The 72089-nt window shown below is 37.5% G+C and overlaps 1 protein-coding gene and 1 long non-coding RNA gene across 2 annotated transcripts; one reads left to right on the top strand and one right to left on the bottom strand.

The window, feature by feature from the left end:
• Window positions 1–35518: 35518 nt before the first annotated feature.
• Window positions 35519–49078, top strand: LOC137254292 (uncharacterized). Its single transcript, XM_067791964.1, has 3 exons — window positions 35519–35538; window positions 48189–48378; window positions 48461–49078. Exons 1-3 carry the CDS (start codon window positions 35519–35521, stop codon window positions 49076–49078), a joined length of 828 nt encoding a protein of 275 aa, XP_067648065.1.
• Window positions 49079–49629: 551 nt separating this feature from the next.
• Window positions 49630–50008, bottom strand: LOC137253908 (uncharacterized). The gene is made up of 3 exons (XR_010953919.1): window positions 49935–50008; window positions 49771–49874; window positions 49630–49683 (listed from the first exon to the last, which is right to left on the bottom strand). It is a non-coding gene; the product is annotated as an uncharacterized lncRNA (long non-coding RNA).
• Window positions 50009–72089: the final 22081 nt, after the last annotated feature.

Genomic DNA, 72089 nt, shown 5'->3' with positions numbered 1-72089 from the left:
GCAACAAAATACAAAAATAACAGAAAATTTCAAAATGGGCGTGGCTCCGCCCTTTTTCATTTAATTTGTCTAGGATACTTTTAACGCCATAAGTCGAACAAAAATTAAGCAATCCTTTTGAACTTTGGTAGGGGCATAGATTTTATGACGTTAACTGTTTTCTGTGAAAATGGGCGAAATCGGTTGATCTCACGCCCAGTTTTTATACACAGTCGTCCGTCTGTCCTTCCGCATGGCCTTTAACAAGATAACTTGAGCAAAAATCGACATATCTTTACTGAATTTAGTTCACGTGCTTACTTGTACTCACTTTATCTTGGTATGAAAAATTAACGAAATCCGCTATGACCACGCCCACTTTTTCGATATCGAAAATTACGAAAAATGAAAAAATGCCATAATTCTATACCAAATACGAAAAAAGGGATGAAACATGGTAAGGTAATTGGATTGTTTTATTGACGCGAAATATAACTTTAGAAAAAAACTTTATAAAATGGTTGTGACACCTACCATATTAAGTAGAAGAAAATGAAAAAGCTCTGCAGGGCGAAATAAAAAACCCTTAAAATCTTGGCAGGTATTACATATATAAATAAATTAGCGGTATCCAACAGATGATGTTCTGGGTCACCTTGGCCCACATTTTGGTCGATATCTGGAAAACGCCTTCACACCACTCCCTTTTAAAACTCTCATTAATACCTTTAATTTGATACCCATATCGTACAAACTCATTCTAGAGTCACCCCTGGTCCACCTTTATGGCGATATCTCGAAAAGGCGAACACCTATAGAACGAACGCCCACTCCCTTTTAAAAACACTCATTAACACCTTTCATTTGATACCCATATCGTACAAACAAAGTCTAGAGTCACCCCTGGTCCACCTTTATTGCGAAAGCTCGAAAAGGCGTCCACCTATAGAACTAAGGTCCACTCCCTTTTAAAATACTCATTAACTTCTTTTGTTTGATACCCATATTGCATACCCACCTTTATGGCGATATCTAGAAACGGCGTCCACCTATGGAACTAAGGATTACTCCCTTTTAAAGTACTCATTAACACCTTTCTTTTGATACCCATATTGTACAAACAAATTCTGGGGTCACCCCTGGTCCACCTTTATGGCGATATCTCGAAAATGCGACCACCTATACAACAACCACCACTCCCTTTTAAAACCCTCATTCATAGTTTTAATTTGATACCCATATCGTACAAACAAAGTCTAGAGTCACCCCTGGTCCACCTTTATTGCGATACCTCGAAAAGGCGTCCACCTATAGAACTAAGGTCCACTCCCTTTTAAAATACTCATTATCTTCTTTTGTTTGATGCCCATATTGCATACCCACCTTTATGGCGATATCTCGAAACGGCGTCCACCTATGGAACTAAGGATTACTCCCTTTTAAAGTACTCATTAACTCCTTTCGTTTGATACCCATATTGCACGAACGAATTCTAGAGTCACCCCTGGCCCACCTTTATGGCGATATCTCGAAACGGCGTCCACCTATAGAACTAAGGCCCACTCCCTTTTAAAATACTCATTAACACCTTTCGCTTGATACCCATATATTACAAACAAATTCTAGGGTCACCCCTGGTCCACCTTTATGGCGATATCTCGAAACGGCGTCCACCTATGGAACTAAGGATTACTCCCTTTTAAAATACTCATTAACACCTTTCATTTGATACCCATATCGTAGAAACGCATTCTAGAGTCAACCCTGATCCGCCTTTATGGCGATATCCCTAAATGGCGTCCACCTATAGAACTATGGCCCACTCCCTCATAAAATACTCTTTAATGCCTTTCATTTGATACACAATCCAGGGTTTCTCTCGTTTCATTTTACTACATGGTTATTTTCCCTTATGTTGTCACCATAGCTCTCAACTGAGTATGTAATGTTCGGTTACACCCGAACTTAACCTTCCTTACTTGTTTTTATACTCAGTTGAGCAGAGCTCACAGAGTATATTAACTTTGATTGGATAACGGTTGGTTGTACAGGTATAAAGGAATCGAGATAGATATAGACTTCCATATATCAAAATCATCAGGATCGAAAAAAAATTTGATTGAGCCATGTCCGTCCGTCCGTCTGCCCGTTAACACGATAACTTAAGTAAATTTTGAGGTATCTTGGTGAAATTTGGTATGTGGGTCCTTGGACACTCATCTCAGATCGCTATTTAAAATGAACGATATCCGACACGCCCACTTTTTCGATATCGAAAATTTCGAAAAATCGAAAAAGTGCGATAATTCATTACCAAATACGGATTAAGCGATGCAACTTGGTAGGTGAGTTGAACTTATGACGCAGAATAGAAAATTTTGGACAATGGGCGTGTCACCGCCCACTTTTAAAGGAAGGTAATTTAGAAGTTTTGCAAGCTGTAATTTGGCAGTCGTTGAAGATATCATGATGAAATTTGGCAGCAACGTTACTCTTATTACTGTATGTCTGCTTAAAAAAAATTAGCAAAATCGGAGAACGGCCACACCCACTTTTTAAAAAAATTTGTTTAAGTTAAATTTTAAAAGAAAAGCTAATATCTTTACATTATATAAGTAAATTAAGTCAAGATTCAACTCCAGTGATGATATGTTGCAACAAAATACAAAAATGAAAGAAAATTTCAAAATGGTCGTGGCTCTGCCCTTTTTCATTAATTTTGTCTAGGATACTTTTAATGCCATAAGTCGAACAAAAATCTACCAATCCTTATGAAATTTGGTAGAGGCTTAGATTCTAGGACGGTAACTGTTTTCTGTGAAAAAGTGCGAAATCGGTTGAAACCACGCCCAGTTTTTATACACAGTCGACCGTCTGTCCTTCTGCTCGGCCGCTAACACGATAACTTGAGCAAAAATCGATATATCTTTACTAAACTCAGTTCACGTACTTATCTGAACTCACTTTGTATTGGTGTAAAAAATGGCCAAAATCCGACTATGACCACGCCCACTTTTTCGATATCGAAAATTACGAAAAATGAAAAAAATTCCATATGGCGATATCTCGAAAAGGCGTCCACCTATAGAACTAAGGTACACGCTCTTTTAAAATACTTATTAGCACCTTTCATTTGATACCCATATTGTACAAACGCATCCTAGAGTCACCCCTGGTCAACGTTTACGGCGATATCCCGAAAAGGCGTCCACCCATAGAACTAAGGCCCACTCCCTTTTAAAGTACTCATTAACACCTTTCATTTGATACCCATATAGTACAAACAAATTCTAGAGTCACCCCTGGTCCACCTTTATGGCGATATCTCGAAAAGGCATCCACATATATAACTAAGGCCCACGCCCTCTTAAAATACTCATTAACACCTTTCATTTGATACCCATATCGTACAAACAAATTCTAGAGTCACCCCTGGTCCATCTTTATGGCGATATCTTGAAAAGGCGTCCACCTATAGAACTTAGGCCCACTCCCGTTTAAAATTATCATTAACACATTTCATTTGATACCCATATCGTACAAACAAATTCTAGAGTCAGGCCTGGTCCACCTTTATGGCGATATCCCTAAAAGGCATCCATCTATAGAACTATGGCCCACTTCCTCTTAAAATACTCTTTAATACCTTCCATTTGATACACATGTCATACAAACACATTCCAGGGTTACCGTAGGTTCTTTTTACAAAATGGTGATTTTCCCTTACTTTGTGTCCACAGCTCTCAACTGAGTATGAAATGTTCGGTTACACCCGAACTTAGCCTTCCTTACTTGTTTTTAATATCTTTAAATATAACGAAGATATGGATGTTTTAAATCACTGTTAAAAAGATACTGCTATTATTAGAGTGATGACGTCACTATCATATAAATCCATATAAATCTTGTACATTTTTCAAGTGTTTTGTATGTGGATATGTGATCGTGACGTACAATCCGTTTTTCCAGAAAGGGATAGAAACCCAATAAAAGTAAACTTTGTAAGGCTATAACTAACTTTTTTATTTTACATTCGATTTTAATAAAAATAAATGATTTTGACAAATTATGAAATTTATTTTCACATTTAACTCGGTATTTTATTAAATTCAAGGTACGGAAACACGCCTATTATGTATGATGAATAAATATTTTTTGTAATTTTATAATTTTTTTTGGGGAAATCTGTACCCTTCCTGAGGGCCTCCAAATAAGTTTTTATACGGTGCCCCACCAAGGCACGCTACGCCACTACTCCCCCAGTTCTCCTCCCCTTGTGGACCCACCACTGGCCTGTATAGAAAAATAAGGAGTATTGTAAGGAATACGCCATGCAGCTAATATTCCTTATAGAATTAAGGCCTGATGCTCTAAACTTTTGGCCATACAAAATAAGCCTTATATAAGGTAATTTTTTTTGCTGGGTTTGTATACATATGTGCATGTATAAAATTATTTCTGTCCTTCCCTTATTTGGGTTGTGCAATCAGCTGTAAAATTTTTTAAAAATTTCCACGAGGATTTTCGACTGTTCTGCAATCAAATGCTCTTAATTCTTTTACTGTATGCTTTCACTTGTGCTAGTTAAGGTTGTTGTTCTTTGTATATGTTTATGAATGAAGCACAAATCTGGGTTGCATTGCGAAAGAAAAGTAAGCGCTATTTATATCGTCGGTTATATTGTGACATGTCAATTTTGAATGTTTGTCTTCACTGGTCGATTACCTCTAATTGATTGCATTTTTAAATTTGTTTAGCACCGTAAAATAATCACAAAGGGTCAGCTTCTTGAAATAAAACTTACTTGTAAACTCAGCTGCACTTGTTCATTTTGTATTATAACTTTAATCGTTTAACGGTGGGTTGTATGGTATAAATGGATCGCCGTTTGAAACAAAAATTCAATAACAGACCGCCATTATCCACGATGAAGTGGTAAAGCCCTATGCCGAGGGAAGGAGAGTCCCAGAGAGTAGCCCTGGCACAATCTCGATCTGGATACTGCATTAGATTAAACTCTTACTTATCCAAAAGCAACGCAATGTAATGTATGTCCCTATTTACAATTGCAATGGGGAACCAATACCTTTAACATCAATATCTCTCTAGCCTAACCCCATTGAAACTGCAAGTTTTCTAGAACTTTTGGAGAATATCGATCAAGCGCTGCTATAAGAAAAGCAAAAATAATGTTTAAACGTTGGGACTTTTACCAAGCTGGTCAAGCCGATTTTCTTTCATGGAGTTCCGGTCTGGAGGTGTTTCCGTTTGCTATCGTGGGTAAAATGGCTGTAGCCCGTGAGGGAGTAAGGCTTAAGGTTTTCTCGGCAGCCAACGTGATGTGCTGGTAGCGCGCTCCGCCTACAACACAGAAGATCCTGGGCTGAATTCCCGGCCTAAGCAACATTAAAAGTTTAGAAACAAGTTCTTTCAATTAGAAAAGTTTTTCTAAGCGGGTTCGCCCCTCCGTAGTGATTTGGCAAACACTTAGACTGTATTTCTGCCACGAAAAGCTTCTCAGTGAAAATTCGTCTGCATTGCAGGTGCCGTTTGGAGTCGGCGTGTAGATCCCGTCCCTCTAGTTTGTAGCAAAAACTAAAAGAAGCACAACCGGGAAGATCGGCCTAAAATCCCTTCGGAGGCTATCGCGTCTTGTATCTATTTTTATTTAAGATTTTCGCTATCCGACCACTGCAGCGTCCCCCGTCCCTTTGATGAAAAATTACGACAAAAAATGCTGTACACAGGCTTCCTTTATTACTAGAAAATTTTCTTAAAAACGAGGGCAAAATTAGCGAAATTTTGATAGTACTTAGCGTTAAAAAACTGAAACCTTATGAACTCTTAAATAGAAGTTTACCACCGAGTATATAATGTCCGGTTAATCCCGAATTCAGATTCCTGGACTTACTCAATACAGCATTTACTTGCGCCTACACAGCAATAAACGATGCAGCGGGGATAAGTTCTCCTTTGAGAAACTAGAAAAGACATACCATGACTAATTCTGCCGGGATATCAACGATATTGGAAATTTCAACCCAGGGTTATAGCAAATAACTCCAATTTCACATAATTTGCTTATGAACAGTAGCGGGTTTGAGGGGGGGGGGGGGCTCCCCCAGACTAGATTTTTTTCCAAAATTTATTCGGAACAAAATTTTTTTCACGAAATCCCAGAAACCCACTATTTGCAGTATTTGTATAAATATAATGATGGGTATTTGATCGTTACTTTTCATAATGCATTTTTTGTATGCATGCTTTAATCGAGTATCAATTTTCAAATAATATTAGCGCTCAACAGTAAGAATGCTCATGCAAATCAGTCCAATGCTCAGAAATATTTGCGCTGTTGATAACATAATGAATCAAACCTTACTTTATTGAATAAAGTTTATTCAGAATCTTCCCTCTCAATCTACACATTTTTTACCACTTTCTACTGGGCATTTGTCATCTCTGTAGAAACTGCAATGCACATATTCAATTACAGTAGAATCGCGAGAAAGTTAATCGCCAGTGTTCGAACTTCTACCACAAAAGTGGTAGATCTACCACTATTTTTCTTTTATTTGAAGTTCTACCACTTCTACCACGCAAGCTCAAAAAGGTGGTAGTTTTTTACAGAAGTTTTTTGAAGAAACCTTTGCTTTTCCACAATTTTTTGAGAAGAGAAACAATATTATTTGAAGAAGAAACGATTGAAAAGATAATAAGAAGCGACGAGCTATCAAGAGCATCAAAGAATATTTTTGCAAGCTGACAAAACTTCAAGAACAGGTCTGCCATGATACAAATGTAGAAAGCGGAAGTACTCTTCCACTCTTAACTCATACTGATCGCGACGCTAATACATTGTTGGTTGATAATAATAAGAAAACGTTGCATTCAGCATCTATGAATACTGAATCGGGTTTGAATGTACCTATATCACTTTCACAAAATTCTATTGTTGAAAAATACGACATAGGTAATTTTGTGGGGGAAAAACATTTATTAGATGATTATACGAAGTACAACTTACTAAAATATCCTTGGGTACCACCGAAGGACTATATCTTCCCTTTTTCGAGTCATAGTAAAAAAGGAAAAATAGAAAAGCGATACTTTAAACATCATTTTTTAACTGAATATGAGTGGCTTGTTTATTCTGAGCAAGAAAAGGATGGTTTTGTAAATATTGTTTCTTATTTGCAAGTGATACTGGTGACTCGAAACCGAATGTTCCTCTCAATGCACTTTTCAAAGTTCCTGTGACATCGTTTGCAAAATTTTCCGGTAAAGAAGGTATACTAAATAACCACGCTATTAACAAATATCACTCTAAGTCAGCCCTTTTTAGTCAAGATTTCATAAATACTTATACAAATCCAAGAAAGGAAATCACTAATTTGGTTTCTTCTCATCGCATGGAACAAGTTGAGAAAAATAGAAGATTGTTGGAGATTATTATAAAAACTATTATTCTTTGTGGGCGACAGAATTTAGCACTAAGAGGCCATAGAGATGACGTTAAACTTAACTTTTCTGAACCAGCAAAAAACGAGGGTAATTTTAGGGCAATTTTGAAATTTTTAGTCGCTGCAGGTCATAAAGAGCTTGAAGAACTTTTAAATTCTACACATCCAAGAGCTACTTATATAAGCAACACGGCTCAAATGATCTTATTCAATGCTGCAAAGATGAAATTCAATCTATTTTGATAGAGAGGGTTATAAAAGCTAGATTTTTTGCAATTATTTTCGATGCAACTACTGACTGTAGTCATACTGAGCAACTCAGCCTTTGTTTGCGGTATTTATATGATGGCAATATAAGAGAAGATTTTGTAACTTTCCTTGATGCGTACGATTCGATCCGAGAAGAAGATGTTATAAACGGAGAAAAAAAATTGACAGGTGTAGCCTTGGCACACATAGTGATCGATATTTTTAATAATTTAGGACTATCCTTCGAAGATTGCGTTGGAATTGGAACGGATGGATGTTCTGTAATGACATCAGAAGTTAAGGGAGCTGAGCAGGAACTTCTTAAAATATGTACCAATGCTAATTATTGTCCGTGTTTCAATTATTGTCTTAATAACTTGCTTGCGAAAACGTCGAAAGTTCTTTAAACAAAGGATTGTATTGCGTTGATGAAAAAAATTATCAGTTTTCCAAATCAGTCTCCGAAACGTACCATAGTTTTCAAAAAACATCTGCAGGAATCATTAAGTGTACTATGTGAAACGCGCTGGTCTCAAAAACATGATGGTATAATGCAGTTTGAAGAAAACATTACAAAAATTGTTGCTTCGTTTCAAGAAATTTCTACTTGGCAAGCTTCAACAACAAGTTCTGAGGCCCGTTCTATGTTGAAAACTATTAGCGAGACAGAGTTCGTGATTTCAATGATTTGCTTGAGCAATGTACTTTCTATTACACGACCACTAAGCTTACTTTTGCAAACACTGTCAATAGATTTGAATCAAGCTCTGAAGCATTGAGTGACACTTTGAGAACATTAAAAAACCATAGACTTGAAGCAGGAGGTCGTTTTTCGGGACTTTACAAAAAATAATCGCTTTAGCAGATGTGTTGAAGTTTGATATTGTCCTCCCACGAATTGCTAAAAAGGAAATACATCGAGCGAATCAGGCGCTGAAGAGTATTATCGAAAAGCAATTTATATACCTACCTCTTCTTGATCATGTTATTCTTGATTTACAAGGTAGATTACCTGAAGATACATTGCAAGTTTTTAATCTTAATTTGCTACTCCCATCACGAAACATCAAAGATAATACACTGCAAAAAAGAATTTGTCTAAAGAGCTTGTCCAAGATCTTGGTAAACGATATGCATCTCTTATTAAAAAAATAAATAAATGTAAGGCGCGATAACCTCCGAAGAGATCTAAGGCCGAGCTTCTCTTCCAATTTGCGTCGTGCTCCTCTTGCTTTTCCCTACAAATTGGCCGGACGGGACCTACATGTCTTATGCCGACTCGGAACGGCATCTGCAAGGCAGATGAGTTTTCACTGAGAGCTTTTCATGGCAGAAATACACCCGGAGCGCTTGCCAAACACTGCCGAGGGGCGACCCCGCTTAGAAAAATTTTCTTCTAATTGAAAAACCTTATTTTTAAAATTTTGATGTTGCTTTACCCGGGGTGTGAACCCAGGGCATACGGTGTTGTAGGCGGAGCACGCTACCATCACACCACGGTGGCCGCCATCTCTTATTGGAGGAAATAAAATTAATCTAGATGGAGAGTACGAAGTGTGGTCAGAACGCTGGTCTGATAAGCAACACAAAAAATCGATTCCACTATCAGCTGAAAAAGTTTTGATTGCAATGAATATGCGTTTCCATCAATAAATGCTCTTATCAAAATTCTGGCCACGCTTTCAGCTAGCAATGGTTGTACTGAAAGGAGTTTTTCGACACTTCGCCGGTTGAAAACGTGGTTACGGCCCACAGTGTCCCAGAACAGACTCACTCGTCTTGCACTTTTAAATACCCATTTCGATATTGAGATTGATATTGATAATATAATTGAAAGATATGTAAAAAAAGGGAAGCATAGAATTAAATTTACTGTGTGAATATGAACTATGGAGAAGATAAAAATGATGTCAAAAAATTGGATGTACTATTGCTAATTTGAATAACTAAATGAAACCAAATATGTGTATGAAATTATTAAACAATGTAAAATATTACTAATAAATTTACCCTTAAAAAATAACGGTCTGCTATACGTTTGAGAAACAATTACTGACTGAAATTGCACCTCCCCCCATCCCGAATGTGTATCGGCGGTCACGGTATTGGAATATAAGGAGTACGCCTTAAGAGTCTTCTCAGACATTGCCGGGTCTTTCAGCAATGCATAGCGTTAACAACAGCAAAGAGACTCAATGCTTCGGGCCAATTTGAGCGCAGAGTATGATCACGGATCGAAAACTATTTTCACTCAAGCTTTTAAATTTAGGCTATTAACTATTTACAAAAAAGTAATAATACTGTAACGAATTTAGTGCAATTCCCCTTAATTGCAATCTTCTGCTAACGTTTGAATCACTCAACTGTTGAATAAATAACTCCACGATTCAATAATGCAAAATGGCCTTTATTAAAGCTCTTCACAATAACACTACTATTGCACACCAGATAGCGTATTAAATCGAACTGATTGTCGGGCCTCTACTGTTGCTGCCTTTTATACTCTGTGATTTCTCGTTTGCATACTTCTAAGCTCTTCCAGAATTTACTTAGTTACTGCTATATAATTATAACTAAAGATGCACGTGTATAGCTTCCCATATGCGAGTTAAGTATGTACTTTCGATTTTAAATAAAACAATATACTTTATTTGTATCTATATGTACTTTAATGAAATCTAAACTGAAGTTCATATGCTTCAGTGTAATAGAAGACTAACTTATTTCTATGCTTAATCGTCTATTTATATGCTCTGGTTTCTTTTGTTTAGTGGCTGCTGATAATGTTCAAAAAAGGATCTTGCTGATAATGTTTAAGTAGAAATCTTATCTATGCTTACAATGGTTGAATAGGAATCTTTTGTTCGCTGATAATATTTTATTTGGTTTTGTTTATGTTTTGTTTATGTTTGCATTTGGTTTATGTTTAAATAGAAATCTTATCTTTGCTTACAATGTTTTGGTTTCTGATAATGGTTAATAGATAGATAGACAATGTTTAAAGAGGACCATACTTTTTATGTAAACTACTGATTCTATATCATACATGGGATGATGTTATCGGTACAGTAGTGTATTTTCTGTTGCACTAACTTGCGCGTGTATTTGTGAGCGACACTTCACAATTCTAATTGCATACATTTTGGAGCGTCTCAGATAAGATATCTGCATGTGTTTGTGCGTCTCTTCTCCCCTGAGTGTACGTACATATGTGTAGACATAATGATTGATCTATTGATGTGCATACAAATCACTGCTTAGCATCGGCTTAGAGATGATAGTATCCCTTAGTGTTGCTAATATTCGTCACACTGCCCTCTACCTAAGTCTGATCGTCTCGATCTAAACGCTGCTAGCTTCTCCAAATGAACCACTTTCATTTTGGTTAGTGGTTTGCCAATGGTTTGTGTGCGATACACTACATCGTTGATCCGTTTTACAACTTTGTACGGGCCTTCCAAATTACACCGCAATTTCGGGGGCAAACCTTTTTTCGTTGTGGGTTGTATAACAGTACCAAATCTCCTTCCTGAAACCCTTCCGAATTAATTGCTTTATTACCTCGCTTTCATCTTGTCACTCATAATCTTTGCTCGTTGCCTTACCAGATCGTGTATCTCTCTCAACTGTTCTTCCAAGACACCAGTGGATTTCTTGACATTTCTCTCCTCATCGGCATCTTTCCCATAATTCAAATCAGCTGGCAGTCGAAGGTCATTGCCAAAAATTACCTTTGCGGGAGTTTGGCCCGTTGTCTCATGTACTGCCGATCGGTAGGCCATCAAGAATAATGATATGTGTGTATCTCAGTCCTTATAGTACTTGTCTACTACTTTCCTTAAATGCTCCTCCAATGTTCTCTTGAAACGTTGCACCATATCATCGGACTGAGGATGCAATGCAGTTGTCTGTGTTTTTCGAATGCCCAACTTCTTTCACATTTCTTGGAACACAGCTGATTCAAAATTCCTGCCCTGGTCAGAATGTAACTCCATTGGTGCACCATACCTTGCAACCCAATCGTTTGTAACCACTTCTGCTACTGTTTCTGCTTCTTGGTTTGGGATTGGGTATACCTCTGGCCATTTACTGAAATAATCCATAACTACCAGTACGTATTTGTTTCCGCGGTTGCTAGTAGGAAATGGACCTGCGACATCCATGGCGATCCTTCAAATGGTGCACCTGAAATATACTGCTTCATCTGGCCATGACTTCGTGTTTTGGGCCCTTTTGCTCTGTTGCAAACCTCGCAGTTGGCAATCCACTCGATGATCGACTGACGGCAACCAACCCAAAAGAATCTCTGTTTAATTTTTTTGAGCGTCTTCGTGATTCCAAGATGACCTCCACTTGGAGCATTATGCAGCTCGCTGAGCACGTTAGGAAGCCTCTTTCTGGGAACAACTATCAGTTTCTTCTTGCATTGACCATCCTCACTCTCCCATACTCAATGAAAGCAACCGGATATCAATTCTAAACTGTTCCACTGTGCCCAAGATGACTTCGCAATGGGACTCTCTGCTGACATATCTTCTCTGTTTGGTCTTTCGTTTCGTTCGAGCTTTTGCATAACATGTGACAGATCTGTATCTTCTAGCTGACACTTTCTTAGTTGTTCCTTGTCCCATTCATCCGTACACGTTATAGTCATTAGCCGGACATCTATAATGTCTTCTTTAGCCTCGGCCTTTGAACAGTGCTTGCATTCCAAACTACATGGTCTTCGTGACATTGCATCAGCATTTCCATGGGTACTGCCTTTTCGATGCTCAATGGAAAAGTCATAGCTTTGTAGTCGCTCGATCCACCGTGCCAATTGTCCTTCCGGATTACGGACCTGCAGAAGCAATTTCAACGCTGCGTGATCTTTTCTGACGCGCAATCGCTGGCCGTAGAGGTATTTGTGAAAATTTTTAATGCACTCTACCAATGCCAACAGCTCTCTCCGTGTAACGCAATAGTTCCTCTCTGGTTTTCCAATCGAACGGCTGTAATATGCAACTACCTTCTCCTGTCCATCGACCAGTTGTCGTAAAATGCCGCCTATAGCATATCCACTCGCATCTGTATCTAGAAAAAATATTGCTCCAGGAATCGGATATGGTGACATTGGGGCAGTGCACAAACGCTCCTTCAATGTTTGGAAAACCACTTCTTGCTCCTTCTTCAATTCAAAAGCTTTATTTTTTCTTGTAAGCTCATGGAGGCTATGGGCTACGCTGGAAAAATTTGGTACAAATCGGCGGTAATATGTGCACAGCCCAAGGAAACTTCCCAATTCATGTAGGTTCTGTGGTCTTGGCCAATCCTTTACAGCCTCTATCTTTTCGTTCGCAGTGCAGATGCCGTCTGTCGTTACCTTGTGATCCAAATAATTTACTTCCTTTTTAAACAGCGCACACTTTTTGGGACTTAGTTTCAGACCAGCGCCAGCTATTATCTGGAAAGCTTCCTCCAAGTTCTTAAGATGTTCATCAAAGTTCTTGCCCAATACGATGATATCGTCCAGGTACACCAAGCATGTTTTCCAATGTAGTCCTTTCAGTACATGGTCCATGAGTCTCTCAAAAGTAGGTGGTGCATTACAAAATTCAAAAGGCATCACTTTAAATTGCCATAGACCATGGTGCAGTGAAATAACTCCCATGAAATAACTTCCAATGAAATAAGTCCCAATAAAAATGAAATAACTCCCAAAGAAGGAAATGAAACAACTCCCAATATTTGCCAGTTATTTCATAATGAAACCACAAGTCCCAAAAAAAAATGAAATAACTCCCAAATGAAATAAATCCCAAATCAAAATTTGAAATGGTATCTTTATACTCTATAATCAGTTATATTGAGATTTGAAAAATACAGCAAACTATTATGTACATATGTAAAAGTTACAATTACAAGAAAACTTGAATAGTGTCGTCGACCTTTTCACATCAAATTGGACAGTTAAAGCTTTCTAGTCCTTCGGAAATACTCTTAGCTTGCAGCATTAGAACACAAGCGTTGCATATTTTTAAATGTTTGCACAGCATCAATAGTATATTGGACTCAACCTCGAAACAAATTACGCATAAAATTTGAGAGCGCGGTATTTCTGATGGCTTTGATGCGAAATCTTGTTCTTTCTCCTCCTCTTCTTCAATATACGGTTGATCTTCAAAAAAATCTTCTTCTGGCTCCATTTCTCTGACAATTTTATTTTTTGGATACACCATTCGATTAACAAACGCAGTAGCTGTTATGATTCCAGAACGTAGATTTTCGTTGGCTTTCGCAATCAGTTCAGCTTTTTCAATAAATTTCCGTCTTTTTTTAGTTTTTCCCAAAGCTCCACTACTATCAGCCAGCATTTCGAAATTTCGGGACATATTGAACTCCTCTGTTTGCAAAACTTTGATAAATTTATAAAAGTTTCCCTGTTTTGGTATCATTTTTGCCAGCGCTCCATTATATCCCTCGATGGCCGATGTCGTCCGTGTTGTTGTCGCAAAGACTGGCATTCCATCTGGTCCAATCTTTATTCGATATAAATAAAAAGCAAAAAACAAAACCAACAACGGACCATACGCAAGACTTGTATAAGATTTAGGTAAAAGTCTAGTTGAGGGGTCGACTGCTAATACGTGTCCAAAAATATCGAAAGAGATGTCAAAAGACGCGCATTGTCCTTGACAACAATAATCCGAAGGCGGAAAATAAAAATTTCTGTATCTGGAGATATTTGCAGATGAAGTTGGCAATTTTCATGTGGTTGTTGTAATGTTCTTGTGCACTGAAAAAAATGTTTACGCAGAAGGACATCACCGTGGCGGTAGCCACGGTTATACCACACACCCGGACTTGCCATGGCGTATCCCAGGTAATTTTTTATAAGCGCGGCCAAAGGCCCCCAACGCAAAAAGGTGTTCTGCGCAAAAATACTATGGATTCCACCCTCGGGTTCGGAGGGACCCGCGGGTAAATTTTCGGTTTTGCGTTAATATCTTTTGAACGGTATAAAACTTTTCATTTCCGCCTTCGGATTATTGTTGTCGAAGTCATTACGCGTCTTTGACACCTCTCTCGATATTTTTGGTAGCGTATTAGCAGTCGACCCCTCAACTAGACTTTTACCGAGATTTCTTTAATAGAGCTTACCTTCTTTAGCCATTATTTCTCGAAATATTCCAAAAAGCTTGCAAAGTGGAAATGACGCCCGAGGTTTCCAATATCGTCCTTAATTGTTAGAAATGTGGCCACTATATGTTCGGCGGGCAACAGAGGAAGTGACAAAAGCTTGTGGTATTCCAATGACGCCTTACTGTTTTGTCGACTCAGTTGAGCAAGTGGTTTATGCTTTGTAGTTATTTGGCGTCGTACTGCGTGGCAAAAATGGAACCAACAGCCGTACAATTTTGAATCTAAAAATGAGGCTTTAATAGCCTTCCTTAGGCTCGCTTCATAATCGGCTATGAAGATCGCGCCATTTAAGTACAAAAGATTTGAATTTATGTAGTTGAATAAATGTGTATAACATTTTGTTGACTTTTTATTTGTCAAAATAAAAAATACTGGAGAAACCTTGTAAAAGTAACACGAAACTATTTTGCAACCTAACTAATTAATATATATATATTATTAAAATCAATATTTTTCGTCGATTCCTGCTGGCTTTATTAACAAAAGACATTTTTTAACACCCAATGTGAGTTTACACATGCATGTAACACTATTAACTTACCTCATGTATATTTCTTGAACATTCTCTCGGATTCCGCTGACAGTACTAGATGCACCAAAAGTACTTGTAGAATGTAAACATCTATCCTTTATTTGATTAAGGGCTTTGATTTCTTCATATAGCTCATGTTGATCATTATGGTTATGCTCTATGAAGTTTCGGACCTTTCGACACTGTCCGTTTTCCAAAGATATTCGCGGTTTACAATTTGTTTCGTAACACGTATAGAATATTTTACCATTACTTTCAGATTTTTTTAAATAAAATTGTTATTCATTTTTTATGTACAATAATTTGCTATTTCTTCTTTTTCCACTCACTACTTCAAAATTAAGACTTAACATTTTTTTTCACTCTCACTAAGCACCGATCTATAATAATAAAATTCTAACAAGAACTGATGGCGTACAGATTGATTATTGAAAAATAACTGATTGTTTTCATACAGATTTCTTTACACCAGTTATAGAAACTGTTAGAAGAACGTCAAAGTTTGATAAAACTGTATTGGATGAAATAATTACCAGCAAAAATTATGAAATAAGTCCCAATGAATTGGGAGCTATTTCATAATGAAATAAGTCCCAATTTGTATGGCAAATATTTGGGAGTTATTTCATTTTTTTGTTGGGAGTTATTGCATTTGGGAGTTATTTCACTGCACCAAAGACCATCACCGACACTGAAGGCTGGTTTCTCTTTATCTTCCTCCTTCACCTCAACTTGCCAATAGCCGCTTTTCAAGTCCAGTGTGGAAAACCATTTCGTACCAGATAGCGAGTCCAGAGTGTCGTCAATTCTTGGAAATGGGTATCTATCCTTTTTCCTACGCAAAACCTCATTTTTCCATCCTTCTTCTTTACAAATACTACCGGCGAGCTCCATGGACTCGAGGGTTCGAGGGTTTTTCCTACAAGTATGTTCAGTGCTGATTTGTTTGCTGCTTCGACAACCCGCAATTTGTTTGTTCCACAATCTCCATCAACCTTTGCCCAGATGACTGCTTCGGATTTTGGTGGTATTTGCTGACTCTCTTCCACCAGCACTCGTTTACTGCTGTAGCCTCTCTCGTAGCCGAAATTAAGTGGCACATCCATGTTCTTATATCGCATCGTCTTGCTTTGCATATCGATCTTGATGCCTTGGTTGATTAAGAAGTCCACTCCTATTATGATTTCATCAACAATATCTGCCACTATAAAATTGTGTAGTACCGTGACGTTCCCAATTGCTACTTCACATGCTACTTCTCCAATTACCTGGGTGTCCTCTCACGTGGCTGTACGTAATCTTGCTCCAAGCAATGGTCTTATCTTCTTGTTGACTAAATCTGATCGAATGATGGAATGGGATGTACCCGTATCTACAGTCAGTAAAGGTTCCTTTCCATCCACATGTCCTCCGACAGTAAGATTGCTTGACCTTCTTCCAATTTGCGAGATAGAGAATATGGGGCATTTAATTGAGGGAGCCAGCTGTCGCCCCTTGCGGCTGACTCTCTTTAGTTTAACGATTGAGTGGACTTGGAGATTTGCTCATCTCCTTCAGCTCTGCGTTTACGACCACCCACATTTTTGGAACTGTTAGGGTTGGTGTTGCAATAACGCGCAATGTGCCCTGGCTTTCGACACTTAAAGCATTTGACTGCATCATTATTCTTCTGCTGCGTACCCTTCAATGCTTCCAAAATTGTGTCTACCCGCTCTGGTCTTTCTACTTCAACACGATGAGCCTTATACGCTGGTTTACTCAATAGGGAGGCAGTTTCCTGAGTCAATGCATGTGATACCGTTTCAGCAAATGTCAGCTGTGGGTTTTCGTATGTAGCTCGCTCCATTTCCACGTCCCGTATGCCATTTATAAAACTCTGGATTTCTACCCTCTCGGTGTATTCCTCGGGTGCGTCCTCCTTTGCGAGATGAGCCAATCTTTCAACATCCGAGGCAAACTCCTGCAAAGTCTCATTCGCTCTTTGGTGACCGTTGTGCAACTCAATTTGGTATATCTGTTTTCTATGCTCGCTTCCATAACGTCTCTCGACAGCGGCCATCAATGCTTCATAGTTGTTCCGCTCTCCTCCGGCAATCGTCTGTAGGACTTCCGCTGCTGGCCCCTTCAATGCTACGAATAGAGCTGCAATTTTATCTTCAGCATTTCCGTTGTTCACTGCTGCGGTCTTCTCAAACTGTAGCTTAAAGACCTGGAAAGGAACAGAACCGTCAAAGGATGGAGTTTTTACCTTCGGATTAGACGTTGAAGTAACTGGGCAGTTCAATTGTAATTCCTGGATCCTATCTTTCAAATCATCCATCTCTGCCTCTATTTTATCCTGTAGACCACTGAAACCTTCATGGAACTGGGTTAGTTTTTCTTCCATATGCGCTTCCAGTTTCGATGATATACAGACTTCCTGCTCTTCTAGTTGTGTGGAGATCTGAGATGACATCTGTGCTGAGATTTGTGCCGACATTTGGGAAATAGGCGTCTCCTGTGCTTCAAGCTTAGATGTTATTCGTGTCTCTTGCGATTCCAGTTGTGATGCCATATATGTCTTCTGTTCTTCCAGTTGAGTTTCCATCTTGGATGTAATCTGTGCCGACATTTCTGACATACGCGTTTCTTGTGTTTCAATCTTCGATGTTATACGTGTCTCCTGTGATTTTAGTTGTTTTTCCATCTTGGATGTTACTGTCGACGTCTGTGCAGATATTGCAGCTAATATTGTGTTCAAGTCTGTGTTCGCTATTGTCTGCGGTGTTTCTATTTTCTCCTCAATTTTTGTTGTTGTCTCGTCGCCATCAAGATGAAAGGCATACCATTCCACGTTAATTCCCTCTGCTTCCATTGCCTCTCGTAGTCGTACCTGAAGTTCGTGTTTAATGCCGGTTGTATTCAATCCACGGCTCTCCATCTCCTTCTTCAGTTGCTGGATCTTCAATTCACGTAAATTTGCCATGTCCTTGTTGTCCTCTGGAAAGTATTCAACAATTCCTCTTCTGACACCAATTGTAATGAATTTAGTGCAATTCCCCTTATTTGCAATCTTCTGCTAAGGTTCGAATTACTAAACTGTTGAATAAATAACTCCACTATTCAATAATGCAAAATGGCTTAATTAAAGTTCTTCACAATAACATTATTATTGCTCGCCAGATAACATCTTAAATCAAACTGATTGGCTGGCCTCTACTGTTGTTGCCTTTTATACTCTGTGATTTCTCGTTTGCATACTTCTAGGCTCTTCCAGAATTTACTTAGTTACTGCTATATAATTATAACTACAGATGCACGTGTATAGCTTCTCATGTGCGCGTGTATTTGTGAGCGACACTTCTACAATTATAATTGCATACTTTTGGGAGCATCTCAGATAAGATATCTGCATGTGTTTGTGCGTTTCTTCTCCGCTGCGTGTACGTAAATATGTGTAGACATAATGATTGACCTATTGAAGTGCATACAAGTCACTGCTTAGCATCGGCTTAGAGATGATAGTATCTCTTAGTGTTGCTAATATTCGTCACAATATATTATGGATCTAGTGAGTGTGCGTTATCTCTAGTGTAATATTTCTTTAACCCGATACACCATTTCGGAGCTACTTTGATTTAAAAAACGGCATTCGATCACGTATCGTATGTAACGATTCGGCCCCTTTTACATAAAAATCGCCATATCATTATTTATTTTTATACTACTTCTTAATGACTTGGATTTCGACTCTATTTTTAATCGATTTTTTGTTTACAACCGTCGATCAAACTGGGCAGAAAATATATTTATATTTATATTTATATTTATACTAGAAGACCCGGCAGACGTTGTCCTGCCCCAAATTTGGCCTATCTGCATACATTTTAATAAGCTTTTTCCGTCTGACTTTACCCTACCACCCCTCTTCACTTTTTCCTAATCCTTTTATTCACTCCTCCCTCCGTCTTTCTTCCATCTTCGTCTCATTCTATCTCTTTCTCAATCTCCTTCTCTCTTTTCTCTTCTCTCAATTTCGTCTCACTCTTTTGCATCCCTTATTACCTGTCCCAGAGGGTGGTATGTATTTTATTCCAGTCCCAGTCCCACTCCGAGTCTCAGTCCCAGTCCTAGTCCCATTCCCAGTCCCAGTCCGTCTATGGATAATATATTACTCTGCACTAAAGCACTCATCAATAGCTTTCATTTGATATCCACATTCTATAAACATATTCTAGGGGTACCCGGGTCCACGTTTTGGCCTATATCTCGAGACCCCAATCACCCAGGGGTATGAAGAGTACCCTCTAATAAAGCACTCATCAACAGCTTTCATTTGATATCCCCATTCTATAAACACATTCTAGGGGTACCCAGGTCCACGTTTTGGCCTAGATCAAACTACACACGGGGTGCAAAACAAATTCAAAATCGTTTCAGTAGTTTAGGAGTCCATTGGCCTCAAACATAGTGACACGTGTTTTTTATGTATTTATATTTATATTTATATTTATAATTTATTTAATAATTTGGGAAAAATTTAAACAACCTGACATCAGGACGGACAAGGCGACAGCTGTTTCGATTATACCTTATAAATCTCTTCAAAGCCTTTTCTCCCGGGATTGGGATATGAACCCGCACTCCTACGATAGTTGAAATGGTTAAAAACGCATTCAGCTACGTCATGCCTTAGTTGTTGTAAAGTTTTTCCCAATTGCCTTCTTTGGCAAATATAAGTATATTTATATTTATAGTCAATACGGTCTTAGGTGATCTGACGGGGGCAAGCACCAGTATGGCGGCGAAGATAGTTGCGCTGGCAACGGCGAACACTGACGCGCCTGCTGAAGCTGGGCGCCCGTCTGTCGGCGGTACGGCGACTGTTCTCCCCACGGCTGTGACAGGGGTCCCACGGTCTGGTCACACTGAGCCAAAGGAGAAAGGAGCCATAAACAAGACATCATCCTGGGGTACGACCGCAAGGACTACTGCGGGTCGGACCCCTTCTCAAGAAGAGTTCCACAAGGGATCGTTCCATAGGAACAAGAGAAAGGCTGCAAAAGTCCTCTCAAGGTATGAGGGCGTTCCGCTGGAAACGCTGTCAGAGAACGCCAGGAAATCGGTGGAAAGGGCCAACAAGGATATTACACCACCGCCGAAAAGGCAACAGAATCACTCCGCGGTAGCCAAACCTAGCTTTGCCGAAGTAGCCAAGGGCCGGATATTTATAGGAATCCTGGACCGAGGGAATGACCGTGGTGCAATCCCTAAAGACCAGTGGCCGTACGTCCGGAATGAAATCGGTAATGCCGTTCTACACGTGCTGATGGAGTCTCCGGGTAGTCCGCCGTGAGGTTCTGATGCAGGATGGTACCAGGGCCAAATCAAGGTACTCGCTTGCGAAGACGCAAGGTCTGTTGCGCTGTACAAGGCAGCAGCCGCAAAGCTGGGACAAGTCTATCCCGGGGCGATTAGGTTGGTCCCCATACAAAAAAAAATGTTGCTAATGTCCGCCCCTAAATTTGAAGATTATGTTGAGAGGGTTTCGGAAAAATTTTTTTTAATTTTTTTTGATCCTTCGAAATACAGCCAAAAAGGTTTTTTCGTTGTAACTTGGTTATTTGACGTCCGATTTTTTAAATTGATATGTCATTATTTTGGCCTTGAGAAGCTTCACATTTCCGTTTAATGCCCTTTTAAGCTATGAAGTCGTTTTCATATGATTAGGTCAGCTAACAAAATTTTACCCCCCTAATGTATGTTTTTATCCTTACCAAACGAAAGTACTTAAAAATTCAAGAAAATGTTGCTTTGAAACCATATTACTAAAATAATAAACAAAGAAGTTGTAGCGCTTTCAACATTTATTGCAACTGTTATTTTACCTGATTCTTATTATACTTAGACCTGAAACTCATGATATTTTTGGAGGAAAAATTGCAGGGTTTGCATTGAAATATCATGAATAGGAGAAGTCAAAGTAAATAAGTGAGTCAAACCTGTTGTTTCGTATTTATAATAATAACGCTATGCGACAAAATCAACTTTTTTTCTGGGTATTGGACAAAACCCACTTTTTTGTAGAGGTTGAGGCTTAAGTAAACAAAGTTCTATCTCCTGTTTTCGAACTTAGCCCCCAAAAAATAGATATCGGCTTACGAAGTTCGAAGTTCGAAATTCTACATTTCGAAATTTAATTTTTTTTGTTAACGCGTTCAGCAAATTGAAAAAGTAAAGGTGAAAAGTTATACTTTTCACCTCGTATAACAGCTGTTATACTAAATTTCTCAAAAAATGAATTCAGCCCTTCAAATAAGGGAAAAGAGCGGACCACGCTCACATTATTACTCTTTCAGTTTGCTGGACGCGTTAACAAAAAAAAATAAAATTTCGAAATGTAGAATTTCAAACTTCGAACTTCGTAAGCCGATATCTATTTTTTGGGGGCTAAGTTCGAAAACAGGAGATAGAACTTTGTTTACTTAAGCCTCAACCTCTACAAAAGAGTGGGTTTTGTCCAATACCCAGAAAAAAAGTTGATTTTGTCGCATAGCGTTATTATTATAAATACGAAACAACAGGTTTGACTAACTTATTTACTTTGACTTCCCCTATTCATGATATTTGGCATATCTTTATTAACTTTTCAATGCAAACCCTGCAATTTTTCCTCCAAAAATATCATGAGTCTCAGGTCTAATCATAGTAAGAATCAGGTAAAATAACAGTTGCAATAAATGTTGAAAGTGCTACAACTTCTTTGTTTATTATTTTAGTAATATGGTTTCACAGCAACATTTTCTTGAATTTTTAAGAATTTTCGTTTGGTAAAGAAAAAACATACCTTAGGGGGGGGGTGGGGGGGGGGGGGGGTAAAATTTTGTTTGCTGACCTAATCATGTGAAAAAGACTTCATAGCTTAAAAGGGCATTAAACAGAAATGTGAAGCTTCTCAAGGCCAAAATAATGACATATCAATTTTAAAAATCGGACGTCAAATAACCAAGTTACAACGAAAAAACATTTTGGGCTGTATTTCGAAGGATCAAAAAAATTTAAAAAAAATTTTCCCGAAACCCTCTCAACATAATCTTCAAATTTAGGGGCGGACATTGGCAACTTTTTTTTCCAACCCAGTCTAACGTGCAGTGGGGTAGTTCCGACATAAATGCTTGTGGTGAGTCACTTTTTGATTACCTTTTAACAACTAACCTGGTAGTTGGAAATGAAGGTAATGAACCAATTTTTATTACTAAAAACCAGGGGCGTAGCCAGAAAATTGCCTTGAGGGGGAGGGGTTTCAAACAAATTTTTTTTTTTCAGTCAAATAAAAAAAAAAATGTTGTCTTTAGCTTTAACATTAAAGTACGTGTATTTAGAATATGATATGAAAAAGGTTACATTAAAAACTCAAGCGCATGCGTCGGCTTTTCTTTGCCATTTCATCTAAAACTTCATCAACGGTAATAATTTGATCACGGTTGATGCTTAGTGATGCACAGCCGTTCAATCGATTTTCACTCATCGTGTTTCTCATATAGTTTTTAATCAGCCTAAGAGTTGAAAAAGATCTCGCGTTCGTTGCCGTTGTTACTGGAAGCGTACACAAGATTTTCAGCAACATGTGAACATTAGGAAAAGCCACAGAATCGCATTCCTGTAATATTAATCATAGTTAAATTGATAAAAAACCGAAGTACCTCCTTCAGGAATAAATAGAATTCATGCTTTTTGAGCCTATGCATGAGATCTAACGTATACGTATATAAAATTCAAAAGAAAGAAACTGATCGAATAGAAAAAAATTTTACTTAAAAAGTCATATCTACCCCAAAAAAAATACTAATGTGTTTTTTACATTTTAAAATGTGAAAAACTCATTATTTTTTCATTTATCAAATAATTTGAATTTTACATTTTTGAAATGTGTTTTTGACATGAAAGAAAAATGTAGATATTACATTATATTAATGTGTTTCCTACATGGAAAATAATATCAAATTTGCATTATATTTCAAAAAAGGAAATGTGTTAATGGGTTGAGGCAAACGAGCAAACGCCTGAATTGATTATATTCACGCATGCAATAAGTTGGTTGATTTTAAATCAATGTCGATTATGTTCGTTTAAGCAAGTTGGATCATTGAACACGATCATGTTGTCGAATGTAATCGAACGTTGTTGTGTTCCATTTATGCTGTTCTCTGATATGTATGTAGATGGTCGTTAGGCAAATTTACCAGGAAACTTCTTTATGAAATTATAGTAAAAGTTAACATGTACATTTGTATATTTAATAAATTGCAGAATATGATTAAAATATATAAGTGTTCACTTCGTACATACATATGTTTGCATACTAAAAATATAATATCACCAACAAAGTAAATACGTAGCAGAATTATAAAGAAATTTATTAACATAGACATAAAAACATCAAATATTTGAATTGTAACGACCTAAAAAATCAAATGATCCTGAGGCAATGGGGTTTAAACCCCCCCTCCCTCCCCCTCCGTGGATACGCCCCTGCCTCATAGGTAGGCATGCAGGAAGGTTAGGATCGCATTATCGTCGTTGCTGTAGGAGTTGCAAAGAGGATGAGGAGGAGGAAACGGTGATTCACCTCATTTGCAACTGCCCAGCACTAAGCGAAGCACGGCAGCGCTTTCTGGGAGCTCCATTTCTTGATAATCTGAGCCAGGTTGTGGAGCATGACGTCAACGACCTGGTGCTTTCATTAGGTCCTTAAAGTGGTTCGAAGAGGAAAGGTAACGGTGTTTTTCGTGGTATCACAACGGGTCTAATACTACTGGCCTAAGTGTGCCCTCGGGCAGCCACCCTAACCTAACCTAACCTATTTTTATATTTATATTTATATTTATATTTGTATTTATATTTATATTTATATTCACAAGCGCATAGTCATAGTCAAAATATGGTAGTTTCGATTTAATTAAGAACCATAAACTATGACTTTACGCGATTGTGTGTATTCGAGTGAAAGGGGAAAGATGAAAAAAATTTCATCATTACGATCGATTTGCGCTTAACCGCCTACACAATTTTGATGTTGCATAACAAATCACACCAGCTATCCCTGTTTCAATATAAATAACTGACACCAAGGGTGAACAAATCTTCTTGGTGAAGGTCTCCCCCATCGTCTGCGTCGGAATATGGGTGCCGATAGGATTACTATCTGTGCCAGAGCGTCTTCGTGTATTCCCATAACATGACCTAGCGGTTGGCATCACGGAGAGGACCATAAATCGTCGGCAGAACTTATTGACAATAGTTATGCTCTATTTGATTTCTACGCTAACATTGCAGAGAAGGCAGAACTTACTGAAGAAATCTCGCCCACATAATTGGAATATCTTAAACAAAAATTGCTCCGAGGTATCCGAGATCAGATTCTCTACTACAGCCATATGTAAATAAATTTGAAAAAACATAAAAATTATGATATTTCAATATCGGATACACTATAATCCCACCAAGATCGGAGGATCAAGTGAATAACCATGTGGTACCCCTTGATTTGCGAATTAGTGCCAGTTAACGAAACGAGGTAGAAAATGACGACGAGCTTTTTTAAACGGTCAAAATCGTGTAAACAATTAAGCAGCAATCAACATTTTTCGAATTGATTTAATCGAATAAATCGATTTTTGTTTAGAATCGATTTGAATAAATCTATTTTTCAAAAAATCTAATCGAAACCAGCTTTATATAAGATATTACCCATACAAGCCATTTATGATCCTTCTTCCTAAGGAACGTTTCATATTTTAGACTGTTTCGTGTTGAGTATAGATTTCCAGTCTGAATTATTCGTTTAACTTCAACACTTTTCATATTTTTTGAGGACATCAGGGAGCGTTTAATTTACCCTGCATCGACAACTACAAATTCTAAGCACACTAAGTACATCCATACATACATACATATGTATGCAATCAGCCTTTTCTCTGCTAAGATGAGCAATAGTAATAGATGATTATCAGCGCCAACGTAGTGCCTTATCACTAATACATCAAAATGGATTTTCAACACCACAGAATTTGAGTAACAAAAAAAGCGTTTTAATTACAGCTTTTGAGTGTTTCATGTCCTGAAAGTTTTAGGCACATACTTACGACATGGCATACTTGGATGTGTACTCTGAATAGATGTTCCTTGGTGCATCAGAGTGTCCGTTATTTACCAAGTGGTTTTTTACGATATAGTCCCTAAAATTTATAATTTAGGCAGGGCTGCAAGATTTCTTTCTTCGAAATTCAGTGTTTCTGCCTTTTTCAGCGCTAAAAAATCAGTACATTTCAGTACACTTTCGTTAAACCCAAAATCTTTACAATTAAAGCACCTTTTACCAAAAATACATCAAAAAGAAATAAAAATCCATTTCGTAATTATACATCGATGGTTGCGTGAGCATTAATGTGAAACTAGAATAGAAAAAAGTAAAATAAAAAAATAAAATAAACTAAAAATAAATGAATTAAAATAAGATAAAATGAAATAAAACAAAAAAATAAAGGAAAAAAGAATGGGAAAGATATTAAACGAAAGGAAAAGAAACGGAAACTTAGGTAAACGAGTTGAACGCTGGCTAACAACATAAATTGAATCAATATTCCATTGAAAATCATAATCGTCCACAAAAGCTTTAATATTAACAAAAAAAATCTCATCCTGCCCCTTACCAGACGAGTTAGGGGTTTAGAACGTCCCCACAGTAGGCCTATTTGCCGAAAGATGTGACTAAAGTGCATATCCGTACCCGCTGGACTTGGAACCCATAACATAAAAGCCCTTTCCAACGAACAATTATTTCTGATGAAGACCACGGCGGATGATGGCCAGCATTGTCTAAAAGACAAAAAAATATCTCCTGTCTCTTAAGATAAACGCGCAATTAATCAACGAATTTTAGTTGGCTGACTAAAACAAAAGGATTAAATTCACTAGGGCGAAAACTAATACTTGTTTTTATCCCACGATATATGTAAAACGGTCCAATGGCTATGAAAAAAAAGCATCTAAATACTCATATTTACACCCAGATGTTGAAAGTGTAGTATCAGTTGGTCTGGATGCTCAGAGAAATTAGGTAACTTCCCGTTTCCTAAAAAATTTTTTATAACCCAAACGAACTCGTCCTATGTAGCTTTTGCAGGTGCTTTCACGCCGCTAGTGAACTCAGGGTAGATTTCAAATCAGCGACCCAAATTAGTGAGAATCAAAAGAAAAGCTCCATGCAATAGACAGAAAGTGCTATTTTGTCCACCAGCGCAGAGTTCGACTTCCTGTAATTGCGGGCATTCCATTTTTACAAGGCGAAGTTCTCTGCGGTTTGGTATATATATTCAGAAAACGGTGCGTCTTCGTCTATTTAAATAACATAAATATCTGCGGGAAGCTCATTCAGCGAATCATAATACCTGCCTCCTTCGATACTTACCGGCGACATTACAAAGAGGGCCACAAATCTTCCAAGGAACTCTTTTTGAGCGTCTTGAACGACTTTAGTTTTAAATTGCACACTCAATACAAAAATATACTATTGGCAAGAATTGTTCTCGCTATTAAAACTGGTTCCCACAGACGAAGTTCTTCACAGCCTCTAATTTATATCCGTCAACGGTGACGATCCGCCAATTCGCGAATGTGTTGATTCTTTCTTTGATAACAGAAAGTACTTCGTCTTGTCCTCATTCACAGCCAGAATTCGTGCGTTTTGATATGAAATACTTCACATAATCTTTTTTACACTAGTTAAAATATAAAGGACTATAAATTCGTTTTAAGTGGCAAACATTTTTGTAGAGTCCCGTAAAAAAAAAACAACTTGGTAAAAAGCAGACAGCCTAAATTGTGTCTATTTGCGTTTTCGTGTTTTTAGAATATATTTGTTTTGTTGTTGGTCGTTCATGTTGTCATTTGCTGGTAGCCGTGGACCCCTTCTTTGTCAGCATTACCTTTATCAGATCCAATCAATCTGGATTTCACGCGCCTCATCGCGCACCCACTGTGCAATACTTCATTTTATATTAAAAAAGGAATTTCGGCCTAAATTATATAAGAGTAAAATGTATTGTAGCCCCGGAACTTCTATTGTCTTTAGCACGCCCACAACAGCTCTGATTGCGCACTATATACATATATACACCGTTAAAAATTTAGTCTAATTTTTTATCTTACATCGTTTTTTTTTTCAATCCATTAAGATTTATAACTTACCTGAACCGAAAGTCAGAAATCTCAAAACTGTTTCAAAACAAAACGAATAAGCAATTGTTTTTGTTTTATCGGCCTACTGATAAAAAAATTCTAGGTTCGAAATTGAGCTCAACGCCAAAACAATAATTTGTAAGATAATTGTACTTTTTTATTTTTCTATAACTGATAAATTATTTTTAGATTTGGAATAGAAGATGAAAAATTTTTCAGACAACTAAGCCTTCATCATCAGTACGCTTTAGACACACTGCGCTAACCACTAAGCCTCACAGCGGTGGTTTGTTTGACTGATAATTTGCTACTTCTATTCCAAATCCAAAAATAATTTTTCAAATATCACAAAAAACACAAAAACAATAATTATCATAGAAATAATTGTTCTGGCCTTGAGCAAGAATTCGAACCAGGAATCCAAAACGAAAAAGTTTAATAGTATAACTAATATTAAAAACTTGAAGACCGGAAGTTTGATCTTTTCGCTTCAGCAGCTGTAACCGTTTTTGAACGGCTCGGTAAAAAAAAAATGTTCATGTCTCACTTTTATTCAGTTATTCTTCCCTACGAGTGGAAATTTGAAACAAAGTATCTTAAATTTTATGTTTGGATTGAATTTTATGATTTGGTTGTCTAGAGCCATTTAATTCAATATTGCAAATTACTAATAAATTTGTTCGTGCATACCCTCACGGCAAGTTCTTTCCGTTTACCGCTAAGTTGAAGGACCCATTAAACTAACTTGAGCTGTACACTCTTCAATACCATCTGAAGAGATTTGCGTAACCGCCACCGATACAACTGAGTTCTTGTGCATACGCACACAACTAGCAAATTTCCACATTTATTTGGCCATCTGTTATATCCCGCCATATTCTGAACTGTCCGTTTATATGCATCACATTTCCTTGCTAAGAACTGTTAATTCGATGCTAAAGCCTTCCGATTCCATTATTGTCTTGGGTGACTTCAATATGCCACACATATCATGGTGCATCTCTGACTTTAAAATCGTACCAGTTTCGTCTAAGTCTTCCAACAATGAATTTCTAGACGGAATGTCTGAGCTGTGCCTTCAATAAATCAACATCCAATCGAAAAAATTCGGAAGAGTGTTAGATTTAGCCTTTGTGGATGATGAATCTAAATATTCCATTAGTCGATGCGAACCCATTATTGAACCTGAAGATGCTTACCACCCTTCCCTCAAAATAGTTTACGAAGTCTTAAATTATGCTTGTAACAGCGGAAATAAACGATACAACTCCAGTTATCGCTTCGACTTTGCGAAGGCCAATTTTAAAAAATTAAATCGTGATCTATCTCGAATAGTGTGGCCAATATTTAATGCTGATGTGGAGCAAAGCGTTTCTCACTTTTACAATACCATTTACTGTCTTTTTGAAAAATACGTACCTAAGCGGATTTGTGTACATTCCGATACAAGCCAAGTATGGTTCACTGAAGAGCTGAAAATTTTAAATAATAAAAAGTCTAGATCTTTCAAGTTGTTCAAAAAGACGTGTTTACATAACCATTATTTACAGTACTCGATTCTACGCTGCAAGTATTTTCAATTGAACAAAAAGTGTTACAAAGCTTATCTTTGTAAAATGAAAAGAAATATAACTTGCAACCCGAAGGCATTTTACGGATTCGTAAACTCTAAACGCAGGGTGAAAGGGTTTCCATCATCCACGAAATTCCAAGATAATATTTCCAGCGATGATCAAGAGATCGCCGACTTCTTTGCGGAATTTTTCAAATCAAATTACTCTATTGAGACCAACGTTTCACCTAATGAATACCCATACCATATTGATTCATGTTATTCAATCAGAGCTCCATTTATATCTTCAAAAGATGTATTATCTTATTTAAAAACTTTAAAAGTATCATATTCATACGGCCCCGACAGGATCCCGACACACTTTCTTAAAAATGCTGCAAACATCTATCAGCCGCTAACATATTTATTTAATTTATCTTTAATTTATGGCGTTTTCCCAACAATATGGAAGGAATCTTTTCTTATTCCGCTTCATAAAAATGGAAGCAGGTCTTCAATAGAAAACTACCGGGGCATAGCAAAGTTTTCCGCTATCCCAAAGTTATTTGAGGCTATTGTTACCCACCACCTAACATTCTCTATTTCCCCCATAATTGAAAGCTCGCAGCATGGGTTCTGTAAGGGCAAATCACCTATCACCAATTTACTAGAATTTACCACCCACGTTTCTAATGGATTTAGAAAAGGCCTTCACACTGATGTAATTTACACCGATTTCAGTAAAGCTTTCGACAAAGTATCACACCCATTACTTATTCATAAGCTCAGTCAAATCGGTTTTCAACCCTGTCTTATATGTTGGATTTCTTCGTATCTTGGTTATCGTACGCAAAAAGTAATCTTTAAAAATACACTTTCTGGGGTCATCAATATTTCTTATGGTGTTCCTCAGGGCAGCCATCTTGGTCCGATTCTGTTCTTGTTGTTCATAAACGATATATCTGGTACAATTAAATACTCAAAAATCTTGATGTACGCAGACGATGTAAAACTTTTCAAATCATGTGCCTCGGTTGAGGAACATTCCTTGCTTCAAATGGATTTAAATCACTTGGTTACCTGGTGCAATGTAAATTATATGCCGCTCAATCTCAAAAAATGTAAATTAATGTGTTTTTCTCGGAGAGTTTCGCCACCAGCTTCATATACAATTAACAACTATAGTCTAGAAACTGTAAATAATTTTATTGACTTGGGAGTCATGATGGAATCCAAACTTAGTTTCAATCTTCATATTAATGCTACAGTGAATAAAGGCAAAGGTGGTTTTGCATTTGTTAAACGGTGGTCAAAAGAATTTAACGACCCTTACATAACTAAAGCACTTTTTACAACATTAGTTAGGCCAATATTAGAATACGGCTCGATAATTTGGAATCCGCGTTATCAAGTCCATGCAGACAGTCTCGAATCAATACAAAAACAATTTTTACTATTTGCCTTAAGAAATTTCCAATGGGACTCTTTAACTAATCTTCCACCTTCTACTAATCGATTAAAGCTTATCAATCTTCCAACTCTTGCTAGTCGAAGGGAAATGCTTGGTGTAATATTTATGACAAAACTTTTAAATGGATCAATTTCGAGCCCATTCCTTCTGAATGAAGTGAACTTTTGCGTTCCCTCTCGGACATCGAGACACTTCAAACCTCTTCTGCTGAAACAATGTAGAACGAATTTCGAACAAAATGAACCTTTTCGGCGTTTATGCCAAGATTATAACACTCACTCAAACACATTTGATATCTCGGACTACCTTTTTTCTATAAAAAAGATTGTTCTCACCTCTCTAAATTAATGTATAATACGTTTGCTTCTGTTCTCTTTAAGTATTATGCTTGGCTGATGAAATTTCTTCTGTAGCTGAGCAGTCTCAGATCGTGACGCTTGACAAACCGCTGCCCATCAAAGACTCGGCAAAATAAAATAAAAAAAAAGTTATTGGATATATATATAAATCGATCGCGTGAACAGGATTAGCCTGGTTTCATTGGGCCACTTGAGGGCAGCGCGCTGCCACAACGTCCATTAAAAAAAAAAAAAAAAAAAAACGTAAGTGTTAAGGCTTAAAAGGCAAATTTCCTGTAGTTTCAGATCTGTTTGTAAATAAGTTTGACTTTGTTCCAGCAGACCATCACAAGACTCTACTAACTCTACCAGAGATTTGTGAAACGTTCTTGAAATGCTTCTAATAACCAGATAAGTTTTAATATAGTCGGTTTATGCCCCACCGCACGGTTTTTATTCCAAATTGTCATAGTTTCATGGCTTATAATATAATAAGCCGTTACTATTTTTATATATTTTTTTTTAATGAAATCTCAGGATTTTCAATCCAAATTTTTATTCAAACAAAAATAAAGCTGTCAACATTTTTATTTAATATTTTAGAATTTATGAGCTTAACACCGGCTTATAATAATTGAGTATTCAATTATTATCTTTTATTTAAGAGAATAATAAATAAATAAGCAAGAAAACAAATACAAGCAGGTTAGCCTAGTGGTTAAGGCTACTGTGGTTTCACAGCGTGATTCGCGGTTGGAATCTCGGTAAAACCTTTGATAACATTACGAAATTGCCTGATGATGATTAAGTGCCGGTTTTCGAAATCATACCATCGCAACAATCCAGTAGATGTTTCTTTCTTTTCAGATTCTCTTAAACAAAACTAATAATTGAATATTCAATTAATATAAGCCGGTGTTAAGCTCATAAATTCTTAAATATTAAGTAAAAATTGAACACCATTACACATACAAACACATACTATGTACAACCACACACCAAATTGGCAATTTATACCATTTGGGCAATTTATTACAATAAATTTATTATAATAATTTGCCAATTAAAAAAAATCCGTAATAAATTGTTTCAAACAGCAAATGCAACCTTGTAAAGTGTGTTTATTGAGTAGATTTAAACGTCAGTTTTACGAAAAAACCCAAATGTCACATTAACAAAACGTCAAATAAAAATAAAATAAATAAATATTTTGTTAAAAATGATGGCGAACAACGTAAATGGTGAAAAAATTTTGAAATTTTAAAAGCCAACGGAGAATCCAAACTTGATTCGATTCGAATTTTCCATATTTTAAAATTATTATTTTTTTTTTTCGCTGTCAAATTACTATGGTGCAAGCTTAATTGAGTTGTACGAACATCACTCAATTTAAATCGAAATTGCCTCAATTTATTTTTCTGTTTGAACATAGTAATAAAAATTTTTACTATATAAAAAACTTTTAAATTTAACAAAAACAAGTAAGGAAGGCTAAGTTCGGGTGTAACCGAACATTGCATACTCAGCTGAGCACTTTGGAGACAAAATAAGGCCAAATCACCATATAGGAAAATTAACCTAGGGTAACCCTGGAATGTGTTTTTATGACAAGTGTATCAAATGGAAGGTATTAAAGAGTATTTTAAGAGGGAGTGGGCCATAGTTCCATAGGTGGACGCCATGTAGGGATATCGCCATAAAGGTGGACCAGGGCTGACTCTAGAATGCGTTTGTACGATACGGGTATCAATTGAAAGGTGTTAATGATTATTTAAAGGGGATGGCCCTTAGTTCTATAGGTGGACGCCTTTTCGAGATTTCGCCATAGAGGTGGACCAGGGGTGACTCTAGAATTCGTTTGTACGATATGGGTATTAAATGAAAGGTGTTAATGAGTATTTTAAAAGGGAGTAGGCCTTAGTTCTATATGTGGACGCCTTTTCGAGATATAGCCATAAAGATGGACAAGGGGTGACTCTAGAATATTTGTACGATATGGGAATTAAATGAAAGGTGTTAATGAGTATTTTAAAAGGCAGTGGGCCTTAGTTCTATTGGTGGACGTTTTCGAGATAACGCCATAAAGGTGAACCAGGGGTGATTCTATAATGTGTTTGCAGGATATTGGCATCAAATTAAAGGTATTAATGAGGGTTTTAAAAGGGAGTGGCTCTTAGTTGTATATGTGAAGGCGTTTTCGAGATATCGACCAAAATGTGGACCAGGGTGACCCAGAACATCATCTGTCGGGTACCGCTAATTTATTTATATATGTAATACCACGAACAGTATTCCTACCCAGATTCCAATGGCTTTTGATTTCGTCCTGCAGACCTTTTTCATTTTCTTCTACTTAATATGGTAGGTGTCACACCCATTTTACAAAGATTTTATCCAAAGTTATATTTTGCGTCAGTAAACTAATCCAATTACCATGTTTCATCCCTTTTTTCGTATTTGGTATTGAATTATGGCATTTTTTTCATTTTTCGTAATTTTCGATATCGAAAAAGTGGGCGTGGTCATAGGCGGATTTCGGCCATTTTTTATACCAATACAAAGCGAGTTCAGGTAAGTACGTGAACTGAGTTTAGTAAAGATATATCGCTTTTTGCTCAAGTTATCGTGTTAACGGCCGAGCGGAAGGACAGACGGTCTACTGTGTATAAGAAATGGGCGTGGCTTCAACCGATTTCGGCCATTTTCAGAGAAAACAGTTATCGTCATAGAGTCTATGCCCCTACCAAATTTCACTAGAATTGGTAAATTTTTGTTCGACTTATGGCATTAAATGTAACTAGACAAATTACATGAAAAAGGGCGGAGCCATGCCCATTTTGAAATTCTCTTTTATTTTTGTATTTTGTTGCAGCATATCATTACTGGAGTTGAATGTTGACATAATTTACTTATATACTGTAAAGATATATTTTTTTAAGTGGGTTTGTTCTTGATCCAATTTTGCTAATTTTTATTAAGCATACATATAGTAATAGTAGTAATGTTCCTGCCAAATTTCATTATGATATCTTCAACGTCTGCCAAATTACAGCTTGCAAAACGTTTAAATTGCCTTCTTTTAAAAGTGGGCGGTGCCACGTCTAATGTCCAAAATTTTACTAATTTTCTATTCTGCGTCATAAGACAACCCAACTACCAAGTTTCATCGCTTTATCCGTCTTTGGTAATGAATTATCGAATTTTTTTGGCATGGTTATAGTCCGATATCGTTCATTTTAAATAGCGATCTGAGATGAGTGCCCAGGAACCTACATACCAAATTTCATCAAGATACCTCAAAAATTACTCAAGTTATCGTTTTAACGGACAGACGGACGTATGGACGGACGGACGGAGATGGCTCAATCAAATTATTTTTCGATACTGATGATTTTGATATACGGAAGTCTAAATCAATTTCAATTTATTTAAAAAAAAAGTGGTTGTGACTGTAAGACAGAGTCTTTTATAGCACATCAGCGATTATGCATTGCAAAATAATTAACAATTAAGCCTAAATTCTTATAAGACAAATATTAACAATAATTATAAATTTAACCAATATAAAGTTTTGTTGGTAAAAGAAAGAAAGGTGGAAACACAAGGAAGAGTATGAAGTTTTATCACAATCACATTAAGCTCACTGAACTGAAGTGAATCGTTTTTTTTGTAGTTGTTCCTAAGCAACACACCCTTACGAGAATTTGGGATATAATTCTATCTCGATTCCTTTATACCTGTACAAGCAACCGTTATCTAATCAAGGTTAATATACTCTGTGTGCAAAACACGCTGAGTATAAAAATTAAAAAGTCGTGCGTATTTGTATTCCCAAATTCATGAGAAAACGTACGTATGTACATATGTTTTCAGCTTTTTTGTTTTCATGATTATTTAGATTTTCAGTTCATTGAATTGCTCAAGAATTCCATTTGTGTTGTTGTGCCAGCCAGCTTTTATATTTTTCTTAACTCACCAGTGAAATAATTATAAGAAAAGCAAGGTTAATTTGTTTAAAGTGGTGTTTTTGATTTTCATTCGAAGCGAAAACAAAAAAATTACAATGTGATAAAATGTTTAAATTTCAACACTTGGTAAATTATCCAGCCCAATTAGAAGGGACTGGTATTACGACACTTCATAAGAAGTGACACAATCCCAAGTAAAAAAATGCATGGCTGTGTCTCCGCCATCTAGGAGATGCAATGGGTGAAATTTGGATAAATTGTGACTCTGTTTGCTGTAGAGCTCCTGGTGGGAAAGAGAGACTTCGTCCCCAAGTACTGTCGCTCACCCATATGGGCGAACGTCTCGCCGCTAACCACATAAAGGCGAGATTCTTCAACATGTCACTCAGTTGCGTCCATGCACCGACGTATGAGAAGGACGTAGAGGGGAAAGATGCAGATAGGCGATTTTAGCGCTAGGGTGGGTAAAGAAAAGGTTTTTGGCCCTGCAGTCTGAAAGTTCAATCTCCACAATGAAACCTCTTTATATGGACTGAGACTGGTCGACTTCGTCGGTGTTCAAAACATGGTCATATCAAGCACCAGGTAAATGTATAAAAATATTCATCAAGCTACAGCGCCCGAACGAAATGCACGCAATCCGACAGAACAAGTTGGATCACTATCTTGTCGCAGCTAAAATGCGCGCCCGCCTCTACGTTCCCAAAAGCAAGAAAAAAAGCACAGGCAAAGCTATACTTCGAACGGCTGGAATCGCAAGAGGCCACCGATGATTTCATAACTCGACTCTCACACATACTCTCTAAGAACACAAGTCAGCTCTGCGGACTGCAGGAGCAGTGGGAGAATATCTCTATAGCACTCAGTGGCGGCGCTAGACCACATGTGGACGTCGGCGACATCAAGTTCGCGAGGCCTCTACTACTTCGTAGTAAAAAAATATAAAATAATGTATGAGTAAACGAGTTTTATTGTTGATAATCAAATGATGACAAAAAGTAATTGCACACATAGAAATTAAGGCTGGGTGCGAGTTCGCCTAAATTTTAGGTACCTAAACTAATATTCCACTGGAACTTTCCAGCACTGCAATAATATAGAAAAAAGCTGTCAAAACTGTGCGAGTTGATTTGAAAACCTAAACTATTTATTTCTGCTAAGAAAATAATAACAATACGGGAAGTTTGGTATTTTTGATGCGATGTCATGCTTAACAAATAAAAGTGTCTATAATAGTGTATACAATTAATTAAAAGTGTCTAAGTCCGGGTGTAACCGAACATTATATACTCAGCGTGAACTTTAATTGTACATTTCATTTCAGATAAATTACTTTTCTACATAACACGTGGCACCGCCCGTTAACAAAAAAAATGTCTCCCCATTTCTTCTTACAATAAAACTTGATAAGTGAAATATCATTGATTCAAAACTATTTTTTGCTAAGTTATAGCTTATTATTCTAGTCTACGACCCTTTTAAAATTGTTTTATATCTAAGTTTCCGTGTTCTTTAACCTATCTCGTCCATTTTTACTAGAAATATTTTCTGCTATTGTGAGAGCAGTTTATTTCAGTAAATAAGTACCCTAAAATACATCCTTGGAGGTTTACACAGCTTAAAAAGTGACAGTATAATAGTTAAGAAAAAAAAGGAAAATGACCAAGATGGAGGATTGATAAAGGAGAGGCGTTCTTTTTGGTTGCGGATCTTCAAGGGAGAAGTCGGTAAGACGGAGCTGCTGGTAAGCATTAATATACACGGCTTTTAAACACCTGCGCCAAAGAAAAAGTACGCGAGTGTACCAAATAAATTAAATTTAAAAATCATTAAAAGTTAAACGCTGTCTAAGTTTTAAAAAACTCTTAAAATCGTTCGTATAATTAACAAAAACTAAAGTTATAAAAGAACGGTGGGGGAATCTAGAAAGATCCCCAAAAAATCGAACACGTGTTTACGCGTTACCTCGTGGAAATCCATCCTTCGTCTTACCCATCATCAACAGCAGCCTAAAAAAGAAGCAGCCATCAGATCCAGAATTAGAAACAAACCTCTCTGGAAATTACCAGCTCGCAATCAGCAGTTCAGCGTTTTGTCAGAGACATGTATAAAATTAAGTAAAATTGTGAAGTTATAGGTTACCAAAATTGTGCAATGCTTTTGTCCCGTTTCGCATTTAAAACTGAATTCGGTGATTTTCATTTGTGAAAAAAAACATTCATGCCTAGTAGTCATTTTCTTGAGATATTTAGCTTAATCTTGCTTTTAAATTTGACAATTTTCAATTCTATCCCAGACTTAAGTTGGGCTTGTGATATAATACATAAACCCCTTTTCTACAAGCAGCTACATGTTAAATATACATATATTTATCGTTTTATAATTTTTTAATCTAACCAACTTATGCTTTTTGTATGAAATCGGCAAACTAAAATTCGGAATACATAGGTCTAGTGTATAAAATAAGTAAAAGGTAGTTACTCCCCGGAATTACGTGAAACTATCTGCATATATTTAACCTTTCAATAGCATTTAACTAATGTAATTATATATATATATATATATATATATATATATATATATATATATATATATATAAAAAAAGGGATTTGTAAAGTCAATTTAAGCAATTCTTTTTGAAAACAAACCAAAAGGAGGCCAATGAAACTCGTTTTCGGACACATTTTCCTTTACCCCTTTTAGTACTCCAAATTATTAGGTGCCCCTGGGGTGAGTAAAATAGTAGCGGTTCCATTAGTAGAAAATAGTAAATTCGCGTGCGTAAAATAGTAGCGGTTTCATAAGAAAAAAAAGTAAATTTAACCTTGACATTCAAATTTGTGCATATATTTAAATATGTGTTTATGCATATGCCGGCACACATATTACATACCTCTTAATACCGAATTCTCAGCTAAACCCAACTCCTCGACGCAGCTCATCAGGTACCTGCTGCGCAGCTCGGAGAACATGTAAGTACGTCTCTTAGCAAATCCCTTAGTTTTTTTTTTTGATACTGCCGCAGCTTGGCCAGGGACGTGCTCCGTAACTATACGCTTTTCTTTTGTATGCTAATATGGTTGTATGTAATTGAATTATGCACCAGTATATGCATATATGTTATTTTGTTTTTGGGAAATAATACCCGAGCACAAATATATATAATTAAAAGAAAAATGTATTAGTAGGCATAGCAAAAAGTGTCGAAATTCGCGATATAGTTTTGATTAATTTAGAAATAAACTATGAAAATAATATAAAACCTACATTAAAATCTATGTTTCGATACAAAAATGTATAGGTTAATAACCATGATTAATAAATGAATTTGTATTAGATTTAAAAGTTGAAATAATGGTTTTCTAGTTTATTTTCGAGTTGTGGGATAATTGAGTCCTAGATCTGTAAGTATTGGTTGGGTGGGGTGATACAAAGGTGTATCTCCATGGTTGGGAAGGCGGAGAGCAGGGAAGCGGGTGTTTCCCAGTGGGTTTGTTTTTCTCAATTGCAGTCTCGTAATTATCATTTCCGTTTACAGTCCGTTTCAGTGAATTCTCACTAGGGGAGGTTCGACTGTGTTTTAATTGATGTGCATGAATTTCGTTTTTATTGGTAATTTTAAGGATTTAGTTTTATTGGAGCGGAAGGAACCACCTCAATCCGACGAGCTCATGCCCAGGCTGGAGCAAGATTGCACAAATTATCCGCTTTCAACTAATCCGGGAAACACTTCACTACACTATCAGGAAAATATGTGTAACCAATTTTATTACGATGTTAATTTTTCTTCGAGTTATGACTCACCAAAACATAGAAAATTGCTTAGTCATAAAAGGGTCGTTGCTACGCCCATTTTTTAAAATTTGAATTTTTTCCTATTTACTATTATAAATCTACTTGGGAAACGAAATACCATTGATATAAAGCTTTTTTTGCAAAGATATGCTTATTTTATTCGTCCACGACCCTTTTAAAAACCTTTTATATAAAAGTGGGCATGGTCCTTAACCGAAATGGGCGGTGCCACGCCCATTTTAAATTTTTTTCCAAATTTTTATCAAGAGTCTCAATATCAGTCCACATGTCAAATTTCAACATTCTAGGTATATTATTTACTACATTATTAGGTTTTTTGTGTTTTCCAAAATGTTATATATATAAAAATTTGGCGTGGTTATCATCCGATTTCGTTCATTTCCAATACCAATCTATTCTGGGTCCAGATAAGCTCGTGTGCCAAATTTGTTGAAGATATCTCCATATTTACTCAAGTTATCGTGTTAACGGACAGAGGGACGGACGGACAGACGGACGGACGGACATGGTTCAATCAAATTTTTTTTCGATACTGATGATTTTGATATATGGACGTCTATATCTATCTCGATTCCTTTATACCTGTACAACCAACCGTTATCCATACTCTGTGTGCAAAGCACTCTGAGTATAAAAAGAACAGAGCTCAATTAGGGTCCGCGGTAAGTACCTATCCCAAGATAGCAGTTCAAGAAAATGCAGTGGCTCCGTTTTATAGGGCTTTTTTTTCGGACATAGTGGAGCACGTGCACAATGACCTTTTCCACAATCTCGAATTCAATACTGTGATGTTGGTACGCCTCCAATAACTCCTTTAGGCCAATTTGTGCACTTGGCTGCCAAATATGTTCAGATAGCGGTCCATATTTGAGAAAGATCCAATTCTTGTGTCGCCAACATCAGCTTGAACAAAACTTAGCTCACCATCACGTACAATCGATCGGACCATAATCGCAGCAGGGATCATCGCTCTATGATCTATGATTCACTTAAATTAAATGGACAAGAGCCATTTATTTGCATATACAATATTGAAAAATCAATATTTTTTCTTTTTGAAATTTGACATTTGAATTTAGGTTGAAAAGTATGCTCATAAAAATTCTAAATTTTTATTTTGCACTGCCTTGCCGACAGTTTCCAGTGATTTAGGTTTTTTCTCTATTTAGGTAGAAATTTGGGTCAACTTGCACACAGCCTAAAATAGTCGAACTTGTCGGCTTTTAGCCTCACTGAATTTTTTCAGGATTGAGTCATAGCTAAGACTAGCCACTATTTCAGCTTCGATTGACAGAACTGATAAAGCGGGTAGTCTGTATTGGCTCATCGTACTTCTCAAATAGGTCTTCATCAATTTCAACTTTGAGAAGCTCCTCTCAGCGGAAGCCGTACTGACCGACTGTGAGCATGATTCTAATTGTAATGTAAATATTCGTCCGCTACGCCCCAAAGCCGGCAGCACTGAAAAAGAAATAAAAAAAGAAAAACCATTTTTAGTATTTTGGGGCATTAAGCACTTAGGTAAGTGCCCAATTTGTTTGTGGTGGGTAAAGGCCATCAAAACCACAACAACCATGTGAAGATTTTTTTTTAAATTATTTCTTCTGCAAATATCTCTTGCAGATAGAAAATTTTCATAGTTTTATCTTTTAACAACATTTTAAGAAAACACTTCACCGTCCCTAAATAAAAAGAATTACTTAAACATTTACCACGAAAATTATCACGCACGTATAAAAATGACAATAAACAAACAAGAAATGTCAAATACGAGGAAGGGTCACAATAGAGGAATTGGCAAAAGCTCTTTTTCCAAGGGTTGCCAGTTAGCCATTGAGAGTGGTAAATATAGGAAAGAGACGAATATAGAATGGAAATAGTTCGGCAGGAAGACAATACAAAACGGTATTGGAAAGCGGTGCCGGAGATCGATTTCAACGACATAAAAGGGGGTTAATACAGGACAAGTGAAACTAATATAGTACTGAGAAGCAGTCGAAGTCCGCTGTACAAAACAAAGTTTAATTCGGTTAAAGGAAGTTCCCCGTGCGCGTGAAATTATATCGAAGTATTTGATTTTGGAATTGTTTTAAAAAACCTTGTTTGTATAAGGCTTTTGGCATTAAAATACATTTCACGTCCGTCGGTGAATAATTTAACCCAACATATGGCATAATGGACGTGGAATAGCTTTCATTGGTAAGTGCCAGATTTCGGTTTTTTTTTAAAGATTTTTCGTGCCCTAAATTCCTTTTTTTTTTGCGCCCTTTTGGGGTTCACGCAACCCCATTGCCGACTTCGGTCATTGATTTTTCCAGGTTATAATCCTCCCTTCAAAGTTTAGTTATCTTCTTTTTTTTTAATAATTTCCCTTTCTGTCGTTTTACAGATTTTCTTTGTAAATTTTAATTTGATAGGAGAATCTTACCCGTATTTTTTTTGTCTTTCGGAGTTCAACTCTCCATTGAAAACCTAAAAATTTTTTTATAAAAGTAATTCCTTTAGTAATGAGAACATTTTTTCTTTCTTTTTGTAAATTGTAGTTTCGTGCAATAAATTTTTCTGTCTTTGTGGTGTTCGAAACACCCTAATAAAAAAAAAAAACCGCGTGAACGCCAAAATTGGCGTGAAATACCATACTATCCCAATTAAGTCGCGCTGAATGGTATTTTTTTCTCTAGTGGGAATGTATCTGGTCACCGTAGATCACAAAAAAGCTTTACCAGCGCCAGGGAAACCTTTATACCTGTTCATTTTAGCTGTCCGATTATAGCACTCACCTATAAATAAATATAATTTCTTCACCTGTAATTCGTCCAGCGGAGGAGACCGGAATAACTTCAAAAAAAAACCAAGCACCCAAATAACTCGGAGAACGGAAATATCGGAAGCAGAACGTTTTCATACGTGATAGGGCACTTTATGTATTTTTATATGTGTATTTTGTTTATGTTTTTGTTTATTCAGTTTTTTGTCAAGTTGAACTGTACAAATTTAAGTGGCACCTATAGGCCCTCAGAATATATTGCAACCGAGTAATTGTAGGAAGAAAACGTGTTTTTTCACCGTGCAATGGGCAATGAGCCTTGCAAGAAATCCCTGAACTTCCATGAGAGCGCTCTTATAGGTAGGTATTAGGGTGTTTTTATAATGATAAGTTGAAGTTGGCTCCGACTGAGCGTATAGATAAGCGTTTGGGTGGAATTTTTCTGTGACCATATAGGCCGTCAATAAATTGTAAATTTTTAATTGCAACACGTTTGAGAAGATATCTCCGATGATAGGACTTTTTGTAACATGGAAAATACTGTTTTGTTTTTTTGTTTAAATCATAGATATGTATTGTGAAGAATTTTTCCGCTAAGACTCGAGAATATTCGGAAGATGAAATTTTGAATGTAACAGGAGTTTTATTTGTGATTCCGTTATTTTTTTTTTGTGGTACAGCATCATACAACAAACTTTTTTTATTTATAAAACACATATTCTTATTTAAGATTCGGAATTGGGTGAATCCATGTATATACATACGTATAAATATATATATGATTACGACAAATCGATCTTTCTTGAAAAGGGTTTCAATTTTTATTCCTGTTTTTTTTGTCTATAAGTTGTTTTCGTGAACTTGTGTGTAATTACACATTGTATTCAACGTGGTGCATGTTGATATTTATACATATATATATATTGATCCTAATAGGATGTAATTTTGTCGTAATGCAATGTTGTATAGATCAGTTTTACATGTTAAGTATATTTTAGTGTCGGATAACCACTGAAGTTTTTTTGTTTTGTCCTGATATAAATCATTATTTTTCATAAACATTGCTATTTGGCTCAAAATATCGATTTCTTTGTATAGAATTTCAAATAAATAAAATGTTAGATTGAAGTTGAAAAGAAAGAGGACATAATGGCGCGCTAAACTTAATCGGTGGGGATGGGGAAGGATGACGTAAGGGTAAGTGAGTAGGGTCATTTGGAGCAGAAGAAAAATGGGACCTGCTGAAACCGAAATACTCGAGCGGTCCAAGGTAGGGTGGGCTTTCTGCGAGGGGTATGCATGGAAGTCAGATGATGATGATTGTGACATCCGCCCCGCATCAAGGTGGACAAGGGTTAAGGGCCCCGACCTCTCGCCCTGAGCTAGCTGGGGGATATTCCACCTTGATTGCGCAAAGGGGCGGATTCACATCTAACAGGTGTACGTGACATAGTTCGAAAGGCTGTATATCACTGTTTTCGCCTTCCTGAAGTATTTTACCTAAATCATTAAAATATTTGAGAAATATTTCAAATAATTGATGTCATAAATAAAACCAAATTGCTCAAAATATTTATTGAGCGCATTAAATCCACATTCGGTGTCGAATATTATAGCATCTATCATTGTGTTAAAAAAGTTGACTCTGAACTGCATTTCAGGAGATTCAACTGGTTCATCAGTATGTTCGTAGCTGAACATTCATTTTTTCCTGGCTATTCTTTTTTCCTTAAATTGAGACTGAATTTCGTAAGTACTTTGTTCCACAAACAATCTAGCTTCTGTTACGCTTTTTTCAAATCCTGTATTAGGGAATTCTTGAATCCAGCTACAAAATGAACGCAAAGTATCAATAACGACTTTCAAGTTGACTTGAACCGATTGCCATAGTTTACTTATATTATTCACACGTAGCAAAACCTCATACCACACGTGTATCACAACAAAAAACTCAAAAGTTAACATTCCGTTCAGGATTGCTTCACTGTCGCTTAGAGTTTTGGAATCATCAGCTTTATTTTTCAGATCATTCACGCATTCGATGAAATCAGCAAATTGTAAAAATATTGCTTTTACTGCTCCGATTCTACTCTCCCATCGCGTTTCAGCCAGAGGTTGTAATGCCAATTTTAATTTACTTTTTACAATCTCCCAACGCTTGCTTGACTTTGAAAACAGCACATAGATTTTATTGATAAAGCCGAAAAATGTTTTGGCTGTCGTTGAAGAATTGGCTACATCTATCAAAAGTAAATTCCAACTGTGGCATCCGCATGGCGTGAAGAATGCTCTTAGATTTATATTTAGTATTCTTGTTCTGACACCTTTGTTAATGCCGACCATATTGGGGCCCTGTCCTCGACAGTTTTGGATATCTACCAACTTCCGATTACCGAATTACAGATGTCGCTCAATCATAGTACCAGTACTAAATGTGGCGTCACCCAGGGGAGAGTAGCAGGGAGAGTTACTGGCCTTACTAGCGGTGTTTAGGCCCGAAGCCTAAATTCTCATTAACTGGCGCCACCCCAATAGAACCATGTTATCGACAGCTAGTTCGCTTACATGCGTGTATATGTGCACATAGGTAGGGTTATGTTGTCCGTACACATATACATACATGCATGCCAGTACAACTGTGTGGGGAAGCTTCCCCTTAAAACTGGAGACTTTTCCCGCGGTTCAACGGTTGTCCTCGACAAGACAACCGGACACTTTTCCAGCGATTGTCGAGTGAACCACAGCTATCAGCGTCCCAGAAGCCCCGCCATAATTCATTTATAACAAGGTAAATTATTGTTCTAATTTTAACTTTCACTTTAATAAGAACCCTATTATAACGAGAAATATCTCGCTTCTTCTTTTCTCTTTTATTCAAACACGCCCTATACACAATTGTGGTGCCTCCACTCCTCCGAGTCTGCGAGTCACAACAATTGTTCAAGCGGCATTGGGTTGAAGTATTGAAAACTAATGTTTTGTCGAAGATGAGTTTGCCTGGTGTTACTGGCGTCATTAAAAATTGAAAATAAATTGGTAGGTAACTGTAAATCTTTTTTGCGAGGCCCCCTCAGGCGCGAGGCCGTCGGCGGTGGCCGACGTCGCCGACGCCTAGCGCCGCCACTCCTAGCAATTCTTACCGCCGGGAAATAAATTAGTTACAGGAGTCCACGGAAAAACAACTGGTACGATCAGGAATGCTACGTAGCAACCGAAAGAAGAGACGCTGCGTACAGGGCTACGTTAAAAGCGAACGCAGCAAGAAGAGTGCGCGAACGTTAACGCGAGTTTAACAGGTAAGCGGGGCGCCTTTAAAAAACCTAAAAAAAACAAAGCCGGAAAGCCTTAATTATAGGCCAATTAATGCTTCAACCTATGGAAAATAGTTTTTTACCCCCTTTTCCAGATTTTGAGAGTTTACTCGAAGTTCTAAGCCTGAAGTCATGCCCATCTGATACGAGTAGTTTGTAAAGCGGGTTGAGGAAGGAAGTCATATCTTTATCATAGAGAATCATTATATTCGAATACTCTTAGACGGGGTAAGACGATTTGATCATCCTCAATGTGCTGACTGGGATACACTGCATGTAGGTGGGATAAAGCTACGTCTGTGTGCATGCTGAAACATTTTAATGTCATAAGAGAATACACTTGATATTCATCATCGTCAGCGTCAGTTCCATTGTCGACAGTGTCAATCCAGTTAGCTTGTTATAGACAAATATTACATACATACATACCTAGTCGAAAAAGGCAGTCATACAGCAATCAGATTCAAAAACAACAGACAGACCACTAAAAGGCGGAGCAGTTAGGCAATTCAAACGTAATCGCAATCGAAAAACTCAGTTTCAATCGACATCGCAAATGAAATCGCTGTTATTTGGGCTTACTAGCTCAGGCATTGATGTCAGTTGGCTGTGATGGTAGCAAATATTGAAGTAATGTTTTTGGATGTAACCCGATGCGTTCGCATAGTTTTTTATGCCATCAATTCACCGACACCCAAGCGATACTAATCTGATTAGTGTCAGAGTGCAGACAAAATTGAAATACACTGGTTAACGAGGATACGCAAATAGAAGAGCCGCATGATAGAAGGGAAGTATTAATTTCCAACGAAAACTGGACTTCGATATTGCGAAAAGAAAAACTTGTACAACATAAAAATTTGGATTTAAGAATGTGAAAATTAAGTCCCATAAATTTCGCACATACCCACAAGTGTTAGATGTATGCAAGGAATACAAAAATATATGGGGCATTCTTTGAAAAAGGCCATCTACCTATTTTATATGGCTTGATTATTGTAATCAATAAAAAAAAATAGATTTATTGGAAACAAGTAAGGGAGTCTAGGTTCTAGTAGCGCCGGCTTCTATTCGAGTAATTTAGTGTGCTTGTGCGCCAAAATCAGGCGTGTTTATTTACTGATTTTGATATTTCGCTTATAGAGGAAGGAAATTTACCGAATTTTTCGCGATTGGTCGATCCTTCTTCGAGTTATGACTGTCAAAACATAGAAAATTGGTGTGTACAAATGGGGTTGTTTTAAAAATATTAAATACATAAAAGTAAAGCTAAACGGTCGGTAACTAACCCAATCAAATATCACCAAATATCTGGAGCTAACAATCGATTTTAAACTGAACTAGAAAGCGTGCGTCGAGGAACGGGTAGGGAATGCTTGTATCGCTTTATGCGCCTGCAAGAAGATATTCGGTAAGGAATCGGGTCTCAGGCCGACGATGGTGGTATGGCTATATGAGCCAGTGGTCGCTGACGTATGGCTCTATAATGCGGTGGAAAGCTCTTAATAAGAACTACAATATCACCAGTCTACAATAAAAAAAATTCCTGTAAACGAAGAAAAAAGGGGTTTAATTTTGCTCTATGTAAACTCTTCCATTCTCTTAATTTAGGCGCGTAAACAGTTTTTTTCTTGTTTTTTTTTTTTATGGACAAAATTTTATTTAAAACTAGCAGGGTACCCGACGGTGTTTGGGATGCGTATTTATATTAAATTGGCCTTATTTTTTTTTTAAATATCGATATCTTGGGTCTTTAACTTAACAAATTTTAAAATATTTCTGCTAACCTATATCACGAAACCATGTGCAGGCTCCGTTTATATAAAACAATATTTATTTTCCCACATTATCCCTCCTCCCCTTTTATTGCTTGGTCCATCCCACTTACTGTGCCTTTTTCTGGCGATCCCATTCTTCTTATCTCGCGCTTAACCACATTTCTATTACCATATCTTATTTTCAGTTCTTTTGTCTAAGCTTACCGCTAAAGCATGCTATAAAATCAGTAAATATTGCTTCAATCGGTTAAAAGTTATAAGCCGTAACTTACATACATATATGGATATACATACACATTCAAAATATAAAACAGAAAATATTTACAGATCCTGTTGATATACCAGAGAATAAAAGAAAGTTTTTTTATATATGGGTACATACATGTTTATTTCGCTTGCAAAATCGTTGAGTTTAACAAAAAAAAAACTACGTACACATTTTTAAAATTGTTAGTTTTTACAAATTAAGTTAGAAAAATTATACTTTTTTGTTGAGGAATAATTTTAAAAGAATTCATTTTGATAGCTTTTTACGAGTTTCTAATTTTTAATTGTTGCACACATTAAGGCGAATTATATAAAACTGTTATAGAATAACTTATGCGCATATATATACATAAATAGCATTATGATTGTTATAAAAGTGAATGCTTACATACTTAGCACACATAAAACAAAATTATTCCAAGCTCTTCAGTGTGAATGTATGTGTATATGTGGAGAGTTAAGTTGTAATACAAAATTTAACATTTTTAATGCTTATTTAAAAAAAAGAATTGTTTTATAATGCTTCCTTATAAACAACATTTGATGTGGAAGTGTTAGGAACATAGACGATTAATTTGTCTGCTTCACTAACACGTGAGAGCGCGACGTAAAGCTGGCCATGAGAAAAGCAACTCACATTCAGATCAACGCCCACAACAATCATCGCCTGGCCGTGTGCTTTGTTGATTGTCATAGCATAGCAAAGGCTCACCGGGAATTGAATTGAATCAAATCTAAAGGGAAAGGTGTTTGGTATAAAGGGGATACGTGGTATAAAGACTCTCTCTCCTCTGCCACTGCCTGTCAAAATTTCTGCTTCAATTATATTTTGTTTTAGAGAAACAACTTTGAGCCTCGTTCCATTGCACAATTTTGGTGGGCTTAGGTTACGCAACAGAATAATTGGTGCGCCGATTTTCAAAATAATTTTATGGGATGGAAGTCCAGGTGCACTAAGGCTATTTAAAAACTCCACAGGGAAATTTGTTGAGTCATCTTGCTCCAAAACTCTGTTGATTGAAAAGTATTCGACCTCCTCTCCCTGAATATCGTTGAGTATATACGAATTGATTTTCAAAACCTGGGGTGGCTTTCCGTATTTCGATATCGAGCAGAAACGAGTGTCGAAGTATCGTTTTTGCTTTCTCTAACAAAAAATATCGTCGCGTTGTATCGAACGTTCGATGTAAACAGTTCGACACCAATTTTGCTATCGTTTTTCTTTTTCGCATCAAAATGTAAGTTAAAAATTTTAATATTTTTGTGATTTAACATATTTGATGTTTATTTACATAGGAGCCAACAAACAAACGCTGCTCAACTGAAATTACTAGTTGAATTTATGGAAAAGCATAATGCGTTAGCTAAAAATAGTTTACAAAATACTAATAACGGCCGCGCGAAGAAAAAACAGCTATGGAGCAAATTAACGGACCTGCTAAATAGTAACGGTCCTCCTGTAAAGGTGACGCAGGCATGGCAGAAAGTGCGTTGTGGCATTAGAAATTATACAAATTCTCTTTGAAGATGTATTGTTTGTGGTAACAACATACTTTTATTTCTTCTAGGTATGGACTGACTACAAATATAACACGAAACGCAAACTAACACAACGCATGAACAGTTTGAAAAGAACTGGCGGTGGTCCATATGACGCCGTTTCTTTAAACGACACGGAAGAACGAATAATTGCCGTACCCAAAATAAATGTACATTTGTTGGGAGTTCCAGGCGCTACGTCACATGGAAGCAATACAGACCATCCTTGTTCTTCTAAGCAGTCGGAAGAAGCATTCATAAACGACTGCTTCACAGCAATTTCGAGCGCATATAGTTCCTCTAGCAACGACGAGAATAAAGCGCCAAGTGAGTCGCCAAGAGATAATATAACTTCAGGATCAGTAAGCGACAGCGAGCCACCACAAACTTCCAGAGCAAGAAAACTTACAGATCCCAAAATGAAAATTATTGAAAAAGAAATAGATAATCAGGAAAAATTTCAAACTGAAATGTTAAGGCTCTTAAAAGAAAGCAACGAAATTGGACAAAAGAAGCTGCAGTTAATGGAAAAACAAATTGCAATTGAAGTTCAGTATAAGAAAATTAAAGTGCAAGTAATGGAGGCGGATTTGGAAAAAGTAAAAGTTGAGCTCTCTTTGCTGAAACGAAAAATGAATAACAAATGAAGCTACCTATATGTATGTGTTAAATAAGTACAATGTTTATCTATTTTTTTATTTAATTAATTCGTCCTATGAGTGAACTTTTACGAGAATGAAGTGCAATTATATTTTATTTATTACCTATTTACAAACAATTTTACTTTATATATTTCGGCTAATGCAAACATTATGAAGAGCGGCACACACGTTTGCAGTTTTCGCAACAATTGTTGGGCTATATCTTGGTTTTCTGTCGTCTGATAATATCCTCCAGTGGCCTAAACGGGACGATGCAATTAAAGTTAATATATTTAAAATAGATTTAATTAATAAACTAACCTTTGTAAACGCCAATAGTTCTTTCAACAATGCTCCTAGCTTTGCTGTGAGTATCATTAAAAAAAGCTTTTCCTTTCGTCTGGCTCATCTTCTCGTAACCGGTACGGGGTCACTAGCCATGGTTCAAGAGGGTATCCCGAATCACCCAATAGCCACGAGTTTCTATTCCCACCGTTGTATTGTCGCTCCATTACCAGTCGCTCTTTTGAGGCCTTCCACACAAATGAATCTTGTGCAGCACCTCCATATTGTGGGCATATAGCTTTGATCATTAGTTTATGATCACATATCTGTAATAAAGCATGTCCAATGCGTTTACACAATAAACAGTTCTAAAGAACATATATATATATGTATGCACGTACATATATACTTACAATCATTGCATTAATGCTATGCTTTCCTTTTCTATTGAAATATATATGTTCATTTTCCACAGGTCTTAGCAACTGCAAATGAGTACCATCAACGGCACCAACGACTGGAATGAATTTAAAAAAACTAAACTTTCTTTATTAATTAATTTATTGAGCTGGATTACCTCCAGGAAAATTATATTTTTGGTTAAACCACTCCTTGCATGGCTGAAAGTCTTTTTCAAAAAGTATCCACTTTCTACAAAGATGATCATCCATAGATACCAAAGTACTGCGAAAAACCTTCAACAATGTACTATGCCCCATTGGTGCTGTGTGTGCTCCACCAGTTTGCCATTGGTAACCGCCACCTGCTAATATCTCCAGTGTTGCTGCTAGCCTCAAAATCGGAGGAATATACGTGCTTCGTACACCTTCCCTTAAGTTGATTTCTCTTAATACTTCCATAAAAATCTCTTTGGTTAGCCGGTATTTTGGTTGGAAGCTGCGAAATGCAAATGTACAGATTTAAAACTTACTCTTTGAAATGTGTATAATCTTACTGTTTTTGTGGCAACTCCATAGGATTAGATGCATATCTTATCCTTCTCCTATTAATTGTCGAGTTTTCCGCACTAAAATCGTCCAAAATCAAAAAATAACACCAATTAAACATTTTTTTGCTTTTTATTTTTTATTTATGGCACACACTTTTTGACAGCCACAAATCACTTTCCAAACACTTCCCAAAATATGAGAACGAGAGTGCCTTTATCGAAATACGGAAACCAAAACGGCCTCGTCGAGGGTTCGATATCGAATTGAAGTATCGTACCGACGAGTGTCGACCATCGAATTACGGAAAGCCACCCCTGGTCATTTCGTGGCGTCAAGATAGCCCTCCGCAAAGCCAAAAGTTATCATGACAGACTCCTAGATCATTATAAACAGTAGAAATTAGTTCTTGCAAAGAATGTACAGTACGGCACAAATTATCGGGCAGTGTAATTTTGCCCTCTTCTTCGGGGTATGTACTATTTCCAATTTTTAGCAAAGTTTCGGAGAAGTTCTGCGCATTATGTTGCCTCCGATTCGAGCGCGCATATTTTCTGTTAAATGCATTCTTTTAATGTTACACCATAAATATGAGCTCTTCAAACACGCTCGTATTTCATCTGCTCTTGTACCGCGTGGTATGACCGGTAGTATCTGCCGAAAATCTCCACAAAAGAGAAAAGTAACACCACCCATAACTTGGTCATTTTGGTTCTGTCCACAGCTTCTACGGCTGTCCGGTTCGCCATGGTGCATTCATCCCATATTACCAACACACAGTCACGAATAACGCTGGCTTTTTCGCAAAAAGGCGTATTAGAGCTTTAAGTTTTAAGTGGAACACTCTAGCTATTATGTCGTGCCGATCGTATGTATTTTGACCAGGCAAAAGTTGCTGTGTAATTTCAGCCCACTTCGGATTTGTTGTCATCGTTAAAAAGAGATCAGGCTTTCCATATTTTCTAACGTAGCAAAAAGCATCCTGTGTACGTTCGTGCATGTTTCGTGAACCTCCCGTAAAACTGGACGGAAGTATTACTAATCTGCCCAAATTTTCTGTACCTCCATCTTGTTGCATAGGATCACGTAGGTGCACATACTCCTCAGCACGCAACCGTCTTTGATTAGTCCGTATGTAAACCAAACGCTCGGTTTCAATTTTAGCATACATATCGACGATAAACTGATTAAATAGTCCACGAAATCTTTGCAAGTATACAAAACTGTTTGCTCTTATCTGTAGCATGTATGCGTAAAATTGTTGTGACGGCAACTTTTTATGTGGGTTTGGCAATCTAGTAGTAGGGCTAATTTGATGTAATTCAAAGTTATATCCATCTTCCCCGTGATAAAAAATTAATGGGTATTGAAGCGCATCGTATGATCGATGTGTCTCGTATATACGATGAAGACGATCGTCATGAGTGCGCAAAACAATATCGCGCCTTTCACACTCTTGGTCAACTAAAACAACTGCAACTTCATTTGTAGTAGGAGGATTGTACCTTCTTAGATGTCCTGTTGCGGGCCTTTTATCAGCACATATTACAAATTTATAATTATTATTTTGCTCTTCGGGAACGAAATCAAGGGAATTTTTAAAGTCGCGAACGTATGGATTTACATCATTTAGCATATTTTGCAGAATATATATCAGACTACGATTAAGTTGTGGAAAGTTTTCGTTTCTAATAGCCGCCTGATCTTCATAATTCGCTACGAAATATATTTGCAGGAACTTTGGCTCATTCTCGGGTAACAATGAACAAATAAGGTGATAAACCTGCCCTTGGACTTTGAAGGTAGGCATAAAAGGTCCTTCCGTCACTTGTTTTGCTCCAAAAGATGTCATCTGAATTGCACTGTTATACGCACGAATGTGTTCTAAAAAGTGCTTTGACTGCGAGAGATCACCGTTGAACAGAGCTTTCAAAACTTCAGGCGGATTTAGGAAAATTTCGTAACTGACCTTTCCATTGGAACAACACATTCCAACCGTTTCTTTTTGGAATTTAAGGGTTTCACAAAATCTGCATTTCAAATTCATTTCGCCAATTAATGAGTATTTAGCATAATCTACTAAAGGGTTATATGCAAAAGCACTTTTTGTCTTAGTAATCCAGGAGAGTAAGCCGTTACCTACATCAATATTTGGTGGAAGCTCTTCAGAGCCATTTTGTTCCCTATTAAGCGTATGTCGCACGCGGTCAACATGCAGGCGAACTTGACGATTTCCTCTGCCTCCAACTGCCGTATTCCGCGTATTCTTTCCCTCTCGTTGGCCCTGTATGTTTCTTGATCTTCACGTAGGCGTTCGTAATTTTCTGCAGTCATAACTATACTGCTGCGTTGTTGGTTGCTACTTTCCAGCATTCTAGTAATGTTATGGCGATGTCGATCATTTATCAAACGTTCCTCACGATGCGAAAACGTTTCGTATGTCCTGTGCTCACAATCGGCGTTCAACATATCGACCCTTTCATTACTTGTTTGGCATAACCTTGGACATGCTGAGCGGATGCGCTGCTCATTTAATCGGGACTCCCTTTCGACAACAGGTTCAGAACCTCGAGACAATATGTGGCGCTCTCGTTCATTGCTGAGTCGTATATGTTGTTCTTCTTCATTTTCAAAGAAGCGATTTAAATTTGTCCTAACTTGCTGCGTACTTAAACGAATTTCTTTCTCAGGGGTGGTTTCTAATTCGTGAGATAGGGCGTGACTTTCACGATCAGCCATCTGCCTATTGGCCCTTTGGTCACTTGTTTCCTGTGACCTTAAGTTTGCTGAGCGGATGCGTTGATCATTTAAACGGCATTCTCTTTCGACAACAGGTTCAGAACCTCGAGACAATATGTGGCGCTCTCGGTCATTGCTGAGTCGTATAAGTTGTTCTTCTTCATTTTCAAAGAAGCGATTTAAATTTGTCCTAACTTGCTGCGTACTTAAACGAATTTCTCTCTCAGGGGAGGTTTCTAATTCGCGAGACAGCGCGTGACTTTCACGATCAGCCATCTGTCTATTGGCCCTTTGGTCACTTGTTTCCTGTGAACTTAAGTTTGCGGAGCGGATACGCTGATCATTTAGCCGGGACTCTCTCTCGACAACAGGTTCAGAACTTCGAGGCAATACATGGTGCTCTCGGTCAGTGCTGAGTCGTGTATGTCGACCTTCACTGCTTTCAAAAAATCGATTTAAATTAGTCCTAACTTGCTGCAAACTAAGACGAATTTCTCTTTCGTGCGGTGCTTCCAATTCGCGCGACAAAGCATGGCGTTCCCTATCAATATGTCGGCGCGCATCACTTTCGGAAGGAGTTTCCATAGACCTGATAAATGCTATACGTTCTCTATTTGCCGAAAGCCTCGTTTCATAATTTTCACTCGATTCTTGTGATCGCATTAGTCTTAACCTCTTAGCAGCTTTAGTGCGTTTAGATAAATTTGAACGCTATTGGGCATAGTGTTTCTAAAAATAATGCAATGAAAATTAAATTAACAAATAACCTTTCCGACATTTGGCATTACAGCATTTACGAAAATTTTATTTAGTGTATGTGTACGACAACCAATCGCACACCTACCAAAGCATCGCAGTACACACGAAAACTTTGCGCCACTTGTCAGCGAATAGATAAATCGAATTTCACCAAAAGGTTTGAGTCCCTGATTAACGCGTGTAAAAGGTTTAAAATCTTAGCTAAAAGTATTTCATATTGTGGTAAATTTATAGATTTTGGAGCAAATATATTTTGACCGATAACTCAGTTATCGATTAATTTATCGAAATATCACAAAATTCAAATGAAACATGTGACCTTCCTCTATTGTTTGATGCCCATATTGTACGCATATTTAGAGGTTTTAGCTAACCTCATTTTAACCGATTATCGTAATATGGCAGCGTGAAATAATTTTTTTTGGTACGCCACTGTATCTATTCATGAATTAGATTTTTAATTTATATGAAATTGAAAAAAAACTTTGCAAAGGCATTCTTTGATATTTGTTTGGAAACTAAGTGCATTTTCCTTTGTTTTTCAAAAAAAAAAAATCCTTAAAAGCAGCTTAATTATAGCTTACACAAATATATCTTTTTTGTTTCTCACGCGATTTTAATGAAATAAGTTCTAGATTCCCTTCTGGATTACAGGCTATCCATCTGTGAAAGCCTCATAAAAATCCATTAGTTAGTTTCCGAGATTATCGATATCATACAGACAAACAGAAAAAAGTGGTGCCGATGGATTCTACGACATTCCAAACGTCAAGTACACTAATTTTTTTTTAGGAATCTTGGATGTACAGACAGGGTTTTCTAGAGATTTATTATAGTATGGACAATCAAAAATTTATTTATGTAACTGGCACGGCAGTGGCTTTCTAGTCGAGGCAACTTTACAGTCGAGTACTCTTATTCACTGGTCTAACTCGTACATGTAAATATTGTGAGAATTATTTAATTTAGTATTCTTGACTGAAAAAAACAGTCTAGGGGCGGTGTTAACACTATCATTCCAAGCAGGAAAGGGACAGGGTTACAGCTAATAACGGCATACTAATCTACACCGATGCCTCAAAAATGTATTCAGGAGTGGAATCTATTCCCTAGGGACATAAACGTCATTACAACTGCCATCAAACTGTAGTATGTATGTATGTTTTAAGCAAAAGTCCTCGCGGTGTGACGGGCCTGCAAATCACACATATGGCGGTTGGGGGCTGCGTTAACTGAAACTCTGAAAACATCCATTATCTGTGTTCCGGAACATAGGGGCATCCCCTAGGAGAAAATTCGGAATTTTTACGTAAACAAAGGTCAGCAAAAGTGGAGGAGCACCACGGGCTGTGCAATTTCAAGAGCAACAGGGCTCGAGTTCAATGAAAGAAAGAAAAAAGGAGCATGCATCCACAATTGTTCCTAAAATCCAGAGCCACAAAAAAATCCTCAAATCTTTTGCCGGCAACACTTGGGGTAAGGATGAAGGAAAGATCATTGCCACTTACAAAACAATTGGCCGGCCACTTGTATGCTACGCGCCCCGATATCGTCATCGGGTCTAAAAGCTACACCCTGGAAGAAACTACAGGCCTGTCAAAAAACCGCTCCAAGGATCGCTACGGTTTGCCTTCTTTTGTCCCTAGAATACTATTCATAAAGTGAGGAGAAAATACTCCCCATTCTGAACAAACAGTTTCTGCCCCAAACCTGGGCATCCCAACAGACATCTGATTGAAGGGAAATATACCGTAAGTTGAAAAAAAAACAAATAGATCCCCAGAGATATCCACATAAAGGCGTCGGACCTCTATGTTAGGAATCGCCTGATGAGCCCTGTTCTACACCTCGCCGTAGAGGAAAGCAACCTCCCCAGGGAGACACGCGTCAGTCTAGCTCAACATCGACCTGGATACTGTAACAGGTTAAACCCTTTCTTATACAGAATCAACTCGACAGACATAATATATGCCCTGCTTGAAGCGTGGCCCCACATGACACCAATCATCTTTTCAATTGCAATGTGGAACCAAAGCCTCCAACATCCTTTTCTCTCTGGTCCACCCCTGTTGAAGCTGCAAGTTTGCTCGGACTCCGGTTAGGGAATATTGATGATAATTTATTATTAGTTGCATCTATTGAGCGAAGCACTGCTACAACAACAACGACAATAAGGACAAAATCTACGCAGATACGGCCGACTCCCATAAACTTCAAGCGATCTGCACCGGTCATTGGGTAAGTGCTTAGAGACCAGCTTGTTTTGTTGCTACAATAGCTCAAAGTGTTTATTCGGCTGTCTGGCAGTTTCAAGATGTTGCTTATGTATACTATTTTAAATATTAACAAGTAAGGAAGGCTAAGTTCGGGTGTAACCGAACATTACATACTCAGTTGAGAGCTATGGAGACAAAATAAGGGAAAATCACCTCGTAGTAAAATGAACCTAGTGTAACCCTGGAATGTGTTTGTATGACATGTGTATCAAATGAAAGGTGTTAATGATTATCTTAAAAGGGAGTGGGCCTTAGTTCTATAGGTGGGCGCCTTTTCGAGATATCGCCATAAACGTGGACCAGGGGTGACTCTAGAATGCGTTTGTACAATATGGGTATCAAACGAACGGTGTTAATGAGTATTTTAAAAGGGAGTGGGCCTTAGTTCTATCGGTGGACGCCTTTTCGAGGTATCGCCATAAAGGTGGACCAGGGGTGACTCTAGAATTTGTTTGTACGATATGGGTATCAAATGTAAGGTGTTAATGAGTATTTTAAAAGGGAGTGGGCCTTAGTTCTATAGGTGGGCGCCTTTTCGAGATATCGCCATAAACGTGGACCAGGGGTGACTCTAGAATGCGTTTGTACAATATGGGTATCAAACGAACGGTGTTAATGGGAATTTTAAAAGGGAGTGGGCCTTAGTTCTATGGGTGGACGCCTTTTCGAGATATCGCCATAAAAGTGGACCAGGGGTGACTCTAGAATTTGTTTGTACGATATGGGTATCAAATGTAAGGTGTTAATGAGTATTTTAAAAGGGCGTGGGCCTATGTTCAATAGGTGGGCGCCTTTTCGAGATATCGCCATAAAGGTGGACCAGGGGTGACTCTAGAATTTGTTTGTACGATATGGGTATCAAATGAAAGGTGTTAATGAGTTTTTTAAAAGGGAGTGGGCCTTAGTTCTATGGGTAGACACCTTTTCGAGATATCGCCATAAACGTGGACCAGGGGTGACTCTAGAATGCGTTTGTACATTATGGGTATCAAACGAACGGTGTTAATGGGGATTTTAAAAGGGAGTGGGCCTTAGTTCTATGGGTGGACGCCTTTTCGAGATATCGCCATAAAGGTGGACCAGGGGTGACTCTAGAATTTGTTTGTACAATATGGGTATCAAACGAAAGGTGTTGATAATTATTTTAAAAGGGAATGGGCCTTATTTCTATAGGTGGACGCCTTTTCGGGATATCGCCATAAACGTGGACCAGGAGTGACTCTAGAATTTGTTTGTACGATATGGGTATCAAATGTAAGGTGTTAATAAGTATTTTAAAAGGGAGTGGGCCTTAGTTCTATAGGTGGACGCCTTTTCGAGATATCGCCATAAATGTGGGCCAGGGGTGACTGTAGAATTTGTTTGTACGATATGGGTATCAAATTAAAGGTGTTAATGAGGGTTTTAAAAGGTTGTATATGTGAGGGCGTTTTCGAGATATCGACCAAAATGTGGACCAGGGTGACCCAGAACATCATCTGTCGGGTACCGCTAATTTATTTATATATGTAATACCACGAACTGTTATCCTTCCAAGATTCCTAGGGCTTTTGGTTTCGATCTGCAAAACTTTTTCATTTTCTTCTACTTAATATGGTAGGTGTCACACCCATTTTACAAAGTCTTTTTCTAAAGTTATATTTTGCGTCAATAGACCAATCCAATTACCATGTTTCATCAATTTTTTCGTATTTGGTATATTATTATGGCTTTTTTTCATTTTTAGTAATTTTCGATATCGAAACAGTGGGCGTGGTCATAGTCGGATTTCGGCCATTTTTTACACCAATACGAAGTGAGTTAAGATAAGTATGTGAACTGAGTTTAGTAAAGATATATCGATTTTTTCTCAAGTTATCGTGTTAGTGGCCGAGCGGAAGGACAGACGGTCGACTGTGTATAAAATTGGGCGTGGCTTCAACCGACTTCGCCCTTTTTCACAGAAAACAGTTAACGTCATAAAATCTATGCCCCTACCAAATTTCAAAAGGATTGCTTAATTTTTGTTCGACATATGGCATTAAAAGTATCCTAGATAAATTAAATGAAAAAGGGCGGAGCCACGCCCATTTTGAAAATTTCTTTTATTTTTGTATTTTGTTGCACCATATGATTACTGGAGTTGAATGTTGACATAATTTACTTATATACTGTAAAGATATTAACTTTTCTTTTAAAATTTGACTTTAAAAAATTTTTTTTTAAAAAGTGGGCGTGGTCGTTCTCCGATTTTGCTAATTTTTATTAAGCATATATATAGTACTAAGAGTAACGTTCCTGCCTAATTTCATCATGATATCTTCAACGACTGCCAAATTACAGCTTGCAAAACTTCTAAATTACCTTCTTTTAAAAGTGGGCGGTGGCACGCCCATTGTCCAAAATTTTACTAGTTTTCTATTCTGCGTCATAAGTTCAACTCACCTACCAAGTTTCATCGCTTTATCCGTATTTGATAATGAATTATCGCAATTTTTCGATTTTTCGAAATTTTTCGATATCGAAGTAGTGGGCGTGGTTATAGTCCGATATCGTTCATTTTAAATAGCAATCTGAGACGAGTTCCCAGGAACCTACGTACCAAATTTAATCAAGATACCTCAAAATTTACTCAAGTTATCGTGTTAACGAACGGACGGACGGACGGACATGGCTCAATCGAATTTTTTTCGACACTGATGATTTTGATATATGGAAGTCTATATCTACATATCTCGATTCCTTTATACCCGTACAACCAACCGTTATCCAATCAAAGCTAATATACTGTATGAGCTCTGCTCAACTGAGTATAAAAAGCTCTTTTCCTTAAAATTCAAGGATAATTATTTCATTTGGCAGTTGGTTCAACACGCCGTTTATGAAACAAAATGTCTATCACTCAAATGACGGAAACGTGTTTGCAACGCATCAACAAAAACTGTGTTCGCGGAAAGCGCCCATTGGTGTAAACTACTGCAAATCACAAAATCCCTTTTAAAAAGTTGTATTATATAAGCAAGGTGATGTGATGTGTTTTTTTTACATGCATATAATTGTAATATCTAAAGCGCACGACTCTGATCCAAAGCACGTTGACTCGAAACCTACCTACGAACATTCAAGTCAGTATATTTCTTATTTTCTTTTTAATAGCTAGTGTAGGTCTTTTGGTTTAAAATTGAAACTAAGCACAATGTTTTACGAAACAATTTTAGATTCAGGTTAAATTTTTAAGCGTTTACTGATGAATTCAATTAAAAATGTCTATTAAAACTGTCCTTTCCAATTAGAAATTAAAATTTTTCTTCTAAATTGTTTAACCTCCATAAATATTGTTGCTGACGTTTGTAGACATTAACGCCTAGATTTAAGTTATCCCGCGATTTAAGTTAGCTGCTTTAAGGGCTGATTAATCTTGACTTATAACCATAAAACCATAACCAGTAAAACAGCTGATCGAACCTACCTTATGGAAATCAATGTAATCGATTAATGGTGCCATACCATAACGTTAACGCCAAAACCATACCATAGCCAACCAATTGGTTTTTGATTTCTCGCCATATCCATAACCTAAAAATATTTGAGTTGGTGAATTTAATAACTTTTTGTAGATTTTATTCATTGTTTTGGATACGTTATGACTAATAGTCTTAATTTTTGGGGCATATGTTTGTAATTTTTTGCGTTTTCTTCATTTTTATGAAATTTTCACGATTTTTAGATTAAGGCACCATTAATCGGTCACATTGGAGGTGGTTATGGATATGGGTATGGTTACGACTATGGCGTTAGGATTAAGGAAGTTTAATTTGGCCTTTAAGCGAATACATTCATATTTCGATGAGTTACTATTTAACGATGAGTGTGCCGTGCTATTGGTAAGCGATCTTAAGCCTTTCGCCGCATGTTGCAACATGCGTCTGTCTATAGATTAAATGACTTTTGGTTGCTCGAAGGTATCTGCGCGACTCTTGCCTTAAAACGTTTATGAGGCATGAGACCGACACTGGAGACATGCATTAATACACTCGCTCAAGGGACAACCCTTTCAAAGCTGGTCCACGTGGCTGCTGAACGACTTCCTATTTTCTCATTCATATTTATTTGACTGTTGTCAATTTTACAAGTTTGTATTACGACGCAGATTTCCGGCCAAAATGCCGACATACCAAAATTTTGTAAATGCGATAAGTCACCATCAAAAGTACAAGTCTTGGAAGGGTTGGTTGTCAAATTAGCGGGCGGAACTTCAAGGCAAACATTACGCGATGGCTTCTGATGCTTATCATTAATCATTGATAATGAAATGTGTTTAAGCCAAATGTCTCGACAAAGGCTGATGCTCCTTCTGCTGCTATTTATAATATTCATAGCACTTTTCTTTTCCCTGAAAGGGTGACTATTTGCACTTTAGTCCTTTTTATGAAAAATATGGTGTTCAAGGTTTCACACATGCATTGTCTACACATAAAATGAAGTACCTGTTAATGGTTTACCCGATGAACAAATGAACCGGCTAGCCAGTATGACAGCTAAGTAAATGGGTGAATGCGTAAAATTGTGTAATTTGACCTGAGGCAGTGTATATTACCACTTGAAATGAGGTAATATTGTGCACTGATTGCCTAATGTCAATATTTTTGGAGTGGTTTAGTAAGTGTGAAACTTTGCTTACATACATATGTACATAAGTACTTAGAATTTATACGATTGAAACACTAAAACAAATTTGTTTGCATCCTTTTGAAAGCATTCGGTTAAGTACAAATTCGTCAACATATTTCGATCTGATGAAGTTCACACAAATTCGTGCTTCACTTATTTTAATATGTGTTATGAGTTTACACATAAAAAAAAAAAGCTAGCAAACATCCCTTGTTGAATTGTTGGCATTAGCTCGTTCTCAGCGCTAAAACATGGTCTATTTCCATCCACCATTAGAGAAAAAAATGTATTTATATAGTTTCGCAATGCTTTCAATAGGATTCGACATCGGCCACTGCGCACTCACCGAGGTGCTGGACCAGAAAATTCAATTTAGCGTTTTTAAGTGCGTCGCCTTTGATGAACTACAATCGAATTTCCAGCAATAAAATTTAGACTTATTACGGGTACTGGTATGTACATTTGGATGTATGATGTACATGTATACCATAATAGCCGTTAACCATCCCAGTAAGAATTTTGTAGTATAAATGAATCTTCCCTTGGTGTGATGGTTTCAGGGTTCAAGTCCGAGATAAGCAACATAAAAATTCTTTAGAAATTGTGGTTTGCGAACACTTCGAGTGTATTTCTTCCATGAAAAACTTTTTATTCCGCCAGCTATGTAGTAGGAAAAAGTAACAAGTAGTATGACGCAAATCGAAAGAGAAGCCTTACAGCTGAATTCAGTAAGCCGTCTCTAGTCACTATTAGAGACTAATTGGGGTGAAAATCACTTTTGAGACAATTTGCCATTCTGTAAGCTGTCTCGCGTCTCCAGCCTCACAAAAGCAATCACTAATTTGTGAGCTGGGCCGGGGCAGATCACAAACGTGAAAATTTCAGAAAAAGTATGAAAATTATTTGCGAAAAACGCTTTAAATATATTTTTTTTATTCCTAAAATTAAAATAAGCATAGAAAAAATAAAAAAACAGAAAATACTTAAAAAAAACATCGAACTCTATGTGGCGCCGCTGCGATTCGAACCTACACACTTTCTATAAAAATTGTGATCGGCGTCTTAGACGCTCTTTCTTTGGTTTTGGTACGAAAAAATTTTATTGCCAACTACTTTTAAATATATTGTCTTAACTTTTATTTTTGCACAGAATTCGGGACTCGGCTGTCTAAAACCATTTTGGAATTCAACATTGCAAATTATAAAGAAATTTTCAGATGTAGTTACCGGTGGGTGAGCAAACCACATATCGTTATCGGTGCATTTGCTTGTTTGTCCGGTGGTACTACAACTTTTCTAGGTGTACTTCAGAAAACGTAAACTGAACTTCAGAAAAGTCAATTATACTTCAGAAAAAGTAAAGTTAAAATCATTATTTTGAAGTACACGTTACCATTTCTGAACAACATTTTATGGTTTATAAATTACACTTAAAAAAGGTGTAGAACTTAATTTTCATTCACAAATTGGTCCTATTTATATTCGCAAACTGTTTAAATAAATAAATAAATTCATACCGCGATTTACCTCCGAAGATATTTAGCCCGAGCATCTCTTCCAATCTTAATTTGGAGTGTTTGCCAAATCACTGCCGAGGGGCAACCCCGGTTAGAAAAACTCTTTTCTAATAAAAATACTTTTTTATAAATTTTCGATTATGCTTTGGCCTGCCGCAGGATCTTTGGTTTGGTAGCGGAGCACGCTACCACCACACCACATCAAGAGCAGACGAAAGTAGATATAAAGGTATAATGGGGGCGACCCAACTTGCTGAAGTAGCTGATGAAAAGCCGGCATGATGCCCCAACACTAGTGTTAACCTCTGAGTGCTACATATTTGGAGTCATAATCAACCTCGACTTTCCAAAAAGAGACATCCGAAAGATTTTAAAGTGTTCTAGGTAGAGTAGGGTATGTACACAGAAAGCGTTCAACGGCTCTTTGGTAGTTAGGTCTAACATTACTAAAATATAACTGTGGTCTTAGCAGGAGTTTTCCTCAGGAGCACGCCACATTTTGCCCCAACCAAAAACGCTTTCGCCACAAATAGAAGGTCTACAACCTCTTTATAATACATTGCAAACGACCAGGTTAGTTCTTAAAAGGTAATTGAAAATTGACTCACCACGAGTGTTTCCACTGCATGTGATATTCGTTTGCTTCCATTCCGATGAGTATATGACCATTGCCTAGATCAGAAACCATAACCTTTACCGTCTTTTGCGGAGGAGGTATATTTGGAGCAACCTCAACATGAGATTGCTCAGACTCACTTGGCTATATCACCGTGACGTTGGGATCATCCCCCGTCGAAAAATTGCAGAGCACCTGAAGTGTCGGATACAAGGCTTTTCACGCCGTAGAGCTCCGCTTGCTTAACTTAACTCTGGAATAATATTCTGTAAAAGCGCACAATTACTGGCGTATGCTGATGACATTGATATCATCGGCCTAAACACCCGCGCCGTTAGTTCTGCCTACTCCAAACTGGAAAAAGAAGCGATAAAGATGGGTTTGATGGTGAATGAGGACAAAACGAAGTACCTGCTGTCATCGAGGCGCTGTTGGCAGCCATAATTTCGAAATAAAAAAAGACTTCGTTTATTTGGGAACCAGCATCAACACTAGCAACAACATCAGCTCTGAAATACAGCGAAGAATCCCTCTTGCCAATAAATGCTACTTTGGACTAGGTAGGCAATTGAAAAGTGAAGTCCTGTATCGGAAAACGAAAATCATACTCTACAAGTCACTTATCGTACCTGCCCTCCTATATGGGGCAGAAGCATGGACCATGACAACAGCAGATGAAGCGGCTCTGGGAATGTCCGAGAGAAAAGTTCTTCGAAAGACTTATGGACCTCTACGCGTTGGCGATGGCGAGTAACGAAGAAGATTTAACGATGAGCTGTACGAGCTATACGCAGACATCAAAATAGTCCAGCGAATTAAAACGCAGCGGCTGCGCTGGCTAGGTCATGTTATTCGAATGAAATATGGCGCTCCGGCCAAGAAAGTGTTTCTATCGGAACCCGCCTATGGAAGCAGAGGTAGAGGGCGGACCACACTCCGTTGGGAGGACCAAGTGGAAAACGATTTAAACTCCCTTGATGTGACCAATTGGCGCCGGTTGGCAGAGGGGAGGACGAGTGGCGCGCTTTGTTGGGCGGCGATAACCGTTTAAACGTTTAAGCGCCAATTAAGTAAGTTAGTAAGTAAGAGCTCCGATTGCTCTTCAATTGCATAGATGTTCGTGTCCACGGAAGCAACCGAAAGGGATGCGTGCTATGCCTTGCCACGGTATTCGTGTGTGACGAACTCACCGAGGCCGTAAAACACTTTCCGTTTTCTCTGCTTACACTCCAGTCCTGCTTCGGGAGAGCCGGATTCATGAGCTTCAGCAACACGACAAAAATCTCAGGTTCTGACGGAACTGGCTTGTCTTCCCGGAATGGTTTCGAGAACTTTTCGGTGGAGGTTTGATATCCTCGTCCAAACCCTACCGTTTATAAGGAGTTGCATTTTCCACATTTGTTTCCACAGTGCTTTGCAAATTCGGCAGAAGATCTTGCGCCTTCCCATCGAATTTCTGGCGTTCTCTGTGGCAAGAGTACGCCCTCATATTTCATCAGGCCTTTAGCAGCCTTTTTTTTTGTCCCGGTGGATAGCTTAACTGTGGCTCATTTCTCCTTTGGTTCAGTGTGACCATATGGTTGGACCCCTCTCACAGTCGTGGAGAGACTTGTTGCCGTACCGGCGTCTGAAGGGCACCCAGCATCCGCCATACAGGTAGTTGCCATCTCGCTCGTTCCCTGGTGGAAATATTTTCCCTTGGCTCGGAGTGGCCAGGTCGAGAGACCTCTGTCACAGCAGGTGCGTTGGTGATCACCGTTGCCAGCGCAACTACATTCGCCGCCATACTGGCGCCGATCACTATCGAGTCGCTCTTTCCTCTATTTGAAGTTGACTCCTCCTTTTGCTGTTGCATTAGGACGAACGTGCTTTCTGGGCACTTGCGCCGGTGCGGTCTTTCCCGTTGAGGAGGAAGACGAACCATCATTTTTGTTTACTTTGTTTTGATTCATCTTGCTCGACCCTTGCTAGATGAGGATAGCTTGGGGTCAATTATTAGGAAAGAGGAAAAAGTGTTGTTAGCCGTGGCAGAGCCACTTACCGCGGTAAGACCATAAATAATCTCTGAGGCGGTCCAGTGCCAGAGAGGCTCAGTTCAAATACAGCCAGATTAACTTTCCTGCTGAAAACATCCAATGGGCACGGTGCCGCGTAACACCCTGATTTGGGAGGAAGGCAGATCTCGATTACGGCGAGACCAGACTTGACTACAATGCCGCAAATCAACTTGATAACTGAATTTTTCCCAATCTTTGAGATATTTGGAATGATAAGATGGCAACAAGAAAATTATTCGCACTATAAAGAAAGTAATCGAAATAAAGACTTCATATCAAAGCACTATAGTTTCAGCTGTTAAAACAATAACACACATTATAATAGTAGAAATGCCTGTTTCAATAAATGTGAATAAGTATGGCCTTATAAATCAAATAACAATTTTTCTAGTCCTATACCTTTAGACGGTTGGTCTCGAATAGAGACGGCCAAAGCGTGTCGCCCAGAGGTCACTCTTAAATAAATAAATAAATGTAAGGCACGATAACTTCCGAAGAAGGCCGAGCTTATCTTCCAATTTTTTCATGGTAGAAATACAATCGGAATGATTGCCAAGAAAAAATGTGTTTCTAATTGAAAATACTTGTTTATAAACTTTTGAAGTTGCTTTTGCCCAGGCCGTGTACCTAAGATCTTCGGTGTGGTAGGCGGAGCACGTTACCATCACACCACGGCAGCGAGGATTGCCCTAAAAAAAATTTCAATTAAAAACATTCTGCTTTTATATGGGGTATGGAGTATCGCGATGAGGCACCTCTAAACATCAAAATAAAAGTCTGTATATTTTTATTTAGGTCTCCTGAACAATATTATCAAGGTGTTTAAAGATAAAAAAAAATTGACCCACCCTAGTACAGCATACTAATTTAATACAAAATATAATTCCTTATGCACAGGTTCACTTAAAGCGGACCAGCGCTACTAACCAAATCCAGACGACAGCGCTGATCCAGCTATTAGTTGAGTGGCTGTGTGTTTGTGTATGTATATACAGCAGTGTTTGAAATAATAGCAGTGGTAAGTAAGCAGGATTTCAAAGGAAGGCAAAAGCAGTGAAGATCCTTTTCGGTTTTATTCTTTATATTAGTTTAATTTGCTAATTTTCAAGTTTGCAAGGAGTATGGTTAAGTTTGTAAATAAAATAAATGTTTTCTTTAAATTAATAAAAATGTGTAAAATTAAGAGTTCAAACTGTGATTATTAATAGCAGTGTTGAGTACTTACAATGTTCAGTTTTTAATACTTTGTCGAATGACCATTGTTGTATAAAATAGCTGCGCATTTCCTCGGCATAGAGTCCACCAAATGCTGTTTTGTATTTGAAGGATTATCTTTCCCTACTGCTTCCTTGACCTCTGCCCGAAGATTCACAATGGTGGAGTGAGCCGGCCAGGATTTCAACTCCACTTGAAACAAACAAATTTAGAGTCGTTGTCTTGGTGATAAACCCATTTCAGCGGCATCTTCCATTCTGCTTGTTTGGCATAGTCGACTCCGTTATTTCTAAGTACAATTTGGCATCCATATTCTCTTTTATCCAATATACCGAACATTTGCCATAGTAAGAGAAACTTTACACCACATTGATGTTGTCACCTCCATTTTTATCGTCAGGGACACATAACTGGGATATAAAGAAGAATTTTCTGACCTTCGTACATACTATCGTCGCCCTCTCGAACCAAATAAAACGATTTTGGTTCCATCGAACTCTTGAACTGGCCAGTGCAGATGCTCTTCGGCAATTTTAGATCTGATTTGCACATGCCGAGTTCGAAGTAGGGGCACTCTTCTTGGGCTTCTGCCAAAAAGTTTAGCTGCTATCAACTTCTTTCTGATTGTGGACGAGTTAAAGTTAAGATTTAACTCATCCTTAAGTTTTTTTGAGGTATAAAAAGGCTTATCGAGAGCTGAAGAAACAACTTTTGTCAACACTTCCCTCGAACGAGATTTCTTTTGCCCTCTTGTTTCAGGATTAGGTGTAAATTTTTTGACATTCGCTATTATTTTGGTAAACATTTGAACAAATGCTCGATAAACTTGTAAGTTTTGCCTTCTGCCAATAACTTTTTGACGAGTTATCGCTTTTCTTAAGCTGGTCTTAATTTTTATTATGCTAATTTTTTTAAATTATTGTCTCAAAAATTATGAATTTATATAACTACCGACCACTTACAATTGAATTTTCACGCTTCATTACAATCAATTTAACCCTCCGATTAGTGGTGAATAAATTCAACACATCTTAGCGTTGTCGTCTGGCCAGACGAAATTTTACACTTTGAAATTTATCCACAAATATTTGAATTTTTATTTAAATTTTGAAGAAAACTCGTCGCACACTGTGGATAAGTTTGAATTTTTATTGATAAATTTTGAAATGAATTCGATCTATGAGGTTGTATAGGCTATGTTCGTCTAGCCAGACAACAACGCCAAAATGTGACATAATCAACTTTGGTACAAAAAAACAGATAAAATAAAAAGAAAAAAATATCGATTTCGGAATTTTTATAAAGACGCCTCTAAACTTAAAAAGTCACTAAAGCTTTTCATGATCGGGTGGGTAGCATTAAAGTTAATCACGAAAATAAAGCCTTCTCGTCTGGCCAGACGCCACAATCTATCGGTGGGTTTAGGGGACCACAAAGGGTAACGGGACTACATGAATGTGCAACTGTATCAAAAACTTATTTAAATACAGATTGGTGGTATTTGAGCCTATGTTCTGGTGTACACACATATAAATAACATGAGCTATTTAAGTGTAAATAGACTATGAGTCAAATTTGCATAGGCCACTGCTATTATTTTGAACACAGTTGTATGTATATAGCTACTTTTTACATACTTTCATAATGCTGTAATAAGGATAATTGCTCGAATACATTTTTATTGCCATAATTTAGCGAATGGTGCGCAACGGCGAACGGTCCAACGGTGGCACCCCAGCGCACAGCAGGCGTCTAAGGTCATTCGGAAATCTATCTCTAAATCATTATTGATATAATGTGCCGGGAACGGGAGTTGCTAGCAGCAGCCTAACGACACACAACATCTACCCCTGATGGTCTTAAAAGAGCGGAGACTTCCTCTTAACTGTTTTGCATATTCATGTGGGAATCATGAACTGATGGCAATACTCAGTTGATTTCCCTCTGCCACCTTATTGTGCATAGCGATGTGAAAACACAACCTTGATACTTGCACTTGAAAGGATATTTTTGAAAAAGGTATCGATATTAGCCAAACAGATTAAATGGGAGATTTTATGTTTTTAAATTTAATGAAAGGTAAATATAATGCAGACCTTTATTTTTCAAAGTTCAACATTTGAAGTGTCGGCAAAATTACAAGAAATTATGTTTAGCAAAAAGTAAATAATGTAACATTGCCGATCTCAAAAGTACTCGGTTTCAATATGAAATTGTCGATTACAGAAATTTCCATGTATGCATGACCGTAATCGCATTTGCTTATGCATATCACGCCATCCCTAATTGTGCCTCTGCAACCTGCGTTGTTGAGTTGTAGGTAAGGATTCCAATCCGGGACTCCAGTGCTTTTTTAAGGCCCAAGATCTCGAGACTAGTAATTGGATAGTAAAAATATGAAATTTATTCGACACCTTTTTAGAAAACTGTTTTTTAGCTGTATTTAGTATGTTTATACGAATACAAAGTATAGAAGTATGGACTGAATTAAGATAATTTAAATTTACTTGCCTTGCTTGATCTAAAAATTGCCATATGGGAGTTATTCAAAACACTCTGAACTTATAAATAAACTTCATCTTTCACCGCCCAACACTTTAAAATACGTTTACGTGAGGCTACTTCATCGTAGTTGCTATGTTTTTTTCACGAAAACAAAGGAGGGAACTTTGGCAAACACCAAATTTAGCTATGAGCAATTTAATATATTTTGTTCTATATTTTTAAGATTTTTTGAAGTTTGTACCATAATAAACACACCAAAAATTTCAAATTAATTAATTCCACACATAAATCTTCATATTATTTCTCAAACAAAAACAAATTTGAAGATTTTACTTCGTTTATTTCCTGATTTACTTTTGTTAGGAACTGCGCAAAAACTTAAAAAAAAAAAAACTAGTAAGCAAGGCTATGTTCGGGTGTAACCGAACATTACATACTCAGTTGAGAGCTACGGAGACAAAATAAGGGAAAATCACCATGTAGTAAAATGAACCTAGGGTAACCCTGGGATGTGTTTGTATGACATGTGTATCAAGTGGAAAGTATTAAAGTATTTTAAGAGGAAGTGGGCCATAGTTCTATAGGTGGACGCCATTTAGGGAAATCGCCATAAAGGTGGACCAGGGCTGACTCTAGAATTTGTTTGTACGATATGGGTATCAAATGAAAGGTGTTAATGAGTATTTTAAAAGGGAGTGGGGCTTAGTTCTATAGGTGTGCGCCTTTTCGAGATATCGCCATAAAGGTGGACCAGGGGTGACTCCAGAATTTGTTTGTACGATATGGGTATCAAATGAAAGGTGTTAATGAGTATTTTAAAAGGGCGTGGGCCTTAGTTCTATAGGTGGCCGCCTTTTCGAGATATCGCCATAAAGGTGGACCAGGGGTGACTCTAGAATTTGTTTGTACGATATGGGTATCAAATGAAATGTGTTAATGAGTATTTTAAAAGGGAGTGGGCCTTAGTTCTATAGGTGGACGCCTTTTCGAGATATCGCCATAAAGGTGGACCAGGGGTGACTCTAGAATTTGTTTGTACGATATGGGTATCAACTGAAATGTGTTAATGAGTATTTTAAAAGGGAGTGGGCCTTAGTTCTATAGGTGGACGCCTTTTCGAGATATAGTCATAAAGGTGGACCAGGGGTGACTCTAGAATTTGTTTGTACGATATGAGTATCAAATGAAAGGTGTTAATGAGTATTTTAAAAGGGAATGGGCCTTAGTTCTATAGGTGGACGCCTTTTCGAGATATAGTCATAAAGGTGGACCAGGGGTGACTCTAGAATTTGTTTGTACAATATGGGTACCAAACGAAAGGTGTTAATGAGTATTTTAAAAGGGAGTGGGCCTTAGTTCTATAGGTGGACGCCTTTTCGAGATATCGCCTTAAAGGTGGACCAGGGGTGACTCTAGAATTTGTTTGTGCGATATGGGTATCAAATGAAATGTGTTAATGAGTATTTTAAAAGGGAGTGGGCCTTAGTTCTATAGGTGGACGCCTTTTCGAGATATAGTCATAAAGGTGGACCAAGGGTGACTCTAGAATTTGTTTGTACGATATGAGTATCAAATGAAAGGTGTTAATGAGTATTTTAAAAGGGAGTGGGCCTTAGCTCTATAGGTGGACGCCTTTTCGAGATATCGCCATAAAGGTGGACCAGGGGTGACTCTAGAATTTGTTTGTGCGATATGGGTATCAAATGAAAGGTGTTAATAAGTATTTTAAAAGGTCGTGGGCCTTAGTTCTATAGGTGGCCGCCTTTTCGAGATATCGCCATAAAGGTGGACCAGGGGTGACTCTAGAATTTGTTTGTACGATATGGGTATCAAATGAAAGGTGTTAATGAGTATTTTAAAAGGGAGTGGGCCTTAGTTCTATAGGTGGACGCCTTTTCGAGATATCGCTATAAAGGTGGACCAGGGGTGACTCTAGAATGTGTTTGTACGATATGGGTATCAAATTAAAGGTATTAATGAGGCTTTAAAAGGGAGTGGTGGTAGTTGTATATGTGAAGGCGTTTTCCAGATATCGACCAAAATGTGGACCAAGGTAACCCAGAACATCATGTGTTGGATACCGCTAATTTATTTATATATATAATACCACGAACAGTATTCCTGCCAAGATTTCAAGGGTTTTTTATTTCGCCCTGCAGAACTTTTTCATTTTATTCTACTTAATATGGTAGGTGTCACACCCATTTTACAACATTTTTTTCTAAAGATATATTTTGCGTCACTAAACCAATCCAATTACCATGTTTCATCCCTTTTTTCGTATTTGGTATAGAATTATGGGATTTTTTTCATTTTTCGTAATTTTCGATATCGAAAACGTGGGCGTGGTCATAGTCGGATTTCGGCCATTTTTTATACCAATACAAAGCGAGTTCAGGTAAGTACGTGAACTGAGTTTAGTAAAGATATATCGATTTTTGCTTAAGTTATCGTGTTAACGGCCGAACGGAAGGACAGACGGTCGACTGTGTGTAAAAACTGGGTACTGTTATATTTAGTCGTTGTTTGACACGTATGAATGGATTTAAATTTTCAAGAAGACTAGTTCTCATGTTATTAAAGTTTTTCTTCTTTTCATTTAACGATCACGACACCACTTCTTTTAAAGTTAAGATATTTACTGCCGCACATACTTTCAAGGGTCTTGAGATTTGTTTCGGAAAAAGTATATCAAATTAATCGCAACTTGATTTGATGTTTGTAATAGAAGGGCAATTTCGTAAAATATCTTTGCAGCTACTTTAACGATTTTAAAGACTTTTAAACAATCTTCTTATCAACTTTCAACCGAGCTTACGGTTTCATAGACATCTGATATGATAGAAACTCCTATATGCCAATTATTACGCCGATATGCCGGCTCAGTGACTGACAATTGTTATCAAAAAATCCAACTGTTCCTATAATTTCTAATATTTCAATGAACACAAAACTACATATTTGGAAGTTCAAAGAAACTGGCAGTTTCAACAGGGCGGAACAAAGGGACATTGGTGTTAGAGCCGCAGGTTCCACATTACAATTGAAGAGATGGTTAATGTCATGTGGGGACACATCGCATGCAAAACATACATTACGTATGTCGGGGTTGATTCTGAACAAGTAAGAGTTTACGCTGATACAGTATCCATACCGAAGTTGGGTTAGGCTGACTCGTGTCTTCCCTGGTAGGGTGCTTACTTCTTCTACAAGAGTAGGATATTGTATACTGATCACAGTGTTTACCAGGCACGTCCTGGCATAAGCGTTTACCGATTCTGCTTGGGGCGTCATTATGTTTGTCTGGACCAAACGGATGTGTTATAAGGTGCCGGATCTCACCACAGTGCTTATGGAGATATTCCTTTAACCCTCTTGGAGAAGGGACTAGATCAAGCAGTTCTTTTCTAGGGTATCCCGGTTTGTGACAATTTAGCAAAAACTTCCTGTT

Source organism: Eurosta solidaginis, chromosome 5 (assembly GCF_040869045.1).
Source record: "Eurosta solidaginis isolate ZX-2024a chromosome 5, ASM4086904v1, whole genome shotgun sequence".
Classification (NCBI taxonomy): domain Eukaryota; kingdom Metazoa; phylum Arthropoda; class Insecta; order Diptera; family Tephritidae; genus Eurosta; species Eurosta solidaginis.
The sequence above is the reverse complement of the archived record's forward strand: the minus strand, read 5'-3'. Positions and strand labels throughout refer to the sequence as shown.

Excerpts from the sequence above, each read along its gene's own strand:
- LOC137254292 (XM_067791964.1), top strand. The coding sequence starts at position 35,519 with ATGGTCATATCAAGCACCAG. Across the intron at positions 35,539-48,188 it reads ATGGTCATATCAAGCACCAG|GAGCCAACAAACAAACGCTG; the intron begins GTAAATGTATAA and ends TTATTTACATAG. Across the intron at positions 48,379-48,460 it reads TGACGCAGGCATGGCAGAAA|GTATGGACTGACTACAAATA; the intron begins GTGCGTTGTGGC and ends TATTTCTTCTAG.